General features: G+C 45.2%; 2 protein-coding genes and 1 pseudogene across 9 annotated transcripts in view; 2 read left to right on the forward strand and 1 right to left on the reverse strand.

Annotated features, from left to right (window-relative positions):
- The window catches only part of KLHDC1 (kelch domain containing 1), a 67,219-nt gene extending 48,572 nt beyond the window's left edge, over positions 1-18,647 (reverse strand). For 6 of the 8 annotated variants that reach the window (XM_070053689.1, XM_070053690.1, XM_051822811.2 and 3 more), the window contains exon 1: positions 18,419-18,619. In XM_070053689.1, coding sequence (XP_069909790.1) covers positions 18,419-18,514 — 96 coding nt within the window. In that variant the 5' untranslated portion in view covers positions 18,515-18,619. Of the gene's footprint in view, positions 1-18,418 lie in introns of all 8 variants that reach the window. The other 2 variants (XM_070053695.1, XM_051822813.2) reach the window with 2 other exon arrangements.
- Positions 4-292, forward strand: LOC127483825 (U6 snRNA-associated Sm-like protein LSm8; annotated as a pseudogene).
- A 3,694-nt stretch (positions 18,648-22,341) lies between the features above and the next one.
- POLE2 (DNA polymerase epsilon 2, accessory subunit) lies at positions 22,342-57,164 on the forward strand. Its single transcript, XM_070053697.1, has 19 exons — positions 22,342-22,480; positions 24,690-24,790; positions 27,184-27,259; positions 30,324-30,401; positions 30,590-30,683; positions 35,047-35,121; positions 37,204-37,287; positions 38,696-38,752; positions 39,195-39,243; positions 40,246-40,318; positions 42,318-42,490; positions 43,614-43,703; positions 43,878-43,932; positions 46,155-46,214; positions 46,301-46,378; positions 48,061-48,169; positions 49,107-49,283; positions 53,106-53,173; positions 56,720-57,164. The coding sequence occupies exons 1-19, from the start codon at positions 22,413-22,415 to the stop codon at positions 56,736-56,738; spliced, it is 1,584 nt and encodes a 527-aa protein (XP_069909798.1). The 5' UTR covers positions 22,342-22,412; the 3' UTR covers positions 56,739-57,164.
- Positions 57,165-60,948: the final 3,784 nt, after the last annotated feature.

Genomic DNA, 60,948 nt, shown 5'->3' on the forward strand with positions numbered 1-60,948 from the left:
AGCATGACGTCTGCTTTGGAAAACTACAAAAACTGACCTGTAGCTGTTGTTACTTCTGAAGGTCCAGTGACTGTGGGGACACAGAAAGGCTTTGACCAGACCATTAATCTGATTTTGGATGAAAGCCATGAACGAGTAATTCATCTCCACATAGGGAAAACAAGTGGTACTGGGGTTGTACCTTGTAAGAGGTGACAATGTTGCGCTCATTAAAGAAATTGATGAAGAGACAGATTCAGCACTTGATTTGGGGAACATTTGAGCAGAACCTCTGAACGCTGTAGCACACTGAGGAAGAACTACATACACTGGACTCTAAATCTTTGTAAGGAAACGGATTATTTTGAGGATGGTGGGAGTGTGGAATTTTTATGAACATGTAATTGTGATTCATTGTAACATGCAAATTCAAATATTTCTACCTTAATTGATTTTTTTTTTTTTTTTGCTTAAGTCATGTTTTGGTAGCTTGGTTTTATTTTTGTATTAAATACCGTGAAAATCTAATGGTAACTTTGAAAACTTTTGGAAAGAAATTGGTACTTTCTGAAATTTTAATTGAAATTTATGGAAAACTGGTTGAAAAGAGAACTTTGCCATGAAGCATTCAGGCAGAATTGATGGTTTAGGATGTAAGTTTCTCTGTTTTTTTGAAAGTCACAGAAGTGTAAATTGTATACAGTTATCTGAACTTTAGACATTTATCTGTACAGCACTGGTGATGCTTTGCCACTGCTTAGAGGCTCAGGTAAAAATGTGTGCGGTTCAGAAAAAGCAAAATGCTAATAAAGTTTTAATGCTTTTGGGGACCCAGAACTGAGAGTTGAATATTAAGGATGATTAGGAAAGACAGGATTGAGGAGGAAGATATTTTTAGAATCCTTGGACGCCCAATAAGTGAGATATGGAAGTAATATGAACATATTGTTGACTTTTTTTTCTTATTTGACATGTAGAGTTATAGACAGGGAGAGGGAGAGACAGAAAGGTTTTCCTTCCGTTGGTTCCCTCCCAAATGGCCGCTACGGCCAGTGCTGCGCCCATCCGAAGCCAGGAGCCAGGTGCTTCCTCCTGGTCTCCCATGTGGGTGCAGGGGCCCAAGCACATGGACCATCCTCCACCGCCCTCCCGGGCCACAGCAGAGAGCTGGACTGGAAGAGAAGCAACCGGGACTAGAACTGGTGCCCATGTGGGATGCCGTTGCCGCAGGCGGATTAACCAAGTGAGCCAGAGTGCCGGCCCCATATTGTTGGCTTTTTATGAACAGTATGTGACTTGAAGAAATTGATTCTATGTAGTTTTAAAAACCTTTATAGGCCGGCGCCGCGGCTCACTAGGCTAATCCTCCACCTGTGGCGCCGGTACCCCAGGTTCTAGTCCCAGTTGCTCCTCTTCCAGTCCAGCTCTCTGCTGTGGAGAACAGGAGGAAGCACCTGGCTTCTGGCTTCGGACTGGCACAGCTCCATCCGTTATGACCATTTGGGGGGTGAACAATGGAAGGAAGACCTTTCTCTCTCTCTCACTGTCTAACTCTGCCTGTCAAAAAAAAAAAAAAAAAGCCTTCATAGCTTTTAACTTTTAATACTCAGAGAGTTTGGGACCTGCGTCATGGCATAGCAGGTAAAGCTGCCACTTGTGACACTGGCATCCTATATGGGCTGCGCTTCTTATCCAGCTCCCTGCTAATGGCCTGGGAAAAGCAACAGAAGATGGCCCAAATGTTTGGGCTCTGCCATCCAAGTGGGAGACCAGGATGGAGTTCCTGGCTCCTGACCACAGCCTGGGGCAGCCCTGACCACTGTGGTCATCTGGGGAGCGAACCAGCAGATGGAAGAGACCTCTCTCTTTCTCTCTAATACCCATCCCCATCCCATAATTGACTTTCAAATTTAAAAAAACTGGGGAGTTTCTAATGCTAAAGGAATTGTTTATAAATGTGAGTAAATAAACTTTACATTTACATTGAAAACAAGTGAAAACGAAAAGTATAAAATATGTAGAATTGGGGCTGGCGCTATGGCGCAGCATGTGAAAGCCCCAGCTGCAGTGCCGGCATCCCATATGGGCACCAGTTCAAGTCCCAGCTGCTCCACTTCTGATCCAGCTCTGTGCTACAGCCTGGGAAGGCAGTAGATTATGGCCCAAGTGCTTGGGGCCCTGCACCCATGTGGGAGACCCAGAAGAAGCTCCTGGCTCCTGGCTTTGGATTGGCTCAGCTCTAGCCGTTGCGGCCATTTGGAGAGTGAGTCAGCTGATGGAAGACCTCTCTCAACCTGGCCCAGCTGGCTTTAGTCTGGCCCAGTATGATATATTATAACCCCAGCCCTGGCTCTTAAATGCATTTAGGAAGCAAACCAGCAAAGGGAAGATCTCTTATTCTCTTATCTTCTCTGCCAGTCTTTGTGCTTCTCTCTCTGTGTGTGTGTGTCTTTCAAATAAAAACAAATAAATTTAAAAAACAAAAAATCAGAAATCCAGAAAAAAATACTTGAAGGTTATAGTTAAGTAGGCACTTAGAAGAAGAAAATTTATAGCCTTAAATACTTACATCAACAAATCAAAAATTGAGTGGCTCAGTACAAATATCCAAGGAAACAAACAAGTAGCCCAGCCCACCTAACCACCCACACCCTGGGAAGCTGCTGAGTATCTTTTCTGAGTGGCTACAGCTACTGAAGCCCCTGGGAAGCAACTGGAATGCCTCACCCACTCTCTTGTGGCTCTGAGAAACAGCTGAGCAGCCTCTTTTCAGAAGCACAACCCACTCATGTCCTGAGAAGAAGATACTTGACCCTAACAAACCACCTGCAGCCCAGGAGGCCCCCAGAGGCCATGTAAAGCTCCGCACGCTGCCCTTAACCAAGGCATGGGCAGGTGTCCATCTGAGAAGGGTGCTGCAGCCTGGCCTCTGTCCAGTCCTCAGACACTGATGAGCACTCCATCCTGCTACCAGGCATGCTGTGCTGCACCTACTTGGTGCCCTTACACAACCCACATCCACAGTCAGGTGTGTACCATGCCCAGAGATGCCAGCAAACCTGCCCCAAGAAATGGCACTGAATCCCAACCGGTGGTGCAATTTCACAAATCCTACAGCCCAGGCCACTGAAGACACTGGCACACACTGGCCAACACTGTTACAGCTGAAGGTGGTACAGGGACACTACACTAGAACTCCTACTTGGAGTCAACCAATGGAGCACACTCACCCAACACCCCAGAACACCAATCTGCCAGATGTACATCAGGAAGCATGAGGAACAAGGCAACAGGATCCCTCCAAATCGCACAGTAGCTCTCTAGCAATGGACCACAGAGAAACAGAAACTAGTGAACTGCCTGAGAACTCAAAATAATGATTTTTAAGGGAACTTCATGAGACACAAGAGGGTATAATGGAGAATTCAATGACATTAAGAAAACAATTAATGATATGAATGAGAAATTCAGCTAAAAAGATACAGATCACAAAAAGAACCAATCAAATGTTGGAGGTAAAGAACTCAATAAATGAAATAAAAAACACAGTTGAGAACCTCAACAGCAGAACTGGACAGGTAGAAGAAAGAGTTTCTGGCCGGCGCCACGGCTCACAGGCTAATCCTCCACCTTGCGGCGCTGGCACACCGGGTTCTAGTCCCGGTCGGGGCGCCGTTTTCTGTCCCGGTTGCCCCTCTTCCAGGCCAGCTCTCTGCTGTGGCCAGGGAGTGTAGTGGAGGATGGCCCAAGTGCTTGGGCCCTGCACCCCATGGGAGACCAGGATAAGTACCTGGCTCCTGCCATTGGATCAGCGTGGTGCGCCGGCTGCAGCGCGCAGGCCATGGCGGCCATTGGGGGGTGAACCAATGGCAAAGGAAGACCTTTCTCTCTGTCTCTCTCTCTCTCACTGTCCACTCTGCATGTCAAAAAATAAAAAAAAAAAATAATAAAAAATAAAAGAACAAAGAGTTTCTGAGCTTGAAGACAGGTCAACCTAGTCAGACAAAAAATAACCCTTTAAAATCAAGGGAAAAAAAGAAAGAAAAAAAGAAAGAATAAAGAAAGACTTCAAGACCTGTGGGACAACACTAAGGGAGCAATATTTGTACTGTGAACATCCCAGAAGGAGAAGAGAGGGGAAAGGCACAGAAAACCAACCAGGGAAATAATTCCTGAAATCTTTCCAAATCTTGGGAGAGATATGGACATCCAGCTACAGGAAGGGCAAAGGACCCCAACAGACTAAAACTAACCAAGATCCTCTGCAAAGCGTATTATATAAAAACTGTCAAAAGTGCAAGGCAAAGAGACAATTCAAAAAAACAGCAAAGGAAAAGCATCAAGTCACTTACAAGAGAATCCCCATTATACCAATGTCAGGGGTTGGGACAGAAATAGTAAGCTACAGGGCAGTCTTTTGGCATGGTGTTTAAGACACCACTCAAGATGCTTTACATGCATGGGTTCAAGTTTCAGATCTGCTCCCAATTCCAGCTTCCTGCTAATGCATGTCCTCAAAGGCAGAACATGTAAATCCAAAACAATACAGCTTTTAAATTTTAAAGTATTCAGTAAACGACCGCTGAGTTTTTTCTGTTGCCAATAGCCAACTGCTTTCCCAATAATGCAGAATTCACACCTTTCAAGAATTTTAAATATGGCAATATTTATAAATATGTGGTTTGGAGGAACTGTTGAAATTTTCTTTCATTCTCTTCAGGATAGACTCAACAAGTTATTTGTAGTTGTGATTGTGTTTACTTCAATTTCAGAATATAGTAGCTATTTTAAAGATTAACTGTTTGGTCTCATTGAAGCCAACAAAGAACTAGCTGCTGCATTTTTTCTTCGCTGATAAATAAAATACTTACAGAAAATTTAGTTACATCTGGAGGAAGATTTTAAAAATGAATTTAATTCCTTTAATACACTTGGGATTTTCAAAATTTTTTCCATCTCAGTTTTCTGAATTTGTGTTGTTGAATTTGTGTTGTATTTCATGTTAAGTTACCAACACTGTTGGAAAGAAAATTATTTAACATCCTTAACAAATTAAAAGTAGAGCTACCCTATGATTCAGCACTCCCATAACTAGGTATATATCCAAAAAGAGAAGAAATTAGTATGTCAAAGAAACACCTGCACCACCACATTATTATAGCACTCTGCACAATAGCCAAGATGTAAAATATGTCTAAGTGCTCATCCAGAAATAAAATAAAGAATATGTTGGGGGCTGGTGCTGTGGCATAGTGGGTTAAGCTGCTGCCTTCAATGCCAACATCCAATATGGGCACCAGTTCAAGTCCCAGCTGCTCCATTTTGGATCCAGCTCCCTGCTAATGTGTCTGGGAAAACAGTGGAGGATAGCCTAAGTGCTTGGGCCCCTGTACCCAGGTGGGAGACCTGGAAGAAGCTCCTGTCTTCAGCCTGGCTCAGCCCTGGCTGTTGTGGCCATTTGGACAGTAAACCAATGGATGGAAGATCTCTCTCTCTGTAACTCTTTCAAATAAATTTGAATACATATATTAATAATAATAAAAAAGAATATGTGGTGGGCTGGTGCCATGGCTCACTTGGTTGATCCTCCACCTGCAGCGCCAGCATCCCATATGGGCGCTGGGTTCTAGTCCCGGTTGCTCCTCTTCCAGTCCAGCTCTCTGTTGTGGCCCAGGAAGGCAGTAGAGGATAGCCCAAGTGCTTGGGCTCTGCATCCGCATGGGAGACCGGAAGGAAGTACCCGGCTCTTGGCTTCAGATAGGCACAGCACACCGGCCATAGCGGCCATTTGGGGGGTGAACCAACGGAAGGAAGACCTTTCTCTCTGTCTCTCTCACTGTCTAACTCTGCCTGTCAAATAAAAAAAAAATGTGGCATACACACACACACACACACACACACACACCACAGAATACTATTCAGCCATAAAAAATGATAAAATGGCCCTAGGGGTTGTGAGCATTTGGGAAATGAACCAGCAGTTGGAAGATCCTTCTGGGGGCCAGTGCTGTGGTGTAGAGGATTAAAGCCGTGGCCTGCAGCACCGGCATCCTATATGGGTGCCAGTTCAAGTATCAGCTCCTCCACTTCTGATCTAGCTCCCTGTGAATGCTGCCTGGGAAAGCAGCGGAGGATGCCCCAATAAGTCTAAGTACTCATCCAGAAATAAAATAAAGAATATGTTGGGGGCTGCTGCACCCATGGGGAGACCCAGAAGTTGTTTCTGGCTTCTAGCTTTGGATCCACTTAACTCCAGCTGTTACATCCATTTGGGGAGTAAACCTGCGGATGAAAGAGCTCTCTATCTATCTCTATCTGTAATTCTTTCAAATAAATAAAATAAATCTTTTTATTAAAAACAAAGACTTTTCTGTCTGCCTTCAAAATAAATTTAAAAAAATTTTAAAGATGAAATACTGTCATCTGTGGATCAGATGAACTTAAAGGACATTATGTTAGGTTAAGCACAGAAAGTTAAATATGGCATGCTCTCACTCCTCTATGGATTATTGGAAAAAAAAAAGAAGTTGATCTCATGAAAGTTGAGAGGTTGGAAAGGGGAGGGGAGTAGAAGGGAAAAGGTTATTTAACCGCTTCAATGTCACAGTTAAATGGAGCAAGTTCTGGTGTTCCATTGTGCAATAGGGTGATTACAGTTAACCATAGCAAATTTCAAAATAGCCAAAGGGGAGATTTCTAATGTTATTCACCATGAATACATTATTTTTGAGGTGATGAATATACCTAATTGCTCTCAGTTGATCATCATGCAATGTGCATGCATGTATATCAAAATGTATAATTATGTACCAATCAAAAATCAAATGAGGGGGCAGTGTCTGCTGGAATGGTTCAGACGTGAACTGGGCCACCCACACCCCATCTCTCAGTGCCTGGATTTCAGTCCTGGGACTGCTCTCAATTCTAGCTTCCTACTAATGAGGCAGCCAATGATGGTTCAAGCACTTGGGTCCCTGCCACCCATGTATATGATGAGGTTCCTGGCACTTGTCTTTGGCCTGGTCCTGACTTAGCTGTCACAGTCACTTGAAGAGTAAACAGCAGATGGAAAATGTCTTCTGTTTCTATTTCTCTGTTTATCTCTGACTTTAAAATACATAAAAACAATAAAAATAAAATAGAGGGTGATGTTAGCCTGGTGATTCAGACTCTCACGTCCCACATTGGAGAACCTAGGTTCAATCCCCAGCTCCAGTTTCTTCTTCTTCTTCTTCTTCTTTTTTTTTTTTTTTTTTTTTTAAGATTTATGTCTGAAAGGCAGTGTTACCAAGAGAGAGGCAAAGAAAGAGACAGATCTTTGATATGCTGGTTCAATTCCTAAATGGCTGCAATGGTTGGAACTGGGATAGCACAAAGCCAGGGGCCATCTTTTGCTGGGACCTGAATGGGAAGTACAACACTGGAACTTGAACTAGCATAAAAGCAAAACATCCTAAAGAAAACATCAAATTTCATGGTTAAATGTTGAAAACAATCCCTTGAAATTATGAACCATAAAAATGGCTCCTATTTAACATTGTACTTCAGGTCCACCCGTATAGTAAAGAAAAGTAAGTGAAAAGGAATAAAGGTGAAAATGGAAGACACAAAACTCACCATTGGCAGATTACACGTCTACCTATGCAGAAAATAAGGAAATTAACAGATAATTTATGAGAATAGAAGTTGAGATAGTTTTCAGAATAAAAAATAATTCGAAAGTAAACTGTGTTTCAAACCACAATCAGATGCTCCACTTCTGATCAAGCACCCTGCTGATGGCCTGGGAAAGCAGTGGAAGATGGCACAACTGCTTGGGTCCCTGCACCTATGTGGGAGACCCGGAGGAAGCTCCTGGCTTCTGGCTTCAGATCAGCCCAGCTCCAGCTGTTGTGGCCATTTGGAGAGTGAACCAGAGGATGGAAGACCTCTCTCTCTGTCTCACCTTATGTCTACAACTCTGCCTCTCAAATAAATAAATCTTAAAAAAAAAAAAAAAAAAAAAGAACCACAAGCTAGCGGCCGGTACTGTGGCATTATGGGTAAAGCCACCTCCTATGACATTGGCATCTCATATGGTCGCAGGGTTCAAGTTCTTGCTGTTCTACTTCTGATCCAGCTCCATGCTAATGTGCCTGGAGGAGTGGAAGGGGACCCAAGTACTTGCAGCCATATGACATGCAGCCATGTGACAGACCTGGAAGAAACTTCTCGCTCCTGGCTCCGGTTGGGCTCAGCTACGGCCATTGTGGCCATTTAGGGAGTGAACTAGCAGATGAAAAATCATTCTTTCTCTCTCATTTACTGTGCCTTTCAAATAAATAAATAAATTTTAAAAAAATCATATGGAAACAGAAAAGACCCTGAACAGCCAAAGCAAAACCTTTTCTTTGTTTGTTTTGTTTTTTTGACAGGCAGAGTAGACAGTGAGACAGAGAGAGAGACAGAGAGAAAGGTCTTCCTTTTTTCCGTTGGTTCACCCCACAATGGCCACTGTGCTGATCCGAAGCCAGGAGCCAGGTACTTCTCCTGGTCTCCCATGCAGGTGCAGGGCCCAAGTACTCGGGCCATCCTCCACTGCACTCCCGGGCCACAGCAGAGAGCTGGCCTGGAAGAGGGGCAACCGGGACAGAATCTGGCGCCCCGACCGGGACTAGAACCCGGTGTGCCGGCGCCGCAGGCAGAGGATTAGCCCAAAGCAATCTTTAACAGCATCTAGAGATATCACAACACCAGAGTTTTAAGACAAACTATACAACTATTGTATCAAACAGCACAGCAAATAGAACAGAAAAGAAACCCCAGAATAAATCCATATACCTGCAACAAACTTGACAAAAGTGCTAGACCCACTCCATGGAGAAAGGGCAGTCCCTTTATTAAATGGTTCCGAGGAAACTGAATCTCTATACATAGAAGTTTGGAACAAGTTCCCTTTCACCCTGTACAAAGATCAACTCAAGGGGTAGGTGTTTGGCACAGAGGTTAAGATGCTGCTTGAGGAGCTGGCACCCCATATCAGAGCACCTGGGGTCGAGTTCCAGCTTTTCTTCTGTCTCAGCTTCTTGCTGGGAGGCAGCAGGTCATGGCTCAAGTACTTGGGTCCCTGCCACCGGCATGGGAGACCAGGATTGAGTTCCAGCCTTCTGGCTTTGTCCTGGCCTGGTCCTAACTGTTGCAGTGACCTGGGGGTGAAGTAGCAGACAGAAGTGCATGCTCTCTCTCTCAGTCTTTGAAATAAAATTTTTTTTTAAAAAGCAATGATTGTGTTTTTTAAAGAACCAACTCAAAATGGATAAATACAAGACCTGAAATTAGGAAACTACTGGGGGAAAACACTTCAAGACATTGGCATAGGCAACAATTTTTTGGCTAAGACACACACACACACAAAAACACACATAACAAAAGCAAAAGCAGGAATGTGGGATTTTATCAAACTAAGAGCTTTCTGCACAGCAGATAAAACCAACAGAGTGGGGGCCGGCGCTGTGGTGCAGCGGGTTAAAGCCCTGGCCTGAAGCGCCAGCATCCCATGTGGGTGCCGGTTCTAGACCCCGCTGCTCCTCTTCCAATCCAGCTCTCTGCTATGGCATGGGATAGCAGTAGAAGATGGCCCAAGTCTCTGGGCCCCTGCACCTGTGTGGGAGACCCGGAAGAAGCTCCTGGCTCCTGGCTTCGGATTGGCTCAGCTCCGGCCGTTGCAGTCATCTGGGGAGTGAACCAGCAAATGGAAGATCCTTCTCTCTAACTCTACCTCTCTCTGTAACTCTGTCTTTCAAATAAAATAAAATGAATAAATAAGAAAGAGTGAGAGAGTGAGAGTGAGAGAGAGAGAGAGAGAGAGAGAGAGAGAAACCAACAGAGTGAGGAGACTGCCAATAGAACGGAAGAAAATATTTGTAAACTACTCATCTAATAAAGGGTTAATATCCAGAATATGAGAGAAACTCAGAAAATATAACAAAAATCCAGCTAAGAAATGGGCAAGAGGAGCAGACGTGTGGTGCAGCGGGTTAGGCTGCTGTCTGTGACACCCACATCTCATCCACTTTGAGTCCTGGCACCTCCATTTCTGATTCAGCTTCCTACTAATGCACCCTGGGAGACCGCAGCTGATGGCTCAAGTGCTGGGACACTTGCTGCCCACATGAGCGAGCTGGATGGAATTCTGGGCTCTTGGTTTTGGTTTAACCCAGTCCTGGTTACTGCAAACATTTGTAAAGTGAATCAGTGGATGGAAAAACCAATCTCTCTGTCTCTCTGTCTGTCTCTGTCTCTCTTTCAGGCAGATGAAAATAAATATTGAAAAAAGAAAGAGGGGCATACGTTGTGGCATAGCTAGTAAAGCATGCAGTTCCGGCATCCCATATGGGTGCTGGTTCAAGTCCCAGCTGCTCCACTTCTGAACCAGCTCTCCGCTATGGCCTGGGAAAGCAGTGGAAGATGGTCCAAGTCCTTGGGCCCCTGTACCTGCGTGGAAGACCGGGAAGAAGCTCTTGGCTCTTGGCTTTGGATAGGCCCAGTTCCACCCGTTGCAGCATTTGGGGAGTGAACCAGCAGATGGAAGATCTCTCTCTCTCTGCCTCTGTGTAACTCTGCCTTTCAAATAAATAAATCTTAAAAAAGAAAGAAAGAAGGCCAAAGAGGAATATATGTTAAGTCGCTGCTTGGGATACCCACATCCCTGAGCTTGAACTGCAGCTCAGCTTCTGATTCTAGCTTCCTGCTAATTCATACCCTGGGAGGCTCCTGGTTTTGGTCTGGCTCAGCCCTTGGCGTTGTGGGCACTTGGGGGAGTGAACCAGCGGATGGAGGATCTCTCTGCTTTTCAATTAAACAAAGTAAATAAACTAAAAAGAAACTTTTTTAAAGAACAGTTTTTAAAAATGGGCGGTGCCTGCGGCTTTATGATGCCAGCATGCTACACTGAAGTGCCGCTTCTTGTCTCAGCCAGTTCTTTCTCATTGAGCTCCCAAATGATGCACCTTGGAAAGCAGCGGAGGATGGACCTCCATGGAAGTCCCAGATGGAATTCCAGGCCACTGGCTTTGGCCTGACCCAACCTTAGTATTGTGGCCATTTAGGAAGTGAACTAACAGATCCAAGATTTTTCTGTTGGTCTTCCTCTCTCTTTCTGTCACTCTGCCTTTCAAGCAAGCAAACAAAAAAAATAAATAATTCTTTGTAAAAAATCAGCAAAGCACCTCAGTAGATACTTTTCAAAAGAAACACAAATGGCCAACAATCACATGAAAAAATGCTCAGTGTTGCCATCATCAGAGAAATGCAAATAAAAACAGCAGTAAGATATCGTCTCACTTCCAGTTAAGGCTATAAACAAAAAGACAGAAAATAAACGCTGGCAAAGCCCTGTAGTAAGGGAACCCTAATACACTGCTGGTGGGAAGTAAATTAGTAAAGCCATTTTGGAAAACAGTTTTGAGTTTCCTCAAAAAACTAAAAATAGAGCAACCATATGACCTAGTTACCCTACTTTCGGAAATATATCCAAAAGAAATGAAGGCAGCAAAGGAAAGAGACACCTGCACTCTCATGTTTATTGAAGCACTACTCACAGTAGCTGAGCTATGGAATCAACCCAGATCTCTGTCAGCGTATGAATGGATAAAGAATAAGTGGTACATACACAACAGAATATTATTCAGCCATGAAAAAGAACAAAACCCAATATCTCCACAAAATGGATGGAACAGGAAATCATTGTGCCAAATGAAATAAGCCAGACTCTGGAAGACGAATATTGTGACAAATATATGGTGATGTTAAAAAAACAAAATTTATACAGTTAAAAAATATGAATGTTTTATTATTTATCCTCTTCACTTTTAAATACTATTATGCCCCTCTTTCCTCAATTTTTGATGCTTGTTTTGAATTCCGCTTATGTACTACTAATATGTATACCTCTGCTTTCTTTATGAAAAATAAAGTTTTCCCCTGGTTAAAAAAATAGTAAAAATTAAAATATAAAAAAGCAAACAAACCTAAGGAAAAGCTAGTGAACACATGATCCATTAAAAACAACTACCAAACTTCACTGAATTACCTCAAAAAGTGCTGAATAAGTGGAGAGAGATACTGTATAGCTGGTTAGCAGACTGAATTTCACAGCATGTCAATCGCTCCCAAATGATCTAAAGATTGAATATGGTAACAAATAAAACTCAAATAAGGAATTTTATAGAATTTGGTAATCCGATGGCAAATTTATACTAAAGGTACCGTGCTATGGCAAGCAATTTGGTGTTTTTTTTGAAAAGATAAATGTAGAATAAGCATGTGACCTAGCAATTCTACCAGCAGGCACTTGAAGACTGAAAACAGGGATTCAGATTCCCGAATGCCGATGTCCACAGAGGCATTACTACAACAGACAGAAGGTGGGAACAACCAAAACGTTCGTGAACAACTGAACAGACTGAACAAATAGACATGGTACATATCTAAGATGTATTACCACTCAGTCATAACAAAGTGTGAAGTTCTGATACATACCACAACATGGGCAAATCTTGAAAAATTATGCTCAATGAAATAATTAGACACAATGGGACAACTACTGTACAATTCTACTCACAACACACCTAGAATAAGACAAATTCATAGAGATGCAAATAAATCAGCAGAAGGCAGAGACCCACGGGGAGGAGGAATGCAAGGTATTACATGATGGCTATGGAATTTCTACTGGGATTAGTGAAAAATCTTGGAAATTATAGTGGTTATGGTTGCACAACATTGTGAATGTAAAGACTGACACTTACATACATAAATCTGGTTAAAATGGCAAGTTTCAGGTTTTACATAACTTGCAATACAAATATTTATACACACACATGTACACAAAAGAATGAATGGCCCAAATAACCAAAGTGTTCCTGAAGAACAAGAGCAAGATGGAGTGGGGACGGGCTTTCACTTCCTAACATTTCTTTTCATTCCCAAGGTGGGGCTGTGTCACGAGAACAAAAAGAGAGACCACCTGAACAGAAAAAGAACTTAGAAGGGATCACGCACCCTCAAAAACTCAAAGTCTGGCGGAATGCAGGTGAAGCAACCATGCACCCTCAAAAACTCGATGTGTGACGGAACGCAGGTGAGTAAGGAAAGGAGTGGATAAATGATAAGAGGACAAGTGGTTATCCATTTGGAGAACAGAATGAAACTAAACACCTATTTTAGGCCAACCAACTAGATAAACAAAAACCTCAGATTTAAAAGATGTAAATATGGACGGTAAAACTGACAAACGTTTAGAAGAAAATATTGGAGACCTTAAAACCTCGACACAGGGAAAGATTTCTTAAACAATGCAGAAAGCACAAAACAGTAAGGAAAAGATTGAAGGTATATTAAAATTAGTGACTTCAGTTCAGCCAAAGAATGATCAAGGAAGTACAAAGACAAGTTACAAACTGAAAAAAGACACATTCAACTTACACAACTGTATATTTAAAGAATCCATACAAGTTAGTAAAAAAAATACAAGATAATATAGAAAAATGAGCAAAAGATACAATCATTTTCACAAAGACAAAACACAAATAGCCCATAAAATTATGAAAAGGCATTCAACTTTATCAGTAATCAGGAAAAAAAAAAACACAATGAAATATCATGTCACTATCATTGGCAAAAACATTTAAGGCCAGATGGTACCAAACCTTGACAAGGATATGGAGCAAGGAAGTGGCTGGTGGTCTTACTAATTGAAGCAATTATTTTTGACAATAGTCCAACATCTCCAAGTAAATTTGGAGACCCAAATAACAAGCAACCCAGCATTCTGTACCTTGGTATACGCCCTAGAGAAAGACTTTCCCTTGTGCACGGTTCAATAGGAGGCATGCTGTTAGGGACGCTCATTGCACCACTGATTGTAAGAATTTGCCAATGGTGGAATGGATAAATTAATCTCAGCAAATTCACGTAACAGAATGCTATACCAGATACACACCAAGTGAATGAAGGCAGGGATGATTTTCAGTCTTTAACAACTGGGCAGCACACAGGCACTGGCCAATCAGGATGAACCCCAGGCAACAACTGCAACAGCCTGACATATAGATGTATGATTTGATAAGCAATGGATGGAGAGAAAAACTAAAGTAATAAAAGAATTAAGTTGTGAAAGAAAACATGCTATGACCCCAAAACCAAGAAACACATTGTTTAGCAATACATGTTTGGTAAACTTCTAACGAAGAGAGTGCTTAACAGAGAAGGGGAGAACTGGTGGGAGTGGGAGTGAACAGCAAGCAGGAAGCTTCTGCGTACTGGTTGTAGTCTTTGTAGTCTTTTTTTTTTTTTTTTTTTTTTTTTTTGCCAGGTAGAGCTATAGACAGAGAGAGAAAGAGAGAGGTCTTCCTTCCATTGGTTCACCCCCCAAATGGCCGCTAGACATTTACCTTTAAATGATATTTATTCTACATGCTCTTTTGCACATTTGTTTCCAATTTTAAAATTAAGTGAATAAACTGTTAAGAAATGACTAAGCAGCTCAAAGAATCACTAGGAAGGCTGGAGGGCCAGAGGCTGAATTATGGTCCCTGTGCCACAGAACAGTCAGCAGTCACCGGCGAGCACCACATGCAGCCTGCAGCACTGCCTTGCACACCAAAATTCTATCGTAGAGTACAAATCCTGTACAGGTCTCCGTTTTTAAACATCTTCATTCCTAAATCCAAATCTAGTACAGATTTCTCTCAACAACAGAGTCCAAGCCGCTTGTCAAAACCTAGCTGCAAGTGAGGCTGGAAACCTGGTCTTCCCATTCAAGTTCTTTTTATTGGATACTTACTCCTAATTATAACCAATTCTAGACACTAAGGATACAAGAGAACAAACTACCTATAGAATTTACCTTCCATGGGAGTGGTAGGAGGCAGTGTGACAACTAAAATAAATAGCCAGACAAGACTCACTCATGAGGGAACACCACAAATACAAAAAGGAGGTTCCAACTCTGACATGAAACAAGAATGATAAATGTCTCCTGTAGGACATACCATTTATGAATATATAAAGGCAAACAATTAGCTTAAAGAAGATACACACTGGTAAACCTCTGTTACCCAATTTTTTATTCCCATTACCACTGTTTTAGTAATTCATTTCCCTATGCTGTCCACCCCAATTTTTTTTGGGGGGGGGACAGGCAGAGTTAGTGCAGTGAGAGAGAGAGACAAAGGTCTTCCTTCTGTTGCTTCACTCCCCAAATGGCTGCTATGGCTGGTGCTGCGCCGATCCGAAGCCAGAAGCCAGGTGCTTCTCCTGGTCTCCCATGCGGGTGCAGGGCCCAAGCACTTGGGCCATCCTCCACTGTCTTCCCGGGCCACAGCAGAGAGCTGGCCTGGAAGAGGAGCAACCGGGACAGAACTGGCGCCCCAAATGGGACTAGAACTCAGAGTACTGGCGCTGCAGGCAGAGGATTAGCCTAGTGAGCCGCAGAGCCAGCCCCCAAAATTTTTAAAATTTTGCAAATTAGACACAAAAAAATCTCACTCTCAGGTGCATTTTTTTGATTCACATCACACTTTTCTTTTGTAAACAGTTGTGCTGATGTATGTCCCATTTTCCGTGGAGACAATGATTTTTTATAGGATCTTGGCCTATCGGCTATGCTACAAATATCTTCCCACTGTCTTCTCATTTTGTGGTGTTTAAAAACCAGTTTTGAATCTTTTCAAAGTTCATCTTGCAACCTTTTCCTTTATAGTATTTTCCCCAAACCAGATTTCTTTTTCTAGTTCAAGATTTCCTAAGTCATGTGTTCTCTTCCAGTATTGTACGGCTTATTCTTCTATACCTTAAAGCTTCAGTCCTAAGATCCCAGGAATATCTTCATTCAGCGATCCTAGGATCATTCATTTCATAAATCAGTATTTCTCCAAGCTTAAAATTCTATCCCTTACGTACAAAATACACTTATAAGCTTGGATGTTCATGTAATTTCTTGCTGATTCTATCATGCTCTCTCTACTTGCATCACGACCAGTAGTTTAGTTATTATGGAATCATGTTTTAACATCTGATACATATGCTGCTCTTTTCAAACATTTTCTCAATTGATCCCTTCTTTAAGTCCATCCATATTCACTACAGAAATACATAGTATACATTACAGAAAATACACAGTACTTTCCACAAGGAAAAGTTCAGAGCAAAATGTAGTATTATGGAAATAATTGTATTATGGAAATAAAACCGTTCAAATACTTAAGGCTGTGAGAGAAAAACAGACCATCTATGAACTTGCTAAGCCGCTGAGCTGGCCCTTCAACATCTGGGAAAACTCACCTAACTCTCACGCTTCCTAGTGGCAGAATTGTCGTGAATTTCAGTAATGTTAAAAGAATGCATAGCAAGATCCAGAATATTCTGGCATCAACCAGAATCTGCCACTTGCCTTTGGCAGTTCTCTCTAGAAGCAGGGCTATTTTCAGATACAATGGACTTCAGAATGTGTCTGTCAACAGAGCAGTAGGCTATTTAGACATGAACATTTTAGGATTAACACACGCCATGTTAAATGAAGAGGAAAATCACGACTGGAAGAAGCCAATCTTTATTCTTTACCACGGCCGCTGGAATACCTCCAGGTTGCAGGGCCCCTGGCTGTCTTTGGTTCTGAAGGGTCCTACTTTTCCACAGGACGTGCCTTGTCTTCATTTCTACCTCCCACACTTCCTTTCCTTCCACTAGGCGTCAGGCACTAACTGCTGATGATCCCTGGCATTTAAACAGCAGAAGACTCAGGACCTAAATCTTGTACTTCCCAGGGCTGGCCTTACAGCACATCCTGATTAGATCAGGGGACGGCAGGGTGTTTCAGATCAGTAGCTGTTACCCAAAGAACTGGAATCTTATCAGTTATACAACTGTCAAGATTAAAATGACTTGTAAAATATTGAGGTCCCCAAATATGCACTGATATGAGACATTTCATTTATGGGCTCAAATCCAATCCACACAGACACAGATGGGGGACATTATAGATTACTGTTTAAATCCTTTTCTCCCACTTAATTATTACAGTATTAGGAATGATATGGGAAGTGTGACACCTCTGTATCTTGAAGTGGCAGAGTTCAAAAATAGTCAACATATTTCTTACACCCACCATCATCATTCTATCTAGATTATTTTTTCACCAAGAGCAAATAGTGAAAATATTTGATCTAGCTCTCTGCTATGGCCTGGGAAAGCAGTGGAAGATGGCCCAAGTGCTTGGGCCCCTGCACCCACGTGGGAGACCCAGAAGAAGCTCCTGGATCCTAGCTTGGGATTGGTGCAGCTCTGACCATTGCGGCCATCTGGGGAGTGAACCAGTGGATGGAAAACCTCTCTTTGTTTCTGCCTCTCTCTGTGACTCTTTCAAATAAATAAAAAATAATTCTTTAAAAAAAATCAAATGACGATGAAAATGACTCTCACTGATTCATCGTCCTCATTTATAGAATGAGGATATCACCTACCTCCCAGGGTGATAGGATTACTCAAACTAAGGGAGATGAGTACCTAGTATAAGCCAGGTATAGTAAGCACTGAGATTAGCACTAATTTTCCCATCCTGATACTGCACTAAATTAAGAACACACACACAAAACCAACCAGGATCTGAGGCTTCTTCAACACACATAGTATGTACTTTATTTCAACGTGGGGCAGTCGTAGTACAGCTCCGTCACAACAGATTCGGAACACAAGTCACAAGTAATAGTTTCAGTGGCTACTTTCTAAAACCTGCCAACTCGGGAGGCTGGCATACAATACTGACTTGTTTTCCAGCCGTAGGATGCTTCTATGATCCTACGATGCTTCAAACAAAAACACACGCGTTCAAACCTCCACTGTAATGTTAAGCCATTACACCCTATAGTGGCGCTAATGCGGGAACTTCGAGGCTCAAGGAAACAAACAAAAAAATCGTTAACGATCCACTAGCAAAGAAATGCCACTAAAAATAGCTTAGAAATACTTAAACGCTTCGGTGATTTCGGTATTTTATTTCGGATCCCGCACAAGATAATTATTACAGCACTCTGTCCTCAGCTCCGCTTAAGTCTGCACCGGGAGATTTTAAAGACGACAATTAATCGCGCTTAACTGACTGTCGGGCCAGCGGGGGTTACTGGACAGCTCGGGGGGGTGGGCGCAGGGTCGCAGGAGCCCCCGGAACACCGGCTTGAGGGCTCCCACAGCGGAAGCAACGGCGGGGCGGCGGCGGCCCTGGAGCGGCAGGGACAGCGGCGGGAGGCGGAGCGGCCGGCGGGGCGCGGGGGGCGCCGGACCCCGGCCCGAGACGCGCCCCCGCCTCGGAGCGGCTGTGGGCGGGCGCTCGGCGTCCACTCAGGCCCCCGCCGGGCGGGCGGGCCCCGGCGCGAGTCCGCCCCGTCCCGCCTCTTCCCCTTACCACGTAGCCCCCCCACACGTAGAGGAAGTTTCCGTCCACCACGGCGCAGTGGCCGCTGCGCTCCTCGGCCACGCAGAACAGCCGCGAGTCCGCCATCCGCGCCGTCGCTCGCTCGCCGGCCACTGGGCGCGCCGCAGCCCCTGCCCGCGGCGCGGCCTCTCCTCGCGTCCCGGCCCCTGCACGCACAAACGGAACGCGCCGAGGGTCGAGATTGGTGGGAAGGCGGAGCCAGTGCGTCTGCGCCGTGCCGCGGCCGCTCGCCGGGGAAGCGGAGCCGGGCGCCCTGGCGCCGAGAGGCGGCGGGGTGGTGCCGGTGGTGGGGGGAGATGGCGCCGGGGCTTGAACCCCTGCCACCTGCTTGGGAGTTGGGGGTGGAGTCTGTTAGCCTAGTGAGGGGCTCCTGTCTCCTTCCCAGTGACCAGGATGGCAAGCTACGCCCCTTTTCCTCGCATTCCTTGGAAACGGATCGGCCAAGAAGTCCCTGTGTTCCTACTTTTGCAGTGTCTCGAGCGTGTCCCGTTCTCTCCACGCCCATGGCCGACGCCCCCACTTGAGACCCCAATGCCTCCAGCCGGTAGTGATTGTGTTCTGTTCTACAGCAGGGCGACTGGAGTTCACAAAAACGTATGCTTCAAGATAGCGAGGAGAGGGTTGTAATGTTTTCACCACGAGGAACTAACAGATGTGTGAGCTGATGCCCATTCCCCTAATTCGATCGTTCACAACACACTTGTGGCCCATGGGGTTATATTTCCTGTGTCTTCTGATCGGTTATACGCGTCGTTAAAGCAGACCTACTGGGTTTTGTGTTCAGGGATAGGTCCACAGCATGAAGCACAGGTGCATGCCAGGTATTCAGTACTTAGTGAAAATTGTGGTTAACTAGAGAAGATGAGATTCTGAACCAAAGGCTGTGACCCTGGAGATGAAGCTGAGAGACTGAGAGACGCATAGAATAAACAAGGTGTAGACCATCAGCCCTTCACCTTGGGGTGGGTGGATTTGGGAACTCCAGAGCAGCCTTCCGACCCGTGAGGACGATGTATGTGTGTGTGCCCTTGTCTCACAGGGAAGACGGTGAGCGCTCCTCAGCTTTGTGGGGCAAGGGAGGAGAAGTCAAGGTGACTTCGGGAGGGGTGATAAGTTCCTTTAGGGGCGTATTGAATTGGCGTTGAAGCCCAAGGGACAAAGGAGCTGGACATAAGGATTTTGGAGTCAGCAGCATATAATTATTCATTCAAGTATTGGACCTGTATGAGCCATAGGGGAAGTCGTTGAAAATTTATGGGAGAAAGGAAATCACTGGAAATGGGGGGGGGGGCAGAAATCACTGTTAGATTGTAAGAAGAAACTGGGCATTTGGATAAATTTTTCCTTTCCAATTCTTAATATGAAACATATCAAACATACAGAAAAGCAGAAAGAATAGTTTGAGGAATGTTACCGGTCAGGAGGGGAGGGCAGTTGCTGGAGTGAGTCTTCAGGGTTCTTTTCCTCAGCTCAGTATTGAAGTGAAAAGCCAGGAAACAATTTGCAAAGAGGCAGAAACTTTTGTTTGATTGACAAGTGACAGAGAAAGTGTCTGGTGGAGAGGAGACCAGGCGGAGTGCCCGAGCGGGGCACTGGCTCTGGGGAAGTGTCCTGGGTTTTTAAGGCATTACTATCTGTTCATTGGGTTATCCTGTTGGAGGTTCCCATTGGACTAGGGGTTTCACATAGGTATGTCGATTAGCTTGGGGCTCAAGGAGATAGCGGGGGTCTTCGGGAGACTCTTTAGGGGCTCAGCGCCCTCCTCTGCTAGCTCTGGGTGGAAGATTGCAACTAACTCAAAGGCATGGTTTAAAACCACAAGGTCACACAAGATAGCCAAGGTCTCTTGGAGCCAGTCCAGCTCTCCCCAGGTACTCAGCCCCTTCCCCTGCCAGCTCAGGGTGAAAGCTTGCACCCACCCTGGAGGTGTGATTTAAAGCTGCCAGGTCACACCGGCAGCACAAGAAGCTGTTAGTGGGGGAGATGCCAGTTGGCCTGGAGACAGGCTTTCCAGCCACAGCTGGCAGCCGGCTTGTGCAGGACGTTCTACCTGTGTCTGAGGGGCCCACAGACCCCCAGCCCCACTGGCCGGCCTCAAGGAATACCCATTACTTAGGTTTAATAACACTATTGCTAGTTTTACATTTGTTTGTATGTAGGTATGTACGGTTTTCATTTTGGTAGGCATGTTAAACTTCAGTATATATTTTCTAAAAATTGGAACACTCACATATCCACCTAAGAAAACTAAGTTGTTCTTTAATATAATTTATCTGCAATCCATATTCAGGATTCTCAAATTCAGGGGCCACCTTGTGGTACAGTGGATAAAACTGCCACCTGTGATGTTGGCATCCCATATGGGTGGTGGCTCCTGTCCTGGCTGCTCCACTTCTAATCCAGCTCCCAGCTAATGGCCTGGGAAAGCAGCGGAAGATGGCCCAAGTTCTTGGGACCCTGTGCCTATGTGAGAGACCTGGCTGAGTCTCCTAACTCCTGGCTTTGGATGGGCCCTGCTCCTGCTGTTGCTGCCATTTGGGGAGTGAACCAGCAGATGGCATTTCTCTCTCTCTCTCTGCCTTTCAAATAAATAAATTTTTTGTTTTGTTAAAAAAAAAAAAAAGATTACTAGAGAGAAGGGGAGAGAGAGAGAGAGAGAATCTGCCATCTGCTGGTTCACTCCCCAAATAGCCGCAATGGCAGGAGCTGAACCAAGCTGAAGCCAGGAGCCAGGAATTACATTCTGGTCTCCCATGTGGGTGGCAGAGGCCCAGACCCTGTGCCACCCCCCGCTGCTTTTCCCAGGGCATTAGTAGGGAGCTGGATTGAGGTGGAGCAGCTGTGCCCACATGGGATGCTGTTGTTGCAGGCAGCAGCTTTACCTGCTAAGCCACAGCACCAGCACCAATAATAAATCTTTAAAAAAAAAAATTCCCAAATTCAGGGCCAAGCTTGTGGTGCAGCAGATTAAGCCACTGCTTGCAAAAGTGATATTGCAGCTGGTTCCCATATTCTGCTGCTCCACTTCCAAAGCCAGGAGCCAGGAGCTTCTTCCATGTCTCCCATGTGGGTGCAGGGGACAAAACACTCATGCTGTCTCCCGCTGCTTTCCCAGGCACATAATCAGGGAGCTGGATAGGAAGTGGAGCAGGCGACTGTATTTGCTAAGCCAAAATCTCATCCGCGAAAGGAGGCTGTTGTGGAAAAAAATAGCACACAGTTCATTGGGCCGTTGTGAGCATCACATAAATTACTACTTTTTACAAAATGATATTTTCATTTATTAGGAGAGCGGCGAGGAGGAGATCCTCTGCCTCCTGGTTCACTTCCCAAAGGGCCACAAGGCGTGGGCTGGACCTGGCGGGAGCCGGGAGCCGGGAGCCGGGAGCTCTGTCACATCCTCAGCTGCTTCCCCAGGCGCATTAGCGGAGTTGGATCTGAAGCGGAGCAGCCGGGACTGCAACAAGCCGCTCTAACGCCCGCCTTGCAGTCAATGTGCACAGCGTATTTCGGGGACCTGAGTGAAGTGGGGAACACACCACGGGGTCCCCTGCAGCCACTGGGTACCCCAGCAGTTCTCACGGCCTCTTCGGAGGGGAGGAGGATGGGGTCCGGAGTCACAGAAGGTCGAGGAAAGCAGGAAGGGCGCTGTCGCCGCCCGCCAGCTGCGAGGAATCGCACAGCCGGCTCTTATCACGCCCAGCGCGCCGCGGACTGGCCGGCTTACATCCCGGGAAGGGGCGGAGCCTAGGAGGGGAGCTCCTGCGAGGAGGCGGAGCCGCGTCGGGGATCCCCCGGAAAGGGCGGGGCTTGGGCGGGGAGCTCCGGCGAGGAGGCGGAGCCGAGTTGGAGGCCTCCCGGGAAGGAGCGGATCCTAGGTGGGGAGCTCTTGTGAGGAGGCGGGGCCGAGTCGGGGACCTCCCGGGAAGGGGCGGAGCTTCAGCCGTGGCGCCAAATCGCGAACATGGCGCCGGAGAGAGTGCGGAGCCGGGTGCTCTCCGCCTTCAAGCTACGCGGCTTATTGCTGCGGGGGTGAGTCGGCCGCGGCAGCCTGAGCTGCAGGGAGGCTAGGACCAGGGCCCGGCTGACGCGCGGGGCGCAGCGGGGCGCTCCGCAGCGGCTCGCTGCACGCCGAGAGGGGCTCGGCTTTAAATGACAGGCACCCTTAAAACGTTCTTAAGAAGCCGGCTTGAGGCTGCGAACACTTGGACCGGGCGGCGCTGGCGCGGAGTCGAAATGAGGCTGAGGCGGGCGAGGCTCTAATGCACCTGCTGCACTGAGCCAGAGAAGCGGGGCACTGTGACTCGGGTACCTCTGGGCCTCCCCAGGACTCCGCCTCTCTCGGCGAGAGTCGTTCGCGGGGCATCTCCGGGACTGACACGAATGGGACTCGCCTGTCAGTGCTGTCCTCTGGGGGCAGGGGCTGTACCTGGCGCCCAACCCTCCCAGTCTGGGATCAAGTATTATTTCCTGGAGAGTTAAGATGGATAGCTTTGAAGCGTGCTTCTAGGTGTCTAGGTGTGGTCTGAGTATAGCTTCTTTGAAAGTCAGGTTTTCCGGGTGTATCCATTTTTTTTTTTGTTTTCTGTAGAACCTATGCAAGGAACTTCTCCAGAATTTCTTGCTTTTTAGAATACAATATTTTATACACATTTAAATACCTGCTGGACTGGATATACTTTTCCGTACCAGGTTTTGATTACTTCTGTATATGTAGAATTTCTTGGTTTCTAGTTGTCTTATGGGACTTTTTACCTTTAAAAATTCTTTATGTGCTTTATTGAAAAGGTAGAGAGCGAGCTCCCATCCACTAGATCATTGCTCAGTCAGGCCAAGCCAGGAGCCAGAAATCCATGCGCGTGTTCCACGTGGGTGGCAGGGACCTGGCCTGCGGCCTCCCAGGGTGCATATTAGCAGGAAGCTGGCATCAGAAGCAGAGCTGAGATTGGAATCTAGGTACTCTCGCATAGCCTGTGAAAGTCCTAACCATGTTGGAGTGGGTGCATCAAACATCCCTGTGGGACTTTTTAAACTTTGTTTTTGGATTAATGGTGAACAGGGCAAGACTGAATGTGTCCTGGGAAAAAAAATAATGGATTTCGTTCTACTAATTGAGTTTTTTATTTTTTTTATTTTTTGACAGGCAGAGTGGACAGTGAGAGAGAGAGACAGAGAGAAAGGTCTTCCTTTGCGGTTGGTTCACCCTCCAATGGCCGCCACGGCCGGCGCGCTGCGGCCGGCGCACCGCGCTGATCCGATGGCAGGAGCCAGGAGCCAGGTGCTTTTCCTGGTCTCCCATGGGGTGCAGGGCCCAAGCACCTGGGCCATCCTCCACTGCACTCCCTGGCCACAGCAGAGAGCTGGCCTGGAAGAGGGGCAACCGGGACAGAATCCGGCGCCCCAACCGGGACTAGAACCCGGTGTGCCGGCGCCGCTAGGCGGAGGATTAGCCTAGTGAGCCGCGGCGCCGGCCACTAATTGAGTTTTTGAGTATAGAAGTAATTGCTCAGTTAACTTTCATTTCTTTTCACTTAAGAGTTTGGCTAATACTAAACTGTTGTTTGTCCATTATTCCTATCAGAAATATGCTTAAAGCTGCTAGCTGCGATGCCCTGTAGCGGGTAAATAGAGAGTAAGACACGTTGGAGCTTTGTGGGTGGCAACTTCTGTATTAGCTCTTTTTTTTTTTTTTTTTTTTTGAACAGACAGAGTGGACAGTGAGAGAGAGACAGAGAGAAAGGTCTTCCTTTGCCGTTGGTTCACCCTCCAATGGCTGCCGCGGCCGGTGCGCTGTGGCCGGTGCCCCGCGCTGATCCGATGGCAGGAGCCAGGTGCTTCTCCTGGTCTCCCATGGGGTGCAGGGCCCAAGCACTTGGGCCATCCTCCACTGCACTCCCTGGCCACAGCAGAGAGCTGGCCTGGAAGAGGGGCAACTGGGACAGAATCCGGCACCCCGACTGGGACTAGAACCCGGTGTGCCGGCGCTGCAAGGCGGAGGATTAGCCTAGTGAGCCGCGGCGCCGGCCGTGTATTAGCTCTTCCCTCTTAACAAGTTCCTGCAAAGCTGTCTGTGTTTTCTGTCTGCCAGGAGTGTATGTGTGGCTTAGTTGAGTCCTTAGCTTAGGGTCTTTTCACAGAGGTGCATTGAAGATAAAAGCTGGACTGATGAGTGTTTGCCATTTTGGGGGGCACAAAAATTTTCACTTCCACTGAATGGCTTCATCTTTTCTTCCGTTATCAGTGAAGCTATTAAATACCTCACAGAAGCGCTTCAGTCTGTCAATGAGGTAGAGCTTGAAGATGCGTTGGACAGGATCATCGATGCGGTTGAAAAGCAGCCCTGTAAGTGAGAGCGCCTCATTGTTACTGCGGTTCGCGCGCTTCCTTGGGTTTCTAGATGAGCCAGAGGGAAGGGGAGCATTCAGTATCCACTCGTCAGTCCCTGACGGAGGAGCTGAGTGTGGGAGCTTTTCTTCCCCAGGGGGGAGAATCTTAGTTGGAGCCTCAGGCTATTCCCCAGAGACCCTTTTACTCTCCCGCTGCCCCACCCCCCCCAACCTGGTGGAGGTGCCTGCTACTGTGTCTTAAGTTAGGGACTCTTAAAAGTTTGGGAGAAAAAGAGATGAAAGTGAGCAGGGCTGATACTTCATCTAGTTCCCAAAGCATGGGCCTACACACAAAAAAGCCCAGTGCTTCCAGTGCCCTGAGGGATAGAAGTGGATGCGGCGCCTATGTTGTGTAGGTGCCAGTCTCTTTAATTACAATTACATGGGCGCTGACATGGTCCGTCCTACGGAAGCAGTTGTTATTTCTTGGTTTTATTTCTAAAGGTAGGATTTTAATTACACCTTTTGTTTAAAGGGTCCTTTAGAGTTGAAAATTCATAAAGTGATGCTTGTCCTTGTTATACACTAGTCAAGGTGGTAGCTGGTGTTTTACGCGAGAACATATACCATAGTGCTTACGGGGGTCCACTCTGGAATCAAGCCTGGGTTTGTGTTGCTATCCGCACCTTCCAAGCTGTGTTCCTGGGCACGTTGTTTAGCTTCTTGAAGTTGCGTTTTCACCATCCACAGGAGATGCGCATATTAACAATCAGTTGTATAGGCCATCTGTGTAAGGAAATAATGCTTGTAAAGTACTAAGTATAGTGCTGCATGTTAACAAAATGCTTAATAAATGCTAGCTATTATTGTTGTTATTGTTACTCACATGGCTGCTAAAATGTAGCAGTGTGATTAAGAACTACTAACGTAACCTTTTTAAAACTGGAAGTGGGAAGGGTGTTGGTTGTGACCTAGCCAGTTAAACCAATGCTTGGGATGCCACATCCCATGCTGGACAGGAAATTTGAGTCGCGGCTACTCTACTTCCAACCTATCTTCCTGTTAGGTTGCCTGGGAAGCAGCCGATGATAGCTCAAATACTTGAGTCACTGCCACCCACAGCGGATACCCAGATGGAGTTCCTGGATGTTAGCCTTGGCCTTGCAAAATATTTGTATAAGGGATCTGTGAAAAGTTATGGAAAATACATACTGGCCGGCACCACGGCTCACTAGGCTAATCCTCCGCCTTGCAGTGCCGGCACACCGGGTTCTAGTCCCGGTCAGGGCACCGGATTCTGTCCCGGTTGCCCCTCTTCCAGGCCAGCTCTCTGCTGTGGCCAGGGAGTGCAGTGGAGGATGGCCCAAGTGCTTGGGCCCTGCACCCCATGGGAGACCAGGAGAAGTACCTGGCTTCTGCCATCGGATCAGCGCGGTGTGCCGGCCGCAGCGCGCCAGCCGCGGCAGCCATTGGAGGGTGAACCAACGGCAAAGGAAGACCTTTTTCTCTGTCTCTCTCTCACACTGTCCACTCTGCCTGTCAAAAAAATAATAATAAAATAAAAATAAAAAAAAATACATACTATGAAAAAAACTTTCACCCAAATAATTTTATTTTTTAAAGATATATTTATTTGAAAGGCAGAGTTTCAGAGAGCAAGAGAAGGTGAGAAAGAGAGAAAGAAATCTTCTATCCTCTGGTTCACTCCCCAAATGGCAGCACTGACCAGGTTGGGCCAGGCTGAAGCCAGGAGCCAGGAGCTTCGTCCACATGGGTGCAAGGGCCCTAGGACTTGAGCTGTCCTCCACTGCTTTCCCAGGTGAATTAGCAGGGAGCTGGATGGAAAGTGGAGCAGCTGGGACTTGAACTGGCGCCCATATGAGATGCTGGCACTTCAGGCCACAGTTTAAGCTGCTGCGCCACCATGCCAGCCAGGAACCATTTTTAAATTCCATTTTCTATCATTTCTTGAATTACCTGTGTATTACTAAACAATCTAGAAAATAAAGGCATGTGACCATATGTTTTTTTTTTTAAAAAGATTTATAGATTTACTTGAAAGGCAGAGTGACAGAGAGAAGGAGAAACAGATCTTTCATCCATTCATTCACTTCACAAATGGCCGCAACAGCCAGTGCTGGGCCCAGCTAAAGCCAGGAGCCAGGAACTTCCTCCTGATCTCCCACATGGGTGGTGGAGGCCCAAGTACTTGAGCCATCTTCCACTGCTTTCCCAGGCGCATTAGCAGGGAGCTGGATTGGAAGCAGAGAAGCCAGGACAGGAACAGCCCTTCAGTATGGGATGTCTTGTCGCAAGCAGGTCACCTCAGTGCTGGTCCTGACAAAAGATCTATGGAAAGAAATAATTTTTAAGCATGTTTATAAATTTGACTTGGGTTTCTCTTTTCAGTATCATCAAGCATGATCGAGCGATCTGTAGTGGAAACAGCGGTCCAGGAATGCAGTAAATCAGTAGATGAAACTATGTATGTGGATGAAATTTACTTCTTTCCTGGTTGGAGGTGTTACTTGTAATTGTTTTCTTAGGGAAATAATTAGTGATCAGCATTTGCATTTTTACAATGGTGGATGTTGTTATTTCAGTGTTTCTTTTAGCCTGAATTAGAAACTTTATTATTAAATTATTCTGTTTTTTTCCTTGCATTTGAGATTATAGTGTTTATACGTTTGCTGCTTACATAAGCAATCTGATTTTTTTATTCTGTATGCTATGGATGGATTGAATTCACTATTCAGGAATATGATTTACTTTTGCCCTTAGGAAAGAACTGAGCCCAGAGAAGTTTAGCACCGTAGCATGGGTACACAATGAATGGCAAATGAGGGTAGAACCTTCATTTTATGACTCTACTATTGAATGTTTTTACATTTAAGAATTTATATGGCAGTACATTTTCTGGTTTTTATTTTTTCCTTTCCTTCTATGGGTGTGTTACTTCCAAATTCATGGGATTTAATTGAGAGGAAACCATATGGGAAAATGGGCAGAGAGAGAGTTTTAGGTTTGAAAGTTCTTTTTATTTATTTGAAAGATGGAGAAACACAGAGACAGAGACAGAGAGATGCCTGGTAAATTTCCCAAATGCCTGCAACACCGTAACAGGCAGGGCCTAGCAGTAGAGACACTCATGTCGCACTTCGGATCCTGGGTTCCATACCCAGCACTGGATCCTCACCCCAGCTTCCTGCTAATGCAGTCCCTGAGAAGCTGTGCTCACCCACGTGGAGACTGGGATTGTATTCCTGGCATTGTCCCAACCTGGTCTGCCGTTGTTCTATTGCAGTCATTTGGGGTGTGAACCACTAGATGGAAGCATTCTCCTTCTGCCTCTCAAATAAATAAAGAGAAGCAAAAAAAAAAAAAAAAGAGAGAGAGAGAGAGAGAAATTGTGGATCCTTAATTTTACCCTTGCACGCTCATTATTTAAAAAACTAGAATGCAGTGAAATGCTCTTAAAACCATCATAGGAAGTTCAAAATGATTGTACTATAATTTAGGAATTATAATCCTAAAATAGGCATTACTTCTGTGTATCCTAAATTACCTGTTGTTTCTGTCAGGCTCTTTTTTTTAAAAAAGCAAAGACTTTGCTTATCTTTTTGCTTTTTTTTTTTTTTTTTAAAGATTTATTTTGTTTATTTGAAAGGCAGAGTTACCTAGAGAGAGAAGGAAAGTGAGTGAGATCTTCTCTATGCTAGGTTACTGCCCTAATGGATACAGTGGCTGTGGCTGGGCCAGGCCAGAGCCAGGAGCTTCATGTGGGTCCCCAGTGTGGGTGCAGGGACCCAAGGACTTGGGCCATCCTCTACTGCTTTCCCAGGTACATTAGAGAGCTGGATCAGAAATGGAGAAGCTAGGTCTCGAACCAGTGCCCATATGGGATGCTGTTGTCACAGGCAGCAGTTTAACCTGTTATGCCACAACACCAGCTCCTGACAGGCTATTTATATATCATAGCCACCAACATAGAGGTCCAGTAGGGACTGAATGATGAAAGATGTTTGAGTCCTCAGTTCTCAGAAAGTCATTATGTTTTGGTGCAAGAAGGAGCCTTGGTTTTTTGTAGATGAAGAAATGACATAACAAGTTAAGTGACTTGCCAAGTGGATCTGTGCCTGGAAATGAGGTTTTCTTCAAATCCACTGATTGTGAGCTACTGCACACTTATGACCACCAGGGTGGCATGAACCTTTTAGACTATTTTCAATTTGGGAGAAAAACAGAATTTTAGAGGACACTTTTTAAGGTGGGCTCTTTTTGCAATAGTGTCATGAATGTTTATTAATCTCTTTACATGGTCTGTGTGTCTGAAATTAAATTTTGTTGGTTTTCCATCTCTAACACTATATGAGAAGTCTCTACTAAGTTCATGGAAAATGTGTATCATCAAAAAACTGTACATTTCAAAAGGTTTATGCATCAAAATTAGCTTTCAATTCCATTTTCCTATGAATTTTTGAAGTATCCTTGTATATATGAATGTCAGGGATATGGCCAAAACTTTGGGGGGTTCTTCTTTATTTTAAAGAGAGATTAATTTATTTATTAGGGCTGGCGTTGTGGTGAAATGGTTTAAAGCCATACAGTGCTGGCATCCCATATGGGCACCTGTGTGAGTCCTGGCTGTTCCACTCTCAATTCAACTCCCTACTCATGCACCTGGGAAAGCAGGGGAGGCTGGCCCAAGTCTTTGGGCCTCTGTACCCATGTGGAGACCCAGAAGAAGCTCCTGGCTCCTGGCTTTGGCCTGGCCAGCCCGGGTAGTCACAGCCATTTGAGGAGTGAACCATTGAGTGGAAGATCTCTCTGCAGAAATACAGAGAGAGAGGCAGAGAGCTCTTCCATTTGCTGTTTTTCTCCCCAGATGGGTGTAATGGCCGGGTCTCCCATGTGGGTGGCAGAGCCATAAATACTTGGATCATCCTCTGCTGATTTCCCAGCACATTAGCAGGAATGCTGGATCAGAAGTGGAGCAGCTGGGACTTGAACCGGCCCTTCCTTGGGATAGTGGGTCACAGGAGGTGGCTTTACCTGCTATGCCACAGCTTTGGCCTGGAGGACTCTTTTTCTATTCCACAGCTTTTTCTGGGACATTTTTGAATATTTTGAATTTAAAACATTGTTGAATGTGAATCATACTTTTTTTTTTTTTGACAGGCAGAGTGGACAGTGAGAGAGAGAGACAGAGAATCATACTTTTAATTATCTCATAATTCATAAAAGTAGCACAAATGGGAACAATTTATTTAAGATGTAGCTGTTTTATATATAAATGTCCTTCTTTGGCAAGTGGTGTTCTTAATTTGAAGTTAACTGGAGAATATTGTTTTTCTGGAGAATATTGACAATGCTTTATTGTTTATTTAAAGGAAAATGCCCAAGCTAAAAATTTTATCCTGTATTATTTTTGACATTATCAGAAAAATGTGAAAATTACATGAAGAAAGATAGAATTATAATCCAGTTATGTGTTCACCAGCAGTACTTATGTGTTAGTAATTCAAGTCTCTGTGTGGCATGTTTTTCAGAGAACATATTTTCAATATCATAGGAGCATTTGATATTCCACGCTTTGTGTACAATACAGAAAGAAAAAAGTTTCTCCCGTAAGTGTACTACCTATTGATTTTAAGTTATTTTGGATGCATACAGAAGGGTGTATATTTTCTTCTGTAAGTGTATTATTTGATTTCAAGCTAGTTTCAGATATATATTTTTCATGTATATTTTCATGTTTGACTTTTGTCTCATTTTTATGTTATGAGAGTGAAACACAGGTATTCCTTTCTTCCAGTCTGTTAATGACCAACCACCCTGCACCAAATTTGTTTGGAACAGCCAGAGATAAAGCAGAGCTGTTTCGTGAACGATACATCATTTTGCACCAGGTAAGTTGGGTGGGAATGCTAGGTAAATTAGGGGGAGAACAGAGATTAGCGGGCAGCATCTTGGCACAGCAGGTTAAGCCATGCTGGCATCCCAGTTCATGTTCTGGCTGCTCCACTTCTAAACCAGCTCCCTGCCAATGGGCCTAGACAGGCAGCAGAAGATGGTCCAAGCACTTGGGCCCCTGGCACCCATGTGGGAGATCCAGATGGAGTTCCTGGCTCCTGGCTTTGGCCTCTTCTAGTCCTGTCTGTTGTGGCCATGTGGGGATTGAATGAGCAGATGGACAATCACTCCCCTCCTCCCCCCCATTTTCCCTCTTTCCTCCTCACCCTGTTCCCATTTTCCCTCTTTCTCTGTTGCTCTGCCTTTCAAATAAATTATTTACTTATTGATTTTAAGGTTTATTTATTTATTTATTTGAAAGACAGAGTTACAGAGAGAGGGAGAGACACAGAGAGAGATCTTCCATCCGCTGGTTCACTCCCCAAATGGCCCCAATGACCAGGGTTGGGCCAGACTGAAGCCAGGAGCTAGGAGCTTCTTCTGGGTCTCCCATGTGGGTGCAGGGGCCCAAGCACTTGGGCCGTCCTCCACTGCTTTCCCAGGTGCATTAGCAGGAATCTAGATCAGAAGTAGAGCAGCCAGGACTTGAACCAGCACCCATATGGGATGCCAGCATTGTGGGAGGCAGCCCCTAAATGTTTTTTTTTTTTTTTTTAAGAGAGAGACTATTTTAGCTTAGGGAACTCTCAAGGATATTTAAAGGATGGAACTTTGTAATTAGTTACTCAATATTGACTGTTACTGGAGTCTCTGTACTTGAGATGGTCTGGGGGATGCAGAGATGAAAAGATAGCTTCTCCTTAATAATAATGATGGCAATAAAAAATAATCACTAACATTTACTACATGATATCAATAAGCCATGCTCTTTGTGCATTTTATATATTATTTGCCTCATTTAACCCTGTATAAGTTCTGTGGTTATCCCCATATCACAGATGAAGAAACCGTGGCCCCAAGAAGGTTAGTAACTTGCTCAGAGATCACAGTTAGGACATACAGACAGGGCTGGAATTCAGTCTGTCTGGCTCTGGGGCTCAACTTGTGCCCGTTCTACCCTCAAGTACTGACAGTCTGTAAAGTGGAAGACATTTGCTCAAATGAAATATAAGGTAGAATTTCATTCATGCTGTAAAATAGATAGAGTAGAATGTATCTGATAAAAACCAGGAACGGCTTCAAGGAAATGAAGACATTTGACAGGGACTTTGTTGCATCAACTTTGTGCAAATGGGGAAAAATGATGGTAACAGTGTGCAGAAATCTCAACAAAAGGGGGAAAAAATGGCCTCTGAGCAGGAAGCAGTGAGCAGGCAGGAGTCACGTGGGATACGTTTGGAAAGACAAGCAGGAGCTCGATCATGGGCGTGCTTTGGATACCAGTCCTGGGAGCTGGGACTTGTTCTCCAGACACCAGCAGCCCCGGCTGTCAGAGACGTCATCAGAGCTGGGATTTGTGTGTTTCCCATGCCAGCCGATGTTGAGATGGATCAGGGTGTGAGAGCAGACAGACAGCCTTGGCATAAATGGTAGCTTTGTTGAAGGAGGTGGCAGTGGGATGAAACGAGGGAACAGCACTGGAACAGGGGACATCATAGTTCACGGTGACTGACTGGCAGAGAAGGAGAACGGAGAGGCAAGGAATCGAAGACCACTGAGGCTTTGCGTCTGAGGGTAGACGGTGGGATAATGCTAACGTGTTAGGTGTAAGGGAATCTTACGGAAGATGCTGGCAGGTTCTCTCTAGAGCATTGCAGTTAGGATTGCCAGGAGGGTGTCAGGTGAAACATACGTCTGCAGAAACACCTGGCTGGGGGGGTGGGCGCAGGGGTGGGCATCTGCATAGAGTGACAGTGCAAGGGTGAGACCCCCGAGAAAGAAAGGCCATGGGGATAGGATTTGGTAGCCAGGCTGGGCTGGTGGACGTGACAGAAGCACAAGAGGTGCTCAGGGAGAGGATGGTGGCCCGCAGGAGTCAGCACTGAATAGGGTTTGATGAGAAGGGACCCGGGGGCTGGCTGTCCTCTCCCAGCCCCGCTGCCTCTGGGACGGGGCCAGAGTAATCCTGAAGAGCAGCTCTGACCGTGTCACTATTTCACACGTGAGTTTTTCAAGGGCATTTGCTGCTACTGAGTGAAATACAAATGATCTTTGCTGCTCAAGGTCTACTCTCACACGTGGCTGGCCTGAGCTCTCCTTTTCTTCCAGTCACACTTTGTGGAAGTGAAAACTGAAATACAAATTACTGTTTCTTTTTTTGTGCACTTCTGTGACTTTATTCTGTTGCTTCCTCTTCCTCTTGTCTCTGCTGTTGAATCCATCTTGGTTTTAGAAGGCCCTCCTCAGATTCCTCTTCCTTTCTGAAGCCCTTCTCTCTCTCTCTCTCTTTTTTTTTTTTTTTCAAAATATTTTATTTATTCATTTGAGAGGTAGAGTTACAGACAGTGAGAGGGAGAGACAGAGAGAAAGGTCTTCCTTCCGCTGGTTCACTCCTCAAATGGCCACAACAGCCAGAGCCAGACCAGTCCGAAGCTGGGGGCCAAGAGCTTCCTCTGGGTCTCCCTCATGGGTACAGGGGCCCAAGTGCCTGGGCCATCTTCTACTGCTTTCCCAGGCCATAGCAGAGAGTTGGATTGGAAGTGGAGCAGCTGGGACTAGAACCGGTGCCAATATAGGATGCCAGGGCTGCAGGCAGAGGATTAACCCACTGTGCCACAGCACTGGCCCCTTCTTAAGCCCTTCTTGATTTCCAGTTAGATGCAGTCTCTATTCTAATATTTGAAGGCAGACAGACAAAGAGAAAGAAAGAGACACCATCCTTTTTCTCTCCAAAATGTCTTGTCTCAGCCTCCTCTTATTTCTTACTAGCTAGGTCTTGTTTACCATTTAGGATCTTGCTAAATGACCCCTTGTGTGGGGCAGGGGCGGGGGGAGGAAGGGGTAGCAGTCAGCCCCCATGGTCCTTTGGTCCTTCCCCTAGCCTCGGTGCTCTGAGGGTGACGTTTGGTGTGTGGTTTTCAAATCTCATATCCTCAGCCCAGAGTACACTGCTGCCAAGCACACAGACCTATTTTTTTTTTTTTTTAAGATTTTATTTATTTGAAAGACAGTTACAGAGAGAGAGGGAGACAGAGAGAAAGCACTTCCATCCTCTAGTTCACTCCCCAAATGGCCCCAATGGCTTGAGCTGGGCCAGACTGAAGCCAGGAGCCAGGAGCTTCTTCTGGGTCTCCCATGCTGGTACAGGGGCCCAAGGACTTGGGCCATCTTCTACTGCTTTCCCAGGCCATAGCAGAGAGCTGGATCAGAAAAGGAGCAGCCAGGACACAAACTGGCTCAAATATGGGATGCTGGTGCTGCAGGCAGAGGCTTAGCCCACTATGCCACAGCACTGGCCCCAACTTTTTTTTTTAAATGTTCATTTATTTATTTTCATCTATTCGAAAGAGAGTGACAGAGAGAGAGAGGGAAAAAGAGAGAGAGGGAAAAATAGAGAGATATCTTCCATGTGCTGGTTCACTCCCCAAGTGCTTGAAACAGCCAGAACAGGGTCAGATTGAAGCCAGGAGCCTGGAACTCCATCTAGATTTTCCCTGTGGGTGGCAGGAGCCCAAGCTCGTGAACCATCGTCTGCTGCCTTAGCAAGAACCTGGATAGGAAACAGAGGTGCTGGGACTTGAACTGGCACGGTGATGTGGAATGTGGGCATCCCAAGCTGTGGCTTACCCAGCCACACTGTAATACCTGCCCCACGGCAGACCTTTTGAGATAGCTTTTTAAAAAAATATATGTATATTTTATCTTTAAAATTATATGTTTGGGGCAACCACTTGGCCTAGCAATTAAGGTTCGGGTGCCCACATCCCACATCAGAGAGCCTGGATTCAGTTCCTGGCTCTGTTTTCTGACTCCAGCTTCCTGTTAATGCAGATCCTGGGAGGCAGTGGTGATGGCATGACTGCTTGGGTTCTTGCCGCCTGCGTGGGAGACCTGGATTATGTTCCCAGCTCTCAGCTCTTAGCTTTGGCTTGGCCTAGCTCCATGGTCCTGGGCATTTGGGGAGTGAACCAGCAGTTCTCTCTCTCTCTGTCTCCAACTCTCAAATAAATAAGTAAATTTTCAAAGTTACATTTCTAGATGTTTGTTCATTATTAAAGCATATATGGATTTCCAAATTGGTTGGAAAGAGGTAATCATACCATTAATTTTAAGGACAGTGTTTCATCGGTGTAGTCTTTCAATGCACTTTAGTTTTAAATGTCTGTTTCAGTAATTCATGTGAATCTTCCTTTTTTCTAGCGGACCCACAGGCATGAATTATTTACTCCTCCAGTGATAGGTTCTCAGCCTGATGAAAGCGGCAGCAAATTCCAGGTTGGAATGTTATCCTGGTTATTTGGGGGGTGTAAGTAATAAGTTTAATATTTATTGCTCACGTTTAATTGGTTGGATTTTAAATGGACACAAACTGCTGGTACTGTTTGACTAGCTAACTTGTTAACGTCCGTGCCCAGTGCCCTGAGTCCTACAGTCTAACAGGAGCTACGGCTTCTTTCTCGGAGGCAGGCCCTGGTAGCATGGGAGCCCCCAGCTACTCCCCAGCCTCCGGGATAGACTTTGAGACCTCGAAGTGCATCTGCTGGGTACTCTGCTGGCTTTCTGAGCAACTTGCAACATAACCTTCTTGCCCCCACTCATCTCCAAATCCTGGTCTATCCCTCTCCTGGCCATCACGCACTCGTCCAGCTCAAACAGGCTGTATGAGTTGGAATGAAAACTTAGGGTGCTAAGGAAATACCGTTCACGAATGAATGAGAAAACACCGACTGGGCAAGGTGGATGAGATCTGCGGAATGGAGAGGAGAGCGAAGATGTTTTTGTTGATTAAAGTAAAAGTGCGTGTTCTGGCCACTTGTAGGCTTTGGAAAGCAGAGAGATAGCACTGTCACTCTTGTGCCAGCAAGATGCTTGGCCGCTGTCAGTCCGTCTGTGGCTCTGTTTCTGCAGCATGAAGAACGCTGCTGGGACATAGTCCTTAGCTACTTCTGTTGAGGCTTTACCATTTCCATATGACTTATTTACTTATTTGAGAGCAGAGAGAGAGAGAGAGAGAGAGAGAGAGAGAGAGAGATCTTCTACTGGGGAGTGGGGGAGAGAGGGAGGTATCAGTCTGCCATCTGCTGGACTACTCCCCAGTTGTCCGCAACAACCTGGAACTCAGTCGGGTCTCGCATGTGGGTGGCAGGAACTCAAGTACTTAAACCCATACCAGCTGCCTCCCAGGGTTCGTATTAGCAGGAAGCTGGAATCAGGAGCCAGAGCTGGAACTCAAACCTAAGTACTCTGATAGGGAAGGCGGGGTGGGCATCCTAAGCAGCATCTTAGCCACTAGGCCAAACGCCTGCCCCTCTATATAGATTTTGAAGAGGCCCAGCCTCTTCTAATGTTGCTTTTATTCTCTACCATATGAGCCGACTCTTCACTATGATGAACAGTCTGATAGAAACTGCAACAGTAGTACTAAATAATGGTTAGCATCGTGTTCAGTGACTGTACCATAAGGAGAAAACGTTTGCAGTGTTTGACAGTTTCTGCTTTTAACTTTTATTAGAGTATAAATCGTATTGCAGTATTTTATTTCCATACCAAAGACCATCCTTAGAGTTTATATATGAAGATAATTCAAAAAGTGTGGGAAAATGAGATTGAAAGTTTATTTTGGTGCAAGAAAGTTTTGAAATCCATAAATGGTTTTTGTCTTTTTATTTTATAGTAATACACAGTTTCTCTGAACTCTTTGAAGACTTCGTATACATGTCTGTCTCTCTCAAATAAATGATTAAATGATTTTTTTTTAAAATGGAAAGTAAAAAGGTTGCAGAGTAATACAAATTCTGTGATGTCATCTTTGCAAATACAAACTGTTGGTGTGTGCTAATAAATTATATATGTGTATGTTTACAAATAATTAGGATTATGTAAAGGAAAAATTGGAAAGAATTTTTTAAATGGTGGCTCAGTTGTTGGTACTTTTAACTTTCTGTTAAGAATGTTAATAATCATGGCAAGATTTCAAAAACACCAATGAAAGTAGAGTATAACTTAAAATAGCCCACCGGTTTTGGAGAGGTGCTGAACAAATAAAATTAAAAAACTGATACTTTTCTCTCTCCTAAAAGATAAATGTAATTATCATTATTCAGAATGATGTTGTGTGAAACTTCAGTCATTGTTAAGGACCTGAATAATACAATGGGTCTTCAGGCATAATTCTTCCAGCCCAATAGATAAGTCCATTTGATATTTTAGCTTCCTTTAGGACATGATTAAAGTTTGATTTTTTTTTTACTATAACTATAAATAGCCAATCATATAGTTAAAATTTGTTACTTGTAGGATTAGTTTCTTAAAAGAGTGTATTTTTAATCTCTAAGAATTTGTTTTATTTTATTTTAGCTTAAAACAATAGAAACCTTATTGGGTAGTACCTCCAAAGTCGGAGATGTGATTGTTCTTGGAATGATAACACAGTTAAAAGAGGTGAGTAGAACTTCGTGAGCATCACTCTTGGTGACATGTTGGTACCACAGAACATTTTACGGGGATACAGGAACATACCCCTCACTGAAAACTCACCTTGGTCACCATGGAACCTTCCCACGTGTGTCTGCTCTCCTGAGTAGATGTCAGGAAGGAGTGTCTGTCCAGGAACCTGAAATTAGGCCCCAGGGACCTCTGGGGTTTCTGAAGAGGCAAAGCAGCAGCCCACGTCCTCACCCCTTAGTGAGCTGTGGGCTCTCGTAGATGGAAGCACCCGGCGAGGCCCTCCTTGTGGCCAGCCAGTGTCCTCCCTGCCACGTCTCTGTCTGTATTGGTCCTTCCCTGGGGTTCCTGTGAGGAGGCTGAATCTTGCTTGTTTTGTTGTTAGTTTTTTTTTTTTTTTTTTTTTTTTTTAAGATTTTTATTTATTTATTTGTAAGTCAGAGCTACACAGAAAGAGAAGAGACAGAGAGAGAGAGAGAGGTCCTCCATCCACTGTTTCACTCCCCAGATGGTTGCAACAGTCAAAGCTGGGCCAGGCCAAAGCCAGGAGCTTCATCTGGGAGTCACAGTGGTGCAGGGGCTCAAGGTCTTGAGCCATCTTCTGCTGTCTTCCCAGGTGCCATTAGCAGGGAGCTGCGTCAGAAGTGGAGCAGTCAGGACTCAAACTGGCACCCATATAGGATGCCAGCATTGCGAACAGCAGTCCAGTCTGCTGTACCACAGCGCTGGCCCCTGTTTATTTATTTTTTTAATGTATTTATATAGAGGCTAGTGCTGTGGCATAGTGGGTAAAGCCACCACCTGCAGTTCTGGCATCCCATATGGGCACTGATTGGAATCCTAGCTGCTCCACTTCTGATCCAGCTCTCTTCTGTGGCCTGGGAAAGCAGTAGAAGAGAGCCCAAGTTCTTGGGCCTCTGCACCTGTGTGGGAGACCCAGCAGAAGCTCCTGACTCCTGACTCCTGGCTTCACATCAGCCTAGCTCTGGCCGTTGCAACAATTTGGGGAGTGAATCAGTGGATTGAAGATCTCTCTCTCTTTCTGTCTGACTCTGATACTTTGTAACTCTGCATTTGAAATAAATAAATAAATCCTAAAAAAAGAACAAACAAACCACATACACACACACACACACACACACACACACACACAACCTGCCCTCCTAGGCATATCTAATACTTTAAAAAAAACTGAAAAATATTTATATAAAAGATGAATCTCACTTTTAAGTGATAGCCTGAGGTTACTAGATTTACAAGTAGTAGAAAAGCCAGAAATAGAAATTGCTGACTTTTAAAATTTACTGTTCTGTATCCTGTTGTCAAACATGTCAGTATTTTAATTATTTTTGATTGTATTTGTTTTTATATAAGTGTGAATATATTTCTTTTCAACATTTTTTAGGGAAAATTTTTTCTGGAAGATCCTACTGGAACAGTACAACTAGATCTTACTAAGGCTATATCCTTTCCTTTTAAAGTCTACATTACATGAATTGGGGAAAATGATAATAAGTAATGTTCAAATGTATCTGCTTAGGTTGCCAGTCTAACTTGCATCTGTGGTAGCTGAGAAAGATAAAGACATAATCCTACACAGGCACACAGCAGCTTTAATTTCCCCTCCGTGGAGAATCCGCACACATCACTGAAGAAGGTCGTAACGTGTTAAGAGTGCTGTAAACTATGGGTGATACCAGGCGACAACTTGAGTTAAACATGGGGACACTCAGACCCCAAATTGTTCAAAGCTGTGGCCTAAGGTATGGTCAGTCCACAGTTTCAGCTGTGAAGAATGTGAAGTCTTAAATCTGGTATTTTGAATCTGTTATTAGGCCTCAGAACACGTGTTTCTCAATGCTCCACACACAGGAAAATAACTGTTTTCCTCAGCTGCTGTGCACCAGTTCCATAGTGGTCTCTACACAGAGACTTGCTTTGTCTTAGCAGAAGGTAAGTCAGGTGCTCTTTTCCTGTCCTCATTCATGTATCGTTAAAACTGTTTCTGCAATGGATAAAAAAGTTAATTTGATTGTGAGAACATTGATTATGAAAGAGCATTTTTGGAAACATCAAATAATTCTTAGATTGAGAAAAGGCTAATAGGAACCTTTCTGGGGTGATCAAAATGTTCCAAAATTAGTGGTGACAGCTGCACAACTTATAAATATTGTGAAAGCCACAGAATTGTGCCCTTTAGATTGAGAGTGAATTGTATGGTATGGAAATTATATCCCGATTATTATATGTGAATTATATCCCAATAAAACTAAAAAAAAAAAAAAAAAAAAAAAAAAGCCCAAAGCAGGACTTTGCTTAGGGTAATAAAGTAAACATTTTCTAATCTATGTGTCTAACCTCTCTGTATGCCAACAGATGAAATTGAAAAGTGAAATGTTACTTCTGAGTCATTTTACTTCCAAGTTCATTCCTATTTAATGAACTTTAATCAGTTCTTATTTTTATTGGAAAGGCAGACACATGCACACAGACATATTCCCCCATCAATTGGTGCACTCCCCATGTGCCTGCAACAGCCAGGTTTGGGTCAAACTGAAGCTAGGATCTCAGAACTGAATCTAGGTCTCCCCTGTGAGTAGCAGGGATCCATTTACTTGAGCCATCACCTGCTGCCTCCCAGGGTGCATATTAACAAGCACCTAGAATCACATGCAATACAAGACTCCAACCCAGGTACTCCAATATCGGATGTGGGTGTCCCAAGCCATTTCTTAACCTCTGTGCCAAAAAGCCACTTCTATGTAATGAACTTTTATTTATAGAACTGAGACTTCAAATAGATCCGAAATTGTTATCAGCCGAGTGAGATTTGCAACTTCTACAGTTTAGTTCATAGCACATGAGACTCTGGTATTTTTGCTTTGTGTATCATCATTTTTTTTTTCTTTCAAACAAGAATTGGACAAATGAAAATGATTTGTTACCTTTTTTCAGGTTGGTTTGAAGATCAAGTGTTTCATGTCAATGCCTTTGGATTTCCACCCACTGAGCCCTCTAGTACCACCAGGTATAAAATGTTTGATTGAATTTTATAGGAATTTTGTGATGCTGGGAGTAGCAAATGTTAGATATCATATTGTATTTATTACAAGATCTTAGATTTTGTATCAAAATGGAAAGTAAGAAGACTGGCTTTTGTATGCAATGTAAAAATTGGTGGATTGGCTCAAAGCTAGTTATAATATCATCTTTTTACTTCGGCTTTAATTGGGAAAGATTTCCCATCTCTCTGTCTTGCTTTAGAAGATTTCTCATAAAAGTCTAGATTCCTGAATTCTCTTGAACAATCAGATCTGCCAGTAAAGTGCCTGAATTCTCACCTGGCAGTAGTTACAGAGCGGTGATAGCCCAGGTTGGGTACGACACATATACGTTCCTTGGTTGAGATCAGTTGTCCGCTACTTGGATATTTAGCGTTACCTTCCTGGAGCCTGTAAGCATTTGAATTTGCTGCTACTGAGCAAGTTAAAGTAGTTGCTTTCTAACTTTGAGATTCTATGGTGATGGTGACCATTGCAAACAGAAGGGTAAGGATTAAGATTCTAGTCCTAATATGCCTATAGACTCTGGGTGCTAGGCCCATGTTTTCTGGTTGGTGGTCACTGGCAGGTCAGCTTTTGCATAGCTTTTATTCTTTCTATGGCGGCTACCAGGGGAAGGTGTTGACCATCCTAAGAGTACAACCACTTATCAAGCCAGCTCATCTTTGAGTGAGAGCTTCTGGTGCCAGTTTTGACTTTTGACAACAAGGTTAGGTTTTCTTTGGAACGTATATAATGGGGAAATCAAACCTCTTTTGGCTTCTCCCTGACGGGTTGTAACATTTAAGCTGTGCACGTGTGAGGGGTCAGCTAGTGTAGAATGGGAGTAGTGTAGTAGAGGCTGGGAGTGCGTTGGTTATCCCAGATTCCTGCTGACCCTTTCTTGACAAACTTTAAGGTCGCTTCCAATTTTTCACAGTACTGGGATATAAGTTAGTCTTTGTATAAATCCTTGTTCCTTGGGAGTAAACATTCTGGGAGTGAAATTGCTTGGGCAGATTTCTAGAAGTGGAGTTGCTTGGGCAAATGGTTAATGTTCATTTTGAGGCTTCTGTTAAGTAGTTAAAATTAAGAACTCATTCCCCCCCCCCTTTTTTTTTTTAAGATTTATTTATTTATTTGAAAGAGTTACAGAGAGGTAGAGACAGAGAGAGAGGTCTTCTATCTGCTGGTTCACTCCCCAACTGGCTGCAACGGCCAGAGCTGTGCCCATCTGAAGCCAGGAGCCAGGAGCTTCCTCCGGGTCTCCCACGTGGGTGCAGCGCCCAAGGACGTGGGCCATTCTCTTCTGCTTTCCCAGGCCATGGCAGAGAGTTGGATTGGAAGTGGAGCAGCCAGGACTAGAACCGGTGCCCATATGGGATGCCGGCGCTTAAGGCCAGGGCTTTAACCCGCTGCGCCACAGCGCCAGCCCCTCTCCTACTTTCAACTTAAAAGGAAATATTTAATATTTGCTTTAATAGATTTTTTTATATAAAATTATTGGGGCCAGCACTGTGGCATAGTATGTTAAGTCTCCACCTCTGGTGGCAGCATCCCATATGGGTGCTGGTTCAAGTCCTGGCTGCTCCGCTTCTGATCCAGCATCCTGCTAATGTCCTGGGAAAGCAGTGGAGGATGGCCCAAGTGCTTGGACCCCTGCACCCATGTGGGAGACCTGGAAGAAACTCCTGGCTCTTGCCTTCGGATCAGCCTAGTTCTAGCCTTTGCAACCATTTGGGGGAGTGAATGAGCTGATGGAAGACCTTTCTCTCTGTCTCTCCCTCTTTCTGTCTATAACTCTTTCTCTCAAATAAATAATAGATCTTTAAAAATAAAATAGATAGTACATTAGTACTACTCATGATGGAAAATAATGTCATTACATAAAAAGAAGCTATGTGTAAAATTATTGGGAAATTATTGGGAAGATATTTCAATAGACTGTCACAGCAGGTAGTAATTTTGTGACTTATAATTACATAGGGCATACTATGGGAATATTAATTTTTTTGGAGGACCTTCTAGTACATCAGTGAAGACTTCTGCAAAACTAAAACAACTAGAAGATGAGAATAAAGATGCCATGTTTGTGTTCATATCTGATGTATGGTTGGACCAAGTAGAAGTATTGGAAAAACTTCACACAATGTTCTCTGGTAGGTGTTACATTTTTTTCTTTTCTTTTCTGAACAATTATGAGGATTAACGTCTTAAAACTAAATGCTTTTAAAAAAGTATCTTTTTTTATCTGTAAAAACTGAATCAGAAGTGAGAGATTTAAAATAAGGTTTTTTTTTAAAAATTATTTATTTGAAATGCAGAGCTAGAGAGACAGTGAGAGACAGAGATAGAAAGGGAGAGAGATACTTTCCATCCACTGGTTCATTTCCCAAATAGCCACAAGAGCCAGGGCTGGGCCAGGCCAAAGCCAAGACCCTGGAATTCCATTCGAGTCTCCCAGTGGGTGGCAGGGGCCCAAGAACTTGGGCCATCTTCTGCTACCTTCCCAGGTGCATTAGCAGGGAACTAGATTGAAAGTTGAGCAGCCAGGACTCAAATCTGTGCCCATATCAGATGCCACAATGCCAGCCCCAGGTTTCATTTTAAAGATTTAGCTTTTGGGGCCAGTGCTGTGGCACAATAAATTAAGCCTCTGCCTGCAGCGCCATCATCCCATATGGGCACCAGTTCAATTTCCAGGAGCTCCTCTTCCAGTCCAGCTTCCTGCTGATGGCCTGGGAAAGCAGTAGAAGACGGTCCAAGTGCTTGGGCCCCTGTACCCACATGGGAGACCCAGAAGAAGTTCTTGGTTCCTGACTTTGGATCAGCACAGCTCCGGCCGTCGTGGCCATGTGGGGAGTGAACCAGCAGGTGGAAGACTCTCTTTCTCTCTGTCTCCCTCTCTGTAACTTTTACCTCTCAAATAAATTAATAAATCCTTAAAAAATCAGCTTTTTACATTTGAAAAATGTGTGAATGTGTGTGTGTGGTGTGTTCATTGATAAGTAAGAATTAATCCTGAGTTTAAAACAGAGGAGATAAGAACTTGGGTTTTGGAATCTAGTAAGATTGGCTATAGGTTACTTAAAGCTTATAGGGATGTTTTGAAGATTAAGTAAGCCAGTGAAGGAACTGGCACATAGTAGGTGATCAATAAGTGGTACTGTTGAACTATTATTTTAAATATTATTGTTATTAAAAGAATAAAAACAGGTTTACAAGATTTTATCTTGATTTCTAGACTATAGAAGTAATGCTCATTTATTCTTTTAATTTTAGGCTATTCACCAGCACCTCCAACCTGCTTTATTCTTTGTGGTAATTTTTCATCGGCACCATATGGAAAAAATCAAGTTCAAGCTTTAAAAGGTATTGAGGATCCGTTTAATAAGAAATGTTTCTATACGTATATAAACTAAATTAACAAGAAATCCATCATAATATTTTCATTTAATTCAATAGATATAGGCTGTATTTAATCAAATATAATTTGATTTTTAGTGTTTAATGTAAATTCAATTTAATATCTCTTTAAAATTTTAGATGCCCTAAAAACTTTGGCAGACATAATATGTGAATACCCAAATATTCACCAAAGGTAATGATCTATACTGCTGTATTTTTTATTCAGATTGTTTTATTTAAAAGCATAAATTAATCCTAAGGTTTACATCTATGCTTATTAAGAAATGAATGGGGGGCCGGTGCTGTCGTGTGGCAGGTTAAAGCCACAGCCTGCAGCACCCGCATCCCATATAGGCACTGGTTCAAGTCCTGGCTGCTCCACTTCAGATCCAGCTCCCTGCTAATGCACCTGAGAAAGCAGTGGGTGATGGCCCAAGTGTTTGGGACTCTGCTCCTAGCTCCTGGCTTTGGCCTGGCCCAGACCTGGCCATTGCGACTATTTGAAGAGAGAACCAGCAGATGAAAATCTCTCTCTTTGTCTCTTCTTCTCTCTTTCTCTAACTCTCCTTTTCTTTTCTTTTTTGACAGGCAGAGTTAGACAGTGAGAGAGAGAGAGAGACAGAGAGAAAGGTCTTCCTTCTGTTGGTTCACCCCTAAATGGCCACTATGGCCGTGGGGCTGCATCAATCCGAAGCCAGGAGCCAGGTGCTTCCTCCTGGCCTCCCATTCGGGTGCAGGGCCCAAGAACGTGGGCCACCCTCCACTGCACTCCCGGGCCACACCAGAGAGCTGGACTGGAAGAGGAGCTACCAGGACAGAATCCAGTGCCTCAACCGGGACTAGAACCCAGGGTGCCGGCGCCACAGGTGGAGGATTAGCCTAGTAAGCCACAGCGCCGGCCCTAACTCTGCTTTTCAAATAAATAAATAAATAATTTTTTTTTGGGAAAAAAAGTCTAATGGTAGAAAGGGAAAATTAAGAAAATTAAAGGGGCTAAGAAATAAGATTGTCCTCATGTCATAATAATGTATGTTACTGTACTAGAAATTTATAATGAAAAGGTCAAAAGGAGTGATAATAATTTGAGTTCTTTGGTGATATTAAGGATCTAGAGCTTCACTCTTCAACCTAATGGTCACTAGCCACACGTATCTCTTTGCATTTTTATATTTAAGGTTACATTAACTAAAGTTAAATAAAATTTAAAATTCAACCATCAGCCACGCCAGCTACTGGCAGTGTGCTTGGGCCAGATACAGGACATTTCTGTCATCACTGTGTTGGACCGTGTTGGTCTGGAGACTTTTACTACTTCGCTGATTTGTGGGGTTTTTTGTTTTAATTTTTATGTATTTTTTTAATTTGAAAGGGAGAGACTGAGAGGCAAAGAGAAATGTCCCATCCACTGATTTATGCCCCACATGCCTGCACTAGCCAGAGCTGGACCAAGCTGAAGCTAGGAGCCTAGAACTCCATTGGGTTTTCCATGTGGGTGGTAGAGACCCAATTACTTGAGCCAGCACCTGCTGCCTGCAACAGTGCACATTAGCAGGAAGCGGAGGTTGGGAGCAAAGCCAGGACTCAAACCCAGGCTCTCCACTATGGGATGCAGGTGTTCCAAGTGACCTCTCAACTTCTAGGCTAAATATCTGCCTCAGTAGTTCATTTATTTACTTGAGAGGCAGAGTTACAGAGAGAGGGAGAGAGAGATCTTCCCTCCACTGGTTCTCTCCCCAAATGGTGGCAACAACTGGAGCTGGGCCAATCTGAAGCCAGGTGCCAGGAGTTTCTTCCACATCTCCCATGTGGGTGCACGGGCCCAAGCACTTAGGCCATCCTCCACTGCTTTCCCAGGCTGTTAGCAGGGAGCTGGATTAGAAGTTTAGCAGCCGGGACTGGAATCAGTGCCCTGAATGGGATGTTGGCTCTGCAGAAGGAGGCTTAGCCTACTATTGCCACGGCACCGGCTCCTAAAACTTAGTTTTAAAAAAAATTCATGGCTGGTGCCGCTACTCACTTGGTTAATCCTCTGCCTGTGGCAAATGACACCCCAGGTTCTAGTCCTGGTTGGGGCGCCGGATTCTGTCCCGGTTGCTCCTCTTCTAGTCCAGCTCTCTGCTGTGGCCCGGGAGGGCAGTGGAGGATGGCCCAAGTGCTTGGGAGGACTCGCATGGGAGGCTGGGAGGAGGCGCCTGGCTCCTGGCTTCAGATCGGCGCAGCACATTGGCCATGGCGGCCATTTGGGGGGGTGAACCAACGGAAGGAAGACCTTTCTGTCTCTCTCTCTCACTGTCTAACTCTGCCTGTCAAAAAAAAAAAAAAAAAAAAATTCATAACTCCTTAAAGGCAAAGATTTGTTGTTTAGGCTACTGTATGTATTTTTTTCTTAATCAATTATGTTGAATTTTGTTGCAGTAGTCGTTTTGTGTTTGTACCTGGTCCAGAAGATCCTGGATTTGGTTCCATCTTACCAAGGTAAGTGTGATTCAAGTATCTGCAAATCTAGAAAGTTTTATAAAATTGTAAAAATACGTTCTGTAGTAAATAACTTGTTTTCACAGGCCGCCACTTGCTGACAGCATCACTAATGAATTCAGACAGAGAGTACCATTTTCAGTTTTTACCACTAATCCTTGCAGGTAAATAACAGCATATTTTAAGCTTTTTTCCTTTCATTTAAAATATAAAAAAAAAATTCTTTTTTTTTTTTTTTTTTGTGATGTTTTTATTGGGGCAAGGACACAGGGCGGGAAAGGGTACCCCTCGCAGGTGCAGGGAATGTCCGTGCTTGTCAGTCTTCCTGGGATGCTTTATGGAGCTTTTTTTTTTTCTTGGCACTGCTCTTGCTGGGGGCGGCCTCCTCAGGCCCTTCCTCCTTGGCGGACTATTTCCTCTTTTTCTTGGGGACCTTCCTGGTGCCCGTCTCTTCCACATCATTCACAAAAATTCTAATATCTGATTTTTGACTGTTAATGAATAAAACCAAAAGGAAAATTCCTTTTATCTACTTTAGGTTTCCTGAAACTTGAACATAGTTTAACTATATTAAGTAATTCACTAATAATGATGTTGATGCTTGAGTGATTGGATGAGTGGTGTAAAAATACTCTCCTTATGTGTCCTTTAAGCACAGTTACAGTGGAAGCATGAAGATTGCATAGTCACTGGTTGTGGTCATCACGTCATCATAGGCTTTTACCGAGGGAACACCCTAAGGGTCAGTCTTTGGTTCATTCTTTCCTGCCTATCTTCACTCCTTCAGGGAGTTTATCTACTCCTGTAGCTTTAAATGCCATCTCAGTATTGGCAGCTGTCACATTTCTGTCTCCAGCACAGACCTTTCTCCAGCCTTTGTGTCTCACTGCACACCCCGCAGCTTCTTGAGTGTCTAGTAGACACCTTGACCATGAACTTCTGATCTTCCTCCTCCGCCAGCACCGCGTTTACCAGCCTGTTGCATCCTAGTCCATGGCACCTTTTGTCTTCCAGTTTGGATGTTTTTCCTCACATGCAGTTTCTCAACAAGTCCTGTCGACTTGAAAATATTCGCAGAATCCGGCCACTCGTCTCTGCCTCGCGCTCTGTGACCAGCTGCCTGGAGTGCTGTGAAGCCTCCTACCCAGTCTCTTCCTTCTACCCCTTCCCCTCCGCACTCTGTTCTCGCCATCGTCGGAGTGAGGGCGGCAGCGCGCTCCCTCCCTGGCCCCGAGAGCGGTCGTTCAGTAGCAGCCCACGTCCTTGCAGTGCGCAGCAAGGCCTTGCGTTCCCTGCCCCCGTCAGCTCTGTCTCCCCCTCCAACCCTTTGCTCCCTCCGCCCTGCCTCCCTCTGGCCCTCCAGCGTGCCGGGCGTGCTCCAGCCTTCGGGCTTCCGTGTTCTCCCTCTGATCTGGGCCTGAGGAAGCCCTCGCACCAGTGAGCACGTGGCTCACTCATCCTCCTCACTGTAAGCCCTGCCTCCATTTTCATCCCAATACCCCAAGCTGCTGCACGTCCCCCGTCCCCCGTCTCCCACGGGAGCCCTCCTAGCCTGTCCTTTCTTTCTCCCATTACGTAGTCATTTTCCAGCACACTGGAGAAATACCAGGTTTTTGGTTTACTTTCTCTGCCACCCCTCGTTAGATCATAAACTGCAGGAGGGCCAGGGTTTTTGTTCTGTTCGTTCACTCCTAGAACAGCGCCAGGCACATACTGAGAATTCAGTAAGGAACTGAGTTTTGCGTGATCACTTGCTACGAGCGTGGGTGGCGCTGTAGTGTGAGACATTGGCCTTTAAGATGATCTCGGCTTTCTGAGAAAGCTTCAACTGCTGTTTTCATTTCAGGATTCAGTATTGTACACAAGAAATCATTGTCTTTCGTGAAGACTTAGTGAATAAAATGTGCAGGAACTGTGTGCGTTTTCCTAGCAGCAACCTGGATATTCCTAATCACGTAAGTAACAGAGTCATCTTTGTTAAGCTGTCTTCCACGCTACTGTATGAAATTTTGTTGAGTCACGGGTAATGTGTCCTTGTGTTAGTGTTTATTTGTGGTGCAAGAGCATTTGTACACACTGCTGTGAATGCTAGCCAGGGGGTGTTTCTCAGCCTTCCACTGAAACTGTCCACTCCCGGCCAGAGAGGAGAGACAGGCACAAGCAAGATATTTTTTTGAGCTTTCTTTTTTTGCCTATAAAACCCTTAAATTGTACCTCAAAATATATTTGTTTAAATAAACTGTTTATATTTATGTTGATTACACGGATGTGTAGTATTTTATTTTGCAGTGCCAGTGGTCCCTGACCTAGAAGGGTACTTGAAAAATTTTGTGGAAAAACTGAATTCAAAGATAAGTTGATTTTGGTGCAAAACAAATCTAAAATCTCTGACTTGTCTTTTCGTGACACACACTTGCCATAAAATTCTGAAGACTCCCTCCCCCATCATAGAGCTGTCAACCCCTGCCTACGTGTGGACATCTAAGAAGTGTGGGATTAGAGCCTGTGGAACATTTTCATCATTCCTTTCATAATATTTCATTTACATAGCCTGAATATTGATCCTTGGTTTCACCCAAGCTATGAAGTTATTTTTCAATCAACAGAATTAATAAAATAGTTTATTGTACAGCTACAAATACAACTGATCCAGTATGACTCCTGAGGGAGTTGTTTTCATGGCTCACAGTATTAAATGAAAACCCTAGACCCTTGTCCCTAAAATAGAAGATATTTCCTTTCACTTGATACCAGTGTTTCCCAAAGTGCTCTGGTTCGAAGCTTTCCTAATTGTTTCTCAATTTTCCATGTTCTGTTGGTAATTAATATTCATTTGAATTCTTTGGCTATTTTCATGTTTACAAATTAACTGCAGTTTGTTTTCTTTCATAGTTTGTAAAGACTCTGTTATCCCAAGGCCATCTGACCCCACTACCTCTTTACGTCAGCCCGGTGTACTGGGCGTATGATTATACTCTGAGAGTGTATCCGGTGCCTGATCTACTTGTCATCGCAGACAAATATGACCCTTTCACTGTGACCAATACTGGATGCCTCTGCATAAACCCTGTAAGAATGTGCTTAACCTGGGATAGTTGTTATTTGTCAAGATTTGAGAACATTTCTTTCCATTTAAAAAATACTTAATGAAAGTATTGTTGGAGTAAAAACATGCAATTAATGAAACACTGAAGTGATATACACAGAAAATTCCTTACATTACTTTTAGTAAAGTATGACTATGTGACTGTAAAATGACTCTAGAAAAATGCATCTACATGAGTATTTTCCCCTTCAACGTAGCTTATAATGGGATACCTTTAATTTTTACATGGAAACTTTATTTCATAATGTTAAAGCCATTGGGAATTTCTACTGAAATATGACCGACTGAGCAAATACTTCATAAGCAGTGATAAAACACAGTTGTTTATGTCAAACATAGTAATACTTTCACAAGTCAGGTTTTTTTTTTTAAGATTTATTTATTTATTTGTAAGACAGTTACAGAGTGGGAGGGAGAGGCAGAGAGAGAGAGAGAGATCTTCCACCTATTAGTTTACTCCCAAATGACTGCAATGACCAGTGCTGGGCCAGGCTGAAGACAGAAGCCAAGAGCTTCTTCCAGGTCTCCTATGTGAGTGCAGGGACCCAAATACATGGGCCATTTTCTTCTGCTTTCCCAGGTGTGTTACCTGGGAGCTGGTTTGGAAGTGGAGCAGCCGGGTTTTGAACTGGTGCCCATATGAGATACCGGCACTGCAGGCGGCTGCTTAACCTGCTGGGCCACAGCACTGGCCCTTTACCAGTGATTTTTAATTTTCATGCCTCCTTGACTTGTGAACACAAGAGTTTAATACATCTTTCTTCTGGGTCATTCCTAGAAACACCATGCCCTGTTTATTATTTATTACTTTTTTCTTTGTAACATGTATTTTGGTTACTGCTTTTGTCAAACATATTTTGTCTGCCTATCTCTGAAATGGGACTTATCAACCCCAGCTCTTTTGACATTTCAGACCACATAATTCTGTCTTGTGTACCCCAGGAGGTGAGCAGTAGTAGCATCCTGCTGTTTTGCCAACCAAAAATGTCTCCAGATGTTTGCCAAGGGCCCCCTGAAGGATCAAGTCACCCCTGGTTGAGAACCACTTCTCTGAGGATGAACACAATTAACTGACTGCTTTCATTGCTTGAAATTCATGGCCTGATTTTTGCATAATCTTTATTTAAAAATATTCTCACTAGGCCGGCGCCGTGGCTCACTAGGCTAATCCTCCGCCTAGCGGCGCCGGCACACCGGGTTCTAGTCCCGGTCGGGGCGCCGGATTCTGTCCCGGTTGCCCCTCTTCCAGGCCAGCTCTCTGCTGTGGCCAGGGAGTGCAGTGGAGGATGGCCCAGGTGCTTGGGCCCTGCACCCCATGGGAGACCAGGAAAAGCACCTGGCTCCTGGCTCCTGCCATCGGATCAACACAGTGCGCTGGCCATTGGAGGGTGAACCAACGGCAAAGGAAGACCTTTCTCTCTGTCTCTCTCTCCCTGTCCACTCTGCCTGTCACACACAAAAAAAAATTCTCACTGGCACCAGCGCTATAGCACAGCAGGTTAAAGCCCCGACTTGCAGTGCCAGCATCCCATATGGGTGCCAGTTCAAGTCCTGACTGCTCCACTTCCAATCCAGCTCCCTGCTAGTGTGCCTGGGAAAGCAGTGGAGGATGGCCCAAGTGCTTGGGCCCCTGCATACATATGGGAGAACTGGAAGAAGCTCTGTGTGGGGAGCAACTGGGACTAGACTGTTACTCGAATTAAGACTTATTCTATGCATCTGCTCTCCCACAATATGGCGCTGAGAAGGGAGTAACAACTTCTACGCAGCTGCCTCTCGCCAACTTGAGTGATGACCTGCAGGAGCTGATCCTGCTCCTGATTGGTGGAGAGCAGCGTACTCGGCGTATGGGTAGCAGAGTTGGGATTGGTGGAAGAGGACTATAAAGGAGGAGAGAGACAACATGCACCAGGAACATCTAAGGGGAACATCTATCTGAAGGAACACCTGTGCAGCCCCCGAGAGAGCCGGCCGGTGGTGTGCCGCTCCCCCGCGGAAGTGGGGAAAGTGGCAGGGGAAACCGCCCTTCCACGGAGGTGGAAGGGTCGGTAGCCAACCCGGGAAGAACCAGCAGCAAACCCGGGGAGGGCCGAGCAGACAAAAGAACAGCGCAGGGTCCTGTGTTGTTCCTCCATGAAGAGGGGGAGCGACATACTGGTGCCGTGACTCGGATATGAAGCCTAGGCAGGGTTTAGTGTCGTTCCTCCATGAAGAGGGGGAGCGACATAATGGTGCCGTGACTCGGATAGGAAACCTAGGCAGGGTTTAGTGTCGTTCCTCCACGAAGAGGGGGAGCGACAGCTCTGGGCTCCTGGCTTTGGATCTGCTCAGTTGTGGTCATTTGGGGAGTGAACCAGTGGATGGAAGAGCTCTCTGTCTCTACTTCCCCCATTAACTCTTTCAAATAAATAAATCTTAAAAAAAACAAAACAAGGCCGGCGCCTTGGCTCACTAGGCTAATCCTCCGCCTTGCGGCGCCAGCACACCAGGTTCTAGTGCCGGTCGGGGCGCCAGATTCTGTCCCGGTTGCCCCTCTTCCAGGCCAGCTCTCTGCTGTGGCCAGGGGGTGCAGTGGAGGATGGCCCAAGTGCTTGGGCCCTGCACCCCATGGGAGACCAGGAGAACCAGGAGAAGCACCTGGCTCCTGCCTTCGGATCAGCGCGGTGCACCGGCTGCGGCGGCCATTGGAGGGTGAACCAACGGCAAAAAAAGGAAGACCTTTCTCTCTGTCTCTCTCTCTCTCACACTGTCCACTCCGCCTGTCAAAAAAAAAATAAATAAATAAAAAATTAAAACAAAACAAAACAAATATTCTTTCAAAATGAAGCTATTTCCTTATTTAAATTTAACTCTGTATATTCTCAAAGTTAATATTCTATTTAATCTTTTTTTTTTTTTTTTGACAGGCAGAGTGGACAGTGAGAGAGAGAGACAGAGAGAAAGGTCTTCCTTTGCCGTTGGTTCACCCTCCAATGGCTGCCGTGGCCGGCGCGCTGCAGCCGGCACACTGCGCTGATCCGATGGCAGGAGCCAGGAGCCAGGTGCTTTTCCTGGTCTCCCATGGGGTGCAGGGCCCAAGCACCTGGGCCATCCTCCACTGCACTCCCGGGCCACAGCAGAGAGCTGGCCTGGAAGAGGGGCAACCGGGACAGAATCCGGCACCCCGACCAGGACTAGAACCCGGTGTGCCAGCGCCGCTAGGCGGAGGATTAGCCTAGTGAGCCGCGGCACTGGCCATATTTAATCTTTAAAAAATGTTTTTCCTTTTTTATATCCTTATTTATATCTTCTCAGCAATGCCAAAATTTGCCCTTGGCTTTGTTTCATCCGTCTTGGTACTTCTGTTAGTGAACACCTGCTATGGGGTGGGCATTGGGTTGGGTGCAGGGGCTACAGAAGCTCCATGTGCTCAGTAACTAGTTGCATAGTAGCAGGCAACCGTGTGTGCTTACAGCTCAGTTGCTTTAGGGGCACGCGGAAGGGGCACGACTTTTGGAACCTGCTTGAGTGTCTGGGGTGCATGTTTAGCACTACACAGCACTGTTTATGTCTTCTACTAAGTCGTCACTCCGAAGCCTTTGCAGTCACCTTAGCCTTGGACTCTCGTCAACTTGAGACTTGCTCCACGTGGAGCTTACAGTAACACATTCTCTCTATGGAGAGCAGGCTAAAATCTCTCATTTTACACATTTTGTGGCTTTACTTTTGAGTATTAGATTTTAAAAATAGGGATTACTTTTTATAAAAGTAGGAATATTCACTTATAGCTATTTTTCTCTCCAAAGGGCTCTTTTCCAAGAAGTGGATTTTCATTCAAAGTTTTTTACCCTTCCAGCAAGACGGTAGAAGACAGGTAAGTGAGCCCACAGAAACGGCGAGGAGCCGCAAGCCTGCCAGTCCCTAGGTGTGCTGAGATTCTAAAAGATGCCCATTGAAGTGTTCTAGGCTGAGCTTCCTAGGGTCATGCCGTGCAACCCAGGACTGCAGGTGCTCGGGGGTACGTTTGTGTTAAACAGACAAAGAAGGGTTTTCTCAGGGCGTTCTCGGATGAGCGGTGGAGGTGGGCTCGTTCCTGCAGGCTGACCCCATGATGCTTCTTTTCCCAGACTCAGCCCTGCCCTCCATGTGGTGATTCTCAAAGCCTGGGGGCTCTACCTTAGACTGGTGAGGAGCCGGGTTGAGTGTGGCGATGGCTGGGGGCAGGGGGTGCAGAGTGGCCCTGGGAAAGAAGAAAGCGGTCTCCTGGCAGGTGTGGTTCCATGGGCTCACCTCCATACCACCTGCGTCACAGTCCTCGGTGGTCCTGTGAGCTCCCGCCTCTGGTGAAGAATGGGTGGCCAGTAGTTACACACCAGGTTCTCATCAGATACTAGAACCTGAATACACAGTGCAACTGTCTTTATTTATTTATGCAATGGACATATTTGTCTAAATAAAAATGCAAAGGTGAAACAAAAATTTCAAATAATTCTTAAAAGTATAAAATTGAGAAGATAAATAATCTGTGCTTTCCAACCCTGAAACCGTGATTAACAGCTTCTTTGTTTCTTGGGGGTAACATGTTACGCATATACTCTTGCTGCTCAGTACTCACGGGGGCCCAAGTCCATTCTTGAATTTCCTCTTGGGCTCTCTCCATTGACACGTACTTGATTCTTACTACATCCCAGGACCGCGTCAGTCTCGGGCAGTTCTTGGTTTGTAGGCAGACACTCTCATGAAGGTGGCAGTATCCTAGCCGCTCGCTCCTTGAGCCAAATGTGTTGGGGTTTTCCTAGCTTGCACCGATTTGGAATGGTTTTAGGTAAGGACACAAGCTCATCTCTAGCCTCACCTAGGACTCAGATGCTTCCGAGGACGTGTGTGTGTGTGTGTGTGTGTGTGTGAATGAGAGAGAGACTCCAGGATTAAGTCCTCTGAGGGTTGTCAGCCCGGGGCATGTAGTATCTTGACTACCTTTAGACCGACTTATATGGAGCTGACATTTGGTAATACCTACAGGCATAGAAAACTGTCTGCTATGGAAACCAGTTGTAGGAACCTAAGGTCTCCAGACGAGAGAAGTCCATTTACTGTCCCCTGAGGAAAGCTGTACCCCCAACAGATGTGCTTTGCTTTAACTGCTGGAAGCACAGTGCCGTTCGCCGACCGCCTGTGTGGCTGCAAGGACTTGCTGGCGTGAATGCTGGGTGCTAAGTCCTGGTCCTGCCCGTGTCTTGTTGGACTAGTTTTCCTCTTACCTGAAATTCCTCACTTCTACCATTTTATTACTTTTACCTCTAAAAGCCATCTTATATTCTTTTAAAATGAGTAGGTATTAAGTAAATAAACCATAACAGGAAACTAGTTGATTTACTAGAATAATATAAGGCACTTCAGCTACGTTTCTTAGTGTTGCCTGACTGCCATGCGCTTTAGATTTCTATTTCACGCTGACTTAGAAGTCACTTATGTAGCTGGCTCTTTTTGAAGTTTCTAGCATACTATCTAGCTTAATACTTGACATGTAATTGACTCACAATTTGTTGAGCTGAAATCGTTGGTTCCTTTATCTTCTGTGGCTCAATGAAAAAAGCCTTAACTTCCAAACTATAATTTAGTATTGGAAATTTAAGGAATCTTTTCTGTGCTGGATCAAACAAGTTGTCAACTTTATTTTTTGAGAGAAAAAGCTTTTTAAAGATAAAATAATCTCGTCTTCCTGCTACTTGGAGTTTCTCTTAGTGAGAAACACCTTAAGAGTGTTAGAAATGTAGTTAAAGCAGATCAGGCCGACACTGTGTCAATGTGTCCTTTTATTAAGAACTCAGTGTTGCCGGCACCATGGCTCAATAGGCTAATCCTCCACCTTGTGGCGCCGGCACCCCGGGTTCTAATCCTGGTCGGGGCGCCGCATTCTGTCCCGGTTGCCCCTCTTCCAGGCCAGCTCTCTGCTGTGGCCCGGGAGTGCAGTGGAGGATGGCCCAGGTGCTTGGGCCCTGCACCCGCATGGGAGACCAGAAGCACCTGGCTCCTGGCTTCGGATCAGCGCGGTGCGCCAGCTGCAGCGGCCATTGGAGGGTGAACCAACGGCAAAAAAAGGAAGACCTTTCTCTCTCTCTCTCTCTGTCCACTCTGCCTGTCAAAAAAAAAAAAAAAAAAAAAAAGAACTCAGTGGTGGGATGTAATAGGGAAATGCACATCTTCACAAAGTCAGAATGAAAAATGATAAAAAAAAAAAACTATTAAGGCAATTGGACAAGATTTCTTTTTTTTTTTTTGACAGGCAGAGTGGACAGTGAGAGAGACAGAAAGGTCTTCCTTTTGCCGTTGGTTCACCCTCCAATGGCCGCCACGGCCAGCGCGCTGCGGCCGGCACACCGCGCTGATCCGATGGCAGGAGCCAGGAGCCAGGTGCTTTTCCTGGTCTCCCATGGGGTGCAGGGCCCAAGCACCTGGGCCACCCTCCACTGCACTCCCTGGCCACAGCAGAGAGCTGGCGTGGAAGAGGGGCAACCAGGACAGAATCCGGCGCCCCGACCGGGACTAGAACCCGGTGTGCTGGCGCCGCAAGGTGGAGGATTAGCCTAGTGAGCTGCGGCGCCGGCCATGGACAAGATTTCTTAAGACCTAAAATGCACATACCAGCAATTGTATTTCTAGAATTTATCATATGGGTATACTTGAAGTTATGCAAAAAAGTAGGTATGGTTGTTTTATTATAATTTTATAATAACAAAAGATCAGAAACAGAGTATTTGATTTTTATTTCTTTCTTTGAGAGAGTACGCCCCCATCTGCTGGTTTATAACCTAACTGCCTACAAAAGCTGGGCTGGGCCAAGCCAAAACTGGGAACTCAATCCAGGTCTCCCTTGTGAGTGGCAGAGGCCAAAACAGGAGCCAGCTGCCTCCCAGGGCGCACATTCGCAGGAAGCGGGTGTCTAGGAGCCAGGCCCTCTGATATATGACATGGGCATCTCAATTGGAGGTTTGATTGTTAGGTCAAAAGCCTGTCCCCCCTTATTTAGATATATAGTATCTGTGTATGCATACTCAGCACTTTCCTAAATTTATTTAAATTTCAGAGTTATAACTAGTTCAATTATGATCAATTTAATGTATTTGATAACTGAAAAAAATGGGGTATGTAATAATGTGCCTAATATTCTACCTTTTGTGTGTGTGTTTTAAAAGCATAAGCCCAAATAGTCACGTTAATATATCAGGCTTCCCTGGTCCCCCCCCCCCCCCAATTTTTCTCTGATTACATTGTAGAAATGTAGTGTGAGGTTATTGTTAGGAACCTCCTTTGAAAGTGAACAATGTTTAAACTTTTTAAAATTAACTACAACTAAATATGAAAAAATGTACAATTAGGTTCCAGAATGTTTAATGTTATGAATTTTTTCTATTTACAGCAAGCTTCAAGGCTTCTGAGATTCTTAAAGACCATCTGAAGAAACAGAACTCATAAATTTCCTGTTTTATGTAATTGTGACATTAATTTTAAATGAAATGATAAACACTGGGGCCAGCGCAGTAGTGTAGTGGGTAAAGCCACTGCCTGCGATGCTGGCCTCCCATATGGGCACCAGTTCAAGTCCCCGCTGCTCCACTTCTGATCAGCTCTCTGCTATGGCCTGGGAACGCAGTGGAAGATGGCCCAAGTACTTGGGTCCCTGCACCTGCATGGGAAGACTGGAAGGAAGCTCCTGGCTTTGGATCTGTGCAGCTCTGGCTGTTGCAGCCAATTGGGGAGTGAACCAGTGGATGGAAGACCTCTCTCTGCCTCTCCTCTCTGTGTAACTCTTTCAAATAAATAAATAAATCTTAAGTAAATAAATGAAATGGTAAATTTTAGAATGTTCTGCTTTGATTTGTATTTTATGAAAATTTTGATATTAAATTATGATGGTACACTTTACAAAGCTTTATAGGAAAAATATTTTCAGCAGCCTTTAAAGCCTTTGTTCTTAAAAACATTTGTCTTCATCATTGTTTTAGTCGAACTTGGGTTTTTATCACCATAAAACCCCTAACAGTATATTCAGCAACCTTTAAATCATTTAAGCCACAGAACTTACCCTAATGACAGTGAAAACTTGTTTCCGGGTATTTCCATATTCATGACCTAATTATCTTTTTGCACTAAAAACTTAAAAGCAGTCCCCGTAGCTGTTAGAAGATAGCGTTTGGTTTGAGTTCTTTTCCATTCTGGCCTGCTGTGATGTAATACCGCAGACTGGGAAATCAGGACCGAAACTGACTGGCTTACAGTTCTGGGCACTGGGAAGTGTGAACCTGAGGGGCTCGCATGCGGGGAGGGTCTTCTTGCTCCATCATCCCATAGCAGGGCGAAGACAGGAAGAGAGAAACCAAAGGGGCCTACTCCTCCCTTTACGAGGAACCCTAGCCTCCTTTCACTGGGCCTTCCAGGCCTGATTCCCTGCCCACCTCCCCCCTCCTCCGCCCCCGGCACTGGGGATCACCTTTCCTGCTCATCCTTTGCTGGGGCCACATGAAAAACCACAGCAGGAAGTTTCCTGTCCTGTGCGTGATCACTCAGCACCACCCCCTTGTTTAGGTTATGGAGCTGATGAAATGATAGTCTAGAAATGAATCTGAAAGGCAGCAAGCTGTTAGAGGTACAAAGAGTGTTCCAAACGAGTGGTCTTAAAAATTGCAAGAGCCTGGACTAGAAGATGTTTCTTTTTTAAATGCATGTTTATTTGAAAGATCAACAGAGATCTTTCATCCACTGGTTCAGTCTCCAAATGCCCACAACAGCTGGGGCTGGGCCATGCCGAAGCCAGGAGCCTGGACTTCAAGTGCATCTCTGTAGGCGGCTGTCGCTCCCCCTCTTCATGGAGGAACGACATAGGACCCTGCCTAGGCTTCATATCCAAGTCACGGCACCATTATGTCGCTCCCCCTCTTCATGGAGGAACGACACTAAGCCCTGCCTAGGCTTCATATCCAAGTCACGGCACCATTATGTCGCTCCCCCTCTTCGTGGAGGAACGACACAGGACCCTGCGCTGTTCTTTCGTCTGCTCGGCCCTCCCCGGGTTTGCTGCTGGTCCTTCCCGGGTTTGCTGCTGGTTCTTCCCGGGTTGGCTACCAACCCTTCCACCTCCGTGGAAAGGCGGTTCCCCCTGCCACATTCCCCACTTCCGCGGGGGAGCGGCACACCGCCGGCCGGCTCTCTCGGGGGCTGCACAGGTGTTCCCCTTAGATGTTCCTGGTGCATGCCGTCTCTCTCCTCCTTTATAGTCCTCCTCCGCCAATCCTAACTCAGCTGCCCACACGCCGAGTACGCTGCTCTCCTCCAATCAGGAGCAGGTCCTGCAGCTTGTCAAGTTGGTGAGAGGCAGCTGGGTAGAAGCTGTTGCCTCCTCTCCCATCGCCATATTGTTGGAGAGCAGATGCATAGAATAAGTCTTAATTCCAGTAACTCAGTCCAGTCCGGGTTGCTCCCCACAGGCGGCAGGGATCCAGGTACTTGAGATATCTACCACCTCCCAGGGTGTGCATTAGCAGGAAGCTGGACTGGAAGAGAAGAGGCACATCCCAAGCTCTGACTTAACCCTCTATAACACAACACCAACCCTTATCTCTAAGTAATTTCTCTGAAATAGATTTAAATTGGGGGGTGAGGGTGATCTATTAATTTAAAAATGACCATCATGAAGGGGAATTCCTTGAAAAGATTTAATCCGAATGTAGTGATGTGAAGTTAGCAAGAAGAAAGTGGCAATTTTCTATGTGGTTTGAGGGTGGAAAATTTCAGAGTATTAGAAGGGTTTCAATGCTAGAAGAGCAAGAGTATATATTTACTTTCAAGAGTAGTCTGGAAAAACTGAAGTTTACAGGTGGAATGAAGGCTTAGGAAAATGTAACTATAGGCCTGGAAAGTGGGCGTGAAATAGACACACAAGGTGTAGGTCCTGTTATGAGAACAGTAAATCTATATTTGATAGGTTATAAAAGGGCTGTCGATGTTGCACAGTGGATTGGACCACTGCCCTTGACGCCAGCATTCCATGAGTGCCAGTTCAGATACAGGCTGCTCCACTTTTAAGATTTATTTTATTTATTTGAAGGACAGAGTTACAGAGAGAGGTAGAGATACAGAGAATCTTCCATCTGCTGGTTCACTCCCCAAATGGCTGCAATGGCTGGAGCTGAGCCAATCCGAAACCAGGAGCCAGGTGCCTCTTCCTGGTCTCCCATGTGGGTGTAGGGGTCCAAGCACTTGGGCCCTCCTCCACTGCACTCCCGGGCCACAGCAGAGAGCTGGACTGGAAGAGGAGCAACCGGGACAGAATCCGGTGCCCATATGGGATTCCGGCGCCATAGGCAGATTAACCCAGTGCGCCACGGTGCTGGTCCCCATGAATAAATCTTTTTAAAAAAATCAGATAAAAGTATCCCTTCATTTAAAAGAAACTGTTTCTACAAGTAAAGTTGAGGTACTCTGAGGTCTTTTTAGGAACCGGTAGTGGCTACGAAGACAGGGTACACGTAAGCATTTGACAAGGGGAAGCGAGATAAGCAAAGCAGGTTACCTAAAGCAGGCCAGCTGCCAGACGCAAGCGCTAAGCACCTGAGTAAAAGTGGCAGGAGCCAGAACCAGTGCTGTCTAGAAATGAAAAGGAAGCTGCAGTCTGAAAGGTGGGGCAGCAGAGGAAGGCGGTGAAAGGCGTCCTGGGCTTCTGTTTGGGGAAGGACACAGACGGTGCCAAGGTCGGATTCTTGGCTGCTGTTCCTGACACCAGCTTCCTATTAATACAGACTCTTAGAAGCAGCGGGAATGGCACCCACATGGAAAATCTGGATTGAGTGCCCAGCTCCTGACTCCAGCCTTGGAAAGAGACATTTGGAGAGTGAACCAGCAAACGGGACACACTAAAAAACATCTTTGAGGAAAAAGAGATCCCCACCCCAGTTCCCTCATTTCCTCCCAATCACAATACCCATGGTCCCCGCAAAGGGCCATCACAAGACTGTCATTCTCTTTTTCTGTTTAAGAAAATTATTAGTAGGTATTACTTTAAAACTTGACAAACCAGTTGTATAGCCTGTTTTTTTTTTTTTTTTTTTTTTTTACGATTTCTTTTTTTTTAAAGGATTTATTTATTTATTTGAAAGTCAGAGTTACGCAGAGAGAGGAGAGGCAGAGAGAGAGAGTGGTCTTCCATCAGATGGTTCACTTCCCAATTGGCCGCAACAGCCCCAGCTGCCCAATCCAAAGCCAGGAGTCAGAAGCTTCTTCCGGGTCTCCCACACAGGAGCAGGGGCCCAAGGATTTGGGCAATCTTCTACTGCTTTCCCAGGCCATAGCAGAGAGCTGGATTGGAAGTGGAACAGCAGAGACTTGAACCGGTGCCCATATGGGATGCCGGCACTGTAGGCGGCAGCTTTACCCACTATGCACAGCCCCGGCCCCAGTACAGCCTGGTTTTAAGCAGAGTTATTTAGCCAAGTTTTGCCTATTATACAGTGGTGTCATAACATATGCATTGTTTCACCATTTTCTTTTCTTTTTAAAAAAGATTGACTTGGCCGGCACCGCGGCTCACTAGGCTAATCCTCCGCCTGTGGCGCCAGCACCCCGGGTTCTAGTTCCACTGGATTCTGTCCTGGT

This window comes from Oryctolagus cuniculus, chromosome 12, assembly GCF_964237555.1.
Source record: "Oryctolagus cuniculus chromosome 12, mOryCun1.1, whole genome shotgun sequence".
Lineage (NCBI taxonomy): Eukaryota > Metazoa > Chordata > Mammalia > Lagomorpha > Leporidae > Oryctolagus > Oryctolagus cuniculus.

Excerpts from the sequence above, each read along its gene's own strand:
- POLE2 (XM_070053697.1), top strand. The coding sequence starts at position 22,413 with ATGGCGCCGGAGAGAGTGCGGAGCCGGGTGCTCTCCGCCTTCAAGCTA. Across the intron at positions 30,684-35,046 it reads GATACATCATTTTGCACCAG|CGGACCCACAGGCATGAATT; the intron begins GTAAGTTGGGTG and ends CCTTTTTTCTAG. Across the intron at positions 48,170-49,106 it reads ACCTGGATATTCCTAATCAC|TTTGTAAAGACTCTGTTATC; the intron begins GTAAGTAACAGA and ends TTTCTTTCATAG.